This window comes from Salvia hispanica, chromosome 2 (genome assembly GCF_029641045.1).
Source record: "Salvia hispanica isolate PSC_SH4W2 chromosome 2, Shi_PSC_v1, whole genome shotgun sequence".
NCBI classification, from domain to species: Eukaryota; Viridiplantae; Streptophyta; class Magnoliopsida; order Lamiales; family Lamiaceae; genus Salvia; species Salvia hispanica.
In genome coordinates, this window is record NC_142693.1 from 10,703,052 (window position 1) to 10,764,305 (window position 61,254).

Here is a 61,254-nt window from a genome sequence, read left to right on the forward strand (position 1 = left end):
ACATAAGATATGCACATCTAGGGATGTCAATCGGGCAGCCCAACGTGTTTTGGGCCAACCCCATTCGGTTTGCGGGTCAATCGGGTGCGGGCTAAACGGGTAGTGATATTTTGGGTTATAAAAGTTCAACCCTCACCCTAAAAGCTCAGGTTTCGGGTAGCCTAGCGGGTTAATCAGGTTGCCACCAATAAAATTAACATGCGATCAATCCAATAAATAATATTAGTTATATTTATACAATGTAAGATATTTAATTATAATAAATTTGAGATATATGTTTAAACTCAAACTTAAACATGACCAAATACTAATGTTTGAGATTTATGCAAAATAAAACATAAACATCAAGAAATTTTAAAGCATGTTTTAGAAATTTAAATTTATTTTTTAGTGAATTTGATGTTTTTAATTTATTTATCTATTATTATGTTAATAAAAATTTAATATATAATATATATATTTAATATATAAAATTGGAAGTTATTTTTTAGTAATCTATATTATAAAATAACCAATGAAGTGTCCAATTAGAGTCAAACAAATAGAACGATAGAAATATTATTGGGTTTCCGGGCCAGCCCATCGGGTTTTCGTGTCTGGCCCTAAGGGATTGCGGGTTAATCGGGTGCGGGCTAATCGGGCTGTAATTTTATCGGGCTAAAAATTTTCAGCCCTAACCCTATAAATTTGGCGGGCTATTCGGGCCAGCCCACTTGTGGGCTACATTGACATCCCTATCACATCTAATATTGTATATCATGAACTTATAATACTATTTTTATCCATTAAAAATAGACAAAATTATAAATGACATGAGGTTTAATGAGCAATTGATAAAGTAAGAGAAGAGAAAGAAAAGGTGGTTGAAGTAGTGTTGGGATCCACATTTAGAATGATGTGTAAGGTTAGTATTTGTTTAAAACTCCATATTTAGAATTAGTGTAATTTTGGTGGACGACCAAAAATAGTAAAATTAGTCTATTTTTTATGGACACTCAGTATTAATTTTATGTTTGATGTCTGTATATTCCTGTGTCATATATATATCGGTCTATATTAGAAGAAGTTTTCTTAATTAATCTCTTATTTTTAAAGATATCGAAGTTAGGTTGGAACCAATTAGTAAACTAGTAGTAATATAAGTCGTTCCCTCAAACGAAAAAATACTATCAAGTCGGAGAGATTAGCTGCAAGTTGTATTATCTTGTTCTTTGAGAATATATATTGAAATCTTTTTATGATTTACCTGTTAATACATAATGGTGTTTAACATTCGAGCAAACGCATGAATTATGCTCTTGGAGCAAAAGCCATGATTCATATAATAGAATTTAATAGTCTATCAATTTTGAGTTTTTATTAAAAACTCTAAGAAAATTACCTTACATTTTTCTTTTGCCAGAGATCATAATCATATCCAGTCATATTAAGTAACTCGAATCCCTAATTTATTTATCGGGACTTAATTAAGTGATGATTTACTACTATATATGTTAATATAAATAAGAGGATTGACGGATCATCTATGATAATTATAGGACTTGTTGATGTAAATCGGAGGACTGATAGATCATTTTGGATAACTTCTATTGTATTATGGATATAATTATGGAAATAAAACGTATAAACACGTTGATATAATCTCATTGTATCAACTGGATATATAAAACATGAAATTAAACAATGCTCTCTAGTCTCTCTGGTAATTGTGAGATTAATGGACCCAAATTGGGATTGTGCTTGGGAATTAATTTATTGGGCTGAATTAATTAAGTGGCCCATATCCATTAAGTGATGACCCAAAACGAGTGTGGCCCGTTACTTACCTGGAGCCACCGATGGCTGCCGCGTGGCAACTCCACGAGGATCGTGAGCCGTAGCCGTTGGATGTGTGAGTGTGTTTCTTAACTTAGATAAGTCTTATGTGTAACACCCCTTACCTGATTATTTTAATAATCAAATAAATTATGTTCATTTTGGTACAAATCTTGAGTTAATAGAAAATCCTGTTTTTATATATAGACACCTTATTTCCTTTACTTAGCAAACGTGAAAACAGCTATATAATATCTAGAATTAGACCATAAACATATTCCCATAAATCTGTATATATATTATACAACCTGGATAACTCGTAACTATTTACAAATACATGTCTAACAAAGTTTTGGAAGTAAAAGAAACATTACTCTTTCTACATCTAGCATATTCAAAAGAATTACCCAAATGAAAAAGAGTTGGCTAGTGACCTGACTTGAGCAGCTGTACAATAAAAGAGCTAGCTTCATCACTTAATCTGCAAGGGGAAAAGAAAGGAGTGAGCTTCACAAGCCTAGTAATATACTCAACATTAGAGCGTAGTTTCCGAAGTCAAGTAAACGTTATTCAACCTATATATTTACAAAAATTAAATATTTTCTAAAATGAAAATATCACCATCTCTACTTTTTACATCACTCTTATTTTACACCTCTCTTATTTTATTATCTCTTCATTTACTTGCAAAACAACACTACATAAAATCTTATGCCAAAAAGTAAACGTTTCATATTTAATAGGCCGGAGGGAATATATTTTTGCCACTCCTTGTATCAATTTCTGACTCCTTCCTTAGTGTTGAATGGTTTCTTTAGACATCGGATATATCTCTCTAAACTTTTCCAACTATTATATGTTTTGTTTCCAACCTTTTCAGGTATTAAATCTGGTTAATTAGATTCATAACTAAGTCACTAATTAGGTAAAAATATACTCTCTCCGTTCCATAGTAATAGAGTCATTTTGCTATTTTGGTTCGTTCCATAATAATAAGTCATTTCCTTTTTTAGTAAAAGTCAACACATTTTTTCACACCTTCTTTACTCTCTCTAACTTTATTCCCTCTTCATCTCTCTGCCTTTTTCATTTTCCACTTTAATCTCCTTTTACTTAACTCACTTAACACATTTTTTCTTAATCTCCGTGCCGAAAAGAAATGCCTCCATTACTATGGAACGGAGGGAGTATTTGACTGTTAAATTTTAACATAAATGTTAATCATGAACCAAAACATATTGTTTGGTCTAAATGGACACTTAATGTACATGACCAAAATTTTTTAAAGCAAATGTAAAAGACCAAATTTAGACTTAAGTTTTCAGGGTTCAGTTAAAAGTAGTGTAATCCTAAAGTCTACAGTTTTATGAGACAGAGGGAGAGTATGTTATTATCACAAAATTTTATTGATGGCACAGAAAAAAGTCTACTTCATCCAAAAAATTGGTATGGACATTGTCTACACGTATGGTAATTAAGTTAGAGCAAGTTATGAGCTTTTGTGTGCCTTAATCCTATGTTTAGTACGCCTGGTGATATTCTATTTTGCACCAAACACGAATTAAAGATTAAGTAAATTTTAACTAAATAACCAAGCACACCAATTAGATACCCCTCCGTCCCTAAAGAATACGCATTTTGAATTCAGCATGAGTTTTAGTATAAAATTGGTTAAGTAAGAGAGATGTAGAAAAAATAAGTAATTAAATATTGTTGGTAGAGAATAGATCCCACCTTAGAAAGTGCATATTCTTGTAGGACGAATGAAAAGGAAAAGAATGCATATTTTGTGGGATGGAGGAAGTATATAACTAGTACTACGAACTATGATATTGAGTATATCATTGTTGTTATCCTTCCTAGCCTAAATATATATGTATTGTCTATCCAATGAGCCTTAAATATTTTGTGTTTCTTTAAAAAGACGCGCTAGAGATTTTTTAACCACATACACAAATTTGTATTTTGATGATATATTTTAACAAGATTGAAGGGTGAATTTTGATAAATAGTCAATAGACAACAGGATTTATTCTTTTTATACTTTACACAATAAAAAAGTCATATTACAAAGTTTTGGGAAATAATAAATGAAAAAATATTTAATTAGGATAGGTTGTGGTCCATGAAGTAAAGATTATATGAAATTGAAATTGTTTATTGAAACGAAAGATAAATAAATATTTTATTAAATAAAGGCCACACTAGATGAAGATAATCTAAAAGACAAACATGACAACAACAAGCACAACCATATTGCTTCACCAATGCTTATTCACAACACACATTTTTTCAGCATCATCTAACATAGATACATGCTAAATTTATTTAACTTACATAGACAATTACTAATTACGTTTACGGATTGATGAAGCCCCAATGCATAAAAGATGCAATTTATCCGAAAATATGAGCCTCGATTTCTTTTGTGAACTCAATGAAGTAGTTCAAGAGTGCAACTGGGTGTGGATTTTCTGCATTGATCAGCTCATAATCTATAGTCCATGTTATGAAGTCGATGCCTCCTTTGGTCTCAACATGATAGGTTATCACCATGTTTTTGTATAGCTCAAGCAAATCTCCTCCAATCATTTTGAATGTAACTTGCTTCTTTTCGTCATCTACCTCTATCACTTGTTTTGCAGTTGCCTCTTTCCCCTCTGCATGTGCATAAACTTATTTTCAAATTCTACGATCCAAAAATCACATTCACATTCCCTCCTTTAGAGATTTGGGAAATCTTTAATTAAGAAAGCAAATTAGATTATGTGACAATCACATACAACTTCCTCTAATTAATAAATTAGAGTTAATTAGTAATACGCTTCTCCTCTAATTAATAAATTGGAGTTTCGAGTTACCATACAGGTTAACGAGACACTATTTTCTTCATCATCTTTAAATTAGAAGAAGAGAAAAATGGCAAGTTGGATTAGGCTTCTCTCTTGATTAATAACCGCCTACCCATTCAATATCCAAGAGAGTAAAAATTTACTTTGTATTATATTTTTAATGCACAAATGATACTTTATTCTTTTATTCGTTAATTTTAATTTACTTATTTGCTTATTTTTTAGAAAAAATTTTACAAATAATTTATTTGCATTTAAGAAAAGCTATATTCATTTTTCTAAAAATTTGAGTTTCATTTACAAGTTAAAAGTTTTAAAGTACTATTTTAATTTCAGAAAGGGTATTAATAAGAAGTCTTATTTAATTATATGAACATGTAAAATTTTTTAATATAACCAATGTCTCATTTATGAATAAAATATTTACAATATGAAATTCTTATTTATATATAAAAATATAAAATCTTATTTTCTATTAAAAAGAATCCTTCTATGTTTTAAGTAAAATCTTATATCTGACGAAAGCTCTTTTACGACTAAAATGAAAAACAAATCTGAAAATCGTATACGCTATATATTAAAAAATATTGCTATTTGATTTTATGAAAAGTCTTACTTATGCTAAAATAAAATCTTATTGATAAATTAAAGAAGAAAAAAAGTCATTTGCATTTGACATGCGGTCGCTCACATCAACATACTTGGTAAAAGTGGCTAATGTTCGTGTTTTTTCATTTATATTTTTATCTTTTGCATAATGAAAATGACTACCATCAAATTTTCCATATGATTTTTTGTGGAATACAATCCTAAACATCGCAAAATAGTAGTACTCCGTATATTTTTATTTGGATTGATGAACATATCTTTGACTATTTCAAGTATAGAATTGTGAACCAAACGCATATACACCTTCCCCCAAAAAAATAGATTAGTTTTTACAAAATTAGATCAAATCAAAATATAAAAAATTTCTAACTAATTACACACAATAAATAATGTGGACCCCGCAATCACCTAACACTATTTTCACTAGTTTTTTCCTTGTCTTACAACACTATTTATCATTTCTTTCTTAAAATATGTGTCATTTACAAGTTTATCTATATTTTGAATACATAGGGAGCGTTATGAAATCGTTTAATAGTTAGAAAGCATCGTTACCGAGGACGTATTTCCACTGGATGACAGATCCAGTTGTTCCAAACTGCCCTTGTTGGAGTTCACAACCTTGGACCCTGGAAGGACACACTTTGTTAAAGTGATTAGGGTTCTTTGCTATCAGATGATGAAACACATCTCCACCAGCCTTGAAAGCCACCTGTGCAATAAGCTTATCTGGTAAACCAGCCATTATATATATTTCTAAATAATTTAACACTCCTATATATTTGCTTCTCTGATTAAATTGCAAACTTTATGGTCTTTATATACCTTCAAAATTTCTCAAATTATATTTCTTGTGAACTTTACTAAAGGATTTGGACACTCACTTTATTTCTTGTGAACTTTACTAATGGATTCGGACACTGACTGTTTCCACATATATCATCATACTATTAATTGGATGGTTTCTTTATAAAGCTGATTTTGTTGGGTTAGGCTATTAAACACGTATTGCTATCTTAATAGGAAAATATTGTACTGAATAAATAAATTTATCATATTCATTATTAATTTTTTGTTGGAATAATGTAATTAATCAACAGAGAACATCTAGGCAATCATCAAAATAATACTCTCTCAAACACTGAAAAGTATGAACATTTGGCTCGGCGGCTCAGGTTTAATGTATAATTGGTAAAGTAAAAGAAAGCGATAAAGGATAGTATAAATAGTGTTAGTGGAGAGTACACTCCACATCATTAGTAATGTAGTGTAACGATGTAAATAGTAAATAAAATTATATGCATGGAGTAATTTGTTGTTTAACTTATAAAAATTTAGAAAGTTCATATACTTAAATAAATAGTTTAGGGAACGGAGGGGGTAGAAACAAAAATAATAAGTAAAAAATAGTCTTTATATACCTTCAAAGTTTCTCAAGTTATATTTCTTGTGAACTGTACTAATTGATTTGGACACTGACTGTTTGCACATATATCATACTATGAATTGGATGGTTTCTTTATACAACTGGTTTTGTTTGAATAGGCTTTTAAACACGTATTGTTATCTTAATAGGAAATTATCAAGGCGATGATCGAAATAATAGAAACAAATTCATTTTTACTGCCACGGATTTTCATCTGCTGGATTTCAAAATCATATTGTATAGATTGATTAATTCTTATGAATAATGCTCACATGAGATATGCAGCTCATGCACATCATATAGTATATTATTAACTTATATTATAAATTATATTTGATGTCTGTGTATTCGTGTAGCGTACATAGGTCTATATTAGAAGTGTTCTAATTAATCTATTACTACAGTACTATTTTTAAAGATATCGAAGTTAGGTCAGAACCCATTAATAAAATAGAGTCGTTCCCTCAAAAGAAATAATACTATTAAGTCGGAGAGATATGCTGCAAATTGTATTATTTTACTCTTTGAGAATATATATCGAAATCTTTTTATGATTCACGTGTTAATACATAATGTGCTGTTCAACATTGGATCAAAAGCACGAATAATGATCTTGAACCAAACGCCATGATTCATGTTGCATTACATATGATATCTAATACTCTCTTCGATCCCTATTAAATGTCTCATATATGACCAGTGTAAGTTTTAAGAAATTGTTTGACTTTGTTAGTATAAATGGATAGAAAAAGTTACTGAAATATGAATCCTACTTTTATATATTAATTTTATCATAAAATGTGAGTAAGAACAAGTTAGTGGAATGTAGGGTTCACTACCAAAAATAGTAAAAGTGAAATAAGATATTTATTGAGGACTATCCAAATAAGAAAGTATGAGACATTTAATAGAGATCCGAGAGAGTAGTCAATGATCAATTTCAAGTCTATATATTAAAAATTATAAGAAAATTTTCTTACATATTTCTTTTGCTAGAGATCGAATCCAGTCATATTAAGTAACTCGAATCCCTAATATATTTATGGACTTAATTAAGTGATATAATATGTTATTATAAATAAGAGGATTGATAGATAAGAGGATCGATGTAATATGTTATTATAAATAAGAGGATTGATAAATCATCGATGATATTATAGGACTCGTTATGTTGATATCATTTTGAATAACTTCTATTGTATTATTGATATAATTATGGACTAGTTTCTTGATATAATTATGGACTAGTTTCTAGAGTTATGGTACCGAAATAAAAAGTATAAACACGTTGATATAAACTCATTGTTTTAACTGGATATATAAGGATAATTTCAACTTCAAATTCATCAACAACATGTTTATAAGCATAAGCAGTGACGGAACCAGGAATTTAGAAAAGCCGGGGCTGAAACTTTACGATAGTGCGGCCTAATATCTCGCGAAAGAGGCCAACCTTTATCCAGACATATCCAAAATTATCAATTTATATGTTCGAAATAAATATTACTCCCTCTGTCCCACAAGAATATACACTGTTTTCTTTTTAGCCTGTCGTATAAGAATATGTACTTTCCAATTTGGAAATTATTTTCTCACTAATGAGGTGAGACTCATTTTCTACTAACAATATTTTAATTACTTTTTCTTTCTACTTCTATCTTATTTAACCAATTATGCATTAAAACTTGTGTCACCAAAAAGTGCATATTCTTGTGAGATGCAGGGAGTATTATATTTAAAAAAATTATAAAGATAATGTAAAATAAATCATTAAAATACTAGTAGTTTATGTATATACATAATACTAATAAATTATAAATAAAAAAATAAATATAGTACTAACATACTCTACTACATATATACAGCAAGAATTGAATAGTAAATAAAGTCTAAAGATATTTGATTTACCAAATCTTCTTAAAAAATACTACTAATAAAGATTAAAATATACTCCCACTATAAATAGATGATGAATTAGTACGGAGTCAAAAAATTGAATACTCCATAAAGTAAAATACTAGTAATAATAAATTTATGATAAAATAAATTATTTTGACGGGAATCCCAAGCAGATATGACATTGTGCCTGTTGTATTCCTCCTAATTCTCTCTCTCTTCCCCAGCCCCATATCTCCCTGTATTCTCCACCGCTTCTGCTTTAAAAACTCTATATAAAAACGGCGGACGGCACCGGCAAGCCCCCGCTGGAGCGGGGGCTTGTCCTTAGCTGGTTCCGTCAGTGTTTATAAGTACTATTCGTTTGATTTCGTTAGTTACCGAGCATATTCGATTTAACAATGACTACTTTCACATAATTTTGGACAGTAACATCTCGTCATATTAAATTTAGTTCTTTTATATGGATATATAAGAAAAAACTTCAAAAGATACATTATGGTGGACTCAAACATAGAGACCAAAAACATTAATCACTGTACTACTATACTAACACACATGTAGTTTAGTTCTTAGTTATATACCGATTATAGATGTAGCAACATGGAGTTATGGTGGGAAAAAATACCCTTCTCAAAAATTTATATCAAATACTATTTTTTTAAAAATTATTAATTTATTTTAAATTTTCCTTTGAATGCGCCTTCTCAATACTTCAAAATGTGTTTATAATACTATTCCCTCAGTCCCGGCTATGATGACATATTTTTTGGCCAGTACGGTATTTTAGTAGTTATTGGTTAAAGTGTTTAATTGGAGAGAGAAAATGTGGGTGTAAGTATGAAAATAGAAAGATGAATATTTTAATAGAAGTGAGAAAAAGTGGTTTGGTGTATTAATTGAAGAGAGAATGTTTTCTAAAAAGGAAATGTGTCATCTTAGTTGGAATAAATTAAAAAGAAAAACGTGTTATTTTAAGTCTTGACTCCTGACTCCTTCCCTAGTGCCAGCTGGTTTCTTTAGACATTGGATATATCTCTCAACCTTTTCCAATTATTATAAGTCTTGTTTGCATGCAATGCTTTAACAATCAAATGTTTCCAAATTATACGAAACAGTGATCACGTCGTTAATCATGCATGAAGTGGTTATTAGAATTATTTAGTGTTCAATTTATATTGAGAATGGTCAAGTACACCTTTCATATTTCCCCAAAAGATCAAGCAATCCCCCGAAAGTAATTTTAGATATAAATAAGCTATTAACATCACAATTGTTGACATACATGTCTGTGTCTGTCCCTATCATTGCCATTTCATATCAGTGTTACGCCAATGTATTTTTTAATAAAATTGTTTTAACATTACCAATAAAAGTTGGTTCCAATTTTGAAATACTTCTCATGTCCCATTAAAAATGAAACGATTATCTTTTTAGGTTGTCCCATTAAAAATGTAACATTTTCTAAAATAGAAATAACTTTATCTCAACTTTTCCTTCTGTCTTACTTTACTCTCTTTTCTGTAACTCACAAAACAAAACTATATAAAATCTCATACCGAAAAGCAAACATTTCATATTTATTGGGACGGAGGAGTAATATATTTTCACATTACAATTAAAATGCCACCTATCACAAAACATTAAACATGACAAGTTTGGCAACAAAGCCTAAGCATTATCTTAGTTGCTTAATCAATGCATATTCAATAACATTTAGTATTTTGTTTTAGTATCATGTATCCTAGGTGATGTATTAAGGTGACAACCCTTCTTAAAGTGACAACGTACCACCAATCTCGTGCTGTTACGTAGCATATTATCATGCAATATTAGGGGTGTATCCTGCAATATTCATTAGTAGGCGTTTTCGATAGATTTCTACAGATTGCATGATAATAATAGGTGGATTGCAGTGTAAATTGTTGAGTATTCCATTATATGCATAAAATGTCTAATTTGCATTATATAAATAGACTGGTTGCTTTTGTATACAGTTATTTTTTTGCATTATAGACAATAATGCAATTCTCAACAATCTATCCATTATTATCATGCACTCTGTAGAAATCCATCTATAACGCCTACTAATGAATATTGCAGGATAGCATGTCACGCGGCAATAATAAGTTGATGGTACGTTGTCACTTTAAAATTGGTATCATCATAACGCACCTTTGTATCCTAGCTATATGAATGTATGATGATTTTACTTTTACATATCCAATTAAAGTGAATAGTTTGATGGATTTTAAGTTCAGCATATTAAAGTGAATAGTAATTATTTAAAAATTTTAACTTCAGTTTCTTTAGTGAACCCAATGAATAATTTAAAAACTACAATTGGGTGTGGATTGTCCAGAGATCATCTCATAATTTATGATGTCGTCGATGTTAAAATGTGTTGACGTGAACAAAGGTAACTTATTAATACATTATTTATTCTATACGCTATAGGAATAATATAACTAAAGATCAATACATAATATCTAATCATCAGATATAGAATTACAAATTGCCTATCACAATCGAGTATCATATATACTATATAGACACAGAGTTTTTGATTTCTGATTTCTGTGTAAAAAGAGCAAATAAGAAAATAAAACATAAAGTAAATAATTAAAATTTTATTAATAGGTATGCGGTTAATATATTCCTTAATCATTTACTTTTCAAGATGCCTGACTGTTACAAAGAAGAGATAATTATAAAACTCCTATGAACTCTAAAGAATGAAAGTAAATCAACTTAAAAGTTTTTTAAAAAAAGGAAACAAAGCAAATCACACCCTAGTCATTATCAATCAAGATAATGATAGACAATTGTAAAAAAAATTTTATCGAGAAAAATAATGATCAAAGCCAACATAGAGCGGCGAGCAAGATCTACACAGCTAAAATCAACAACAAACAACAAAAAACGCACAAGAACCAAAGCCACAGGACAACCTCAACTCAACATGAAAACTAACAAGCGAACAACAAGACACCAAAACAAGAAAGTAAAACTAACTAGTAAGGAAGACCAGCCACTTGTGGAGACTTGATGATATGAATCAAATGGTAGTCCTTTATTGTATTATTTTAACACACGTTTTTAGTTGAAAAATGAACTCATTTTGATATATTGTAGGACAAGAGACCAAGCTCTAAAAGAGATAGAGGAGAAAGGAAAAAAGGTCTGAATCTGATTAGTAATTAGCCCTTCAAGATTAATTTAAAATGCTTCTACAAGTCCACCAATGCATTCACCTGCGAAAGAGCTTCGCGTGGATACCTCGCATGCCTCAATCAGAACCCGATAGAAGAAGATACGGCTGTTTTACGAAGACTGCGCAATGCAGTGCAAAATGCGCGAACGGGCGTTTAGACGCGCGACTGTGTCGAGAGTTAGGACAAAACCCCTGACCGGGTGTTTTGCGCTGCGCAGATCACCCGGCAAGGAAAAATGGTACTGGGCTTGTTTTTTAAGCCCTAACTATTAAATTGCTGGGATACGACTTCCAAGACATCTTTTGACGGATGGAGGCAATTTTTAGAGAGAGAAAGAGGCTTGAAGGAAATTTTTAAAAAGAAGAAGCTTGAGGTTAATTCTTTCCTAGTCTTGCAGATATGGTAGCATTTACTTGTTTTCTTGTATTATTGTCCATTATGAGTAGCTAGATTTTAGGGATTACTCCTAGACTCCTAATTAGTTAGGGAAGCTTGTAAATATGAATCCATGACTTTGTTTTGATTGATTTTCATATTTTGGTTCTTATCTATGACTTTATTTTCAATCCGTATTGGGTTTTTCTAGGAAACTTAATCTGATAATGGCCTTAGCTAACATAGATAAGGAACCCTAGGCTAAAACTGATCAGGGGATAGTCCGGGGTGGATCTTGTGTGTTGAACGTTCTTAGAAGTCAATCTCAAGCTTACTATGCGACTGCAGGAGTGAGGGGTTGGTGAGTAGAGCCTAGGAGACGTGATCAGTTATCCTAGGTGTAAAATTCCACGATCAGTGATCAGCTGCGTGAGAGCGTAAAATCAACACGATCCCGATAGATAATGGAAAGTAATTAAACTTTAGGATTCATGTGAACAAGTGACCCGAAACAAGCTAGGAGTATCTTCCCTTTTTATTGTGATTCCCTTGCATTTTTCCTTCTCGTTTTGTCTTTTCACTCACCTCTAAAAACTCAAAATTAAACTATTTTACTGATTTTTAGTTAGGTTTACTAGTTTTAGCAATTAATCTCCTACTTGTGGGCTTCGACACATTTTATATTCCATTGCACGTCTGTATACTTGCAGACGTATTATTGGTGCCGTTGTCGGGGAGGCGTTAATTGTTTGAAATTTGTGTGTTTTACTTTTTGTTTTTCTTAGTTTCATAGGTAGTTTAGCTTAGTTAATTTTTTTTATAGCTTTAGTTTGTTTTCCACAGGGTACCCGTAATCCGTGTTTTTCTTGTGCAGAGATTATATCTTAAACGGAGGATGGAGCTTGCGTGGAAAGCATGTAGTGATTAGGGGTCATCAAATTCTGAAGAAGTAGATCGTTTCTTAACGGTTTGGTAAAGGATGGCTTTACTCTCACTCTTAGGATTTTATTTTGGAACACTTTCCTTACCACACGCACGATTATTAGGCCTAATCCCGGAGTTGTCGAGGTTCTCGCTTCCGGTAGAGGGGTGACATCGTGCCAACTTAACCCCTTACTTGCTTTGATTTATATTGTTGTGATGTGCTTGGTATTTTTCTTCTTAGACTATGTTCTAGTTTGCAGAGATGTTCTATTTTTGTAGGCATCCAGAGATATGAAAGTGTGAGATGTGGGAGACATCTCTGTAGAGTGCAACAAGTCCATTCGAGCTCACACTTCACTTAGAGCATCTCCAATAAGAAAAGATAAATAAAAGAGGTATATCATCTATTTACTTTCTTAAAAAGTGAAATATACCATTCCAAAAAATAATATATTCCAAAAGAAAAAGGTATATACAAAGGTATATCATTTAAGAAAATAAAATAATAGTACCAAATGCATTAAAAAACATAAAGTGTAATACCTTTTCAAATGCCTCAAATACCTTCCCCCTTGGAGAATTATTTTTCATGAAAAGAAAGTAAATATGGTGGTTATATGATTTTATATAGAGAGGTAAAAGATACCTCTTCAAAATGGAAAAAGGTATAATACCTTCTCAAATATCCCTCCCCTTAGAGAATGATTTTTCATGGAGAAAGTAAATATGGTAGTTATCTGACTTTACCCCTCCATTTACTTTTCCCCTTGAAGATGCTCTTACGGCCAAGAAGATGAGGAGTTATCATTTGATCCAATTGATCTGCTCAAGAGGAGGATATCTGATCTCGAGAAAAGGCAACATGATCCCGATTTCATATTTGGAGAAGGACTTGCCTTAGAAAAAGCCTTGAACGATCTTCAAAATGCGAGAAGTGAAAGATTTTAAGATTCTCAAAGATAAGGCATTAGAAGATGATCAGGATCTCACATGGGGCCGAATTATGCGATTAAATGGAGGAGTTGATAGACGAGCTTCTCAAGCAGCCTGTAGAAACCTCACTCCTGATTGAAGATGAAGTCTACCCTCCTAGTGCATCGAGACGCTAGATGATCTCACATAAAAGGATTGTATTCATATGCATTCAAGTTTGGAGCAGAAATTAACACTCGTTGGCATAAAATTTCCGATCAACTTCTTTAACTATTTCAATCATATATTCAAAGGGTTTAGTATATCATAACAAAGAAAAAAAGCTTCATGTCTTTATGTTCTTGCAATAATACACATTATATGCCATCAATGATATTTCTTGAAAGAGTATACTAATCTACAATTTTCTGAAATACCTCATCAACATCAGCTCCAAAAGGAAATTCAGAACCTCCAACAGACCAATCATTCACATTCTCATTCATAAGATTACACAAATCAGGTGATTTCTGAGAAACCTAAATTAAAAATGATATATCATTTATTTGCACTAAGAAATGTAAAAGCAAATAATGTATATACCTCATCAAGATCATTTTCAAAAAGAAGATTAGACAACTTCACATCAGATTCAAAAATATGTTCACCCAAATCCTTAGGAGTATACTTCTCAACACATCAGGTATAGTGCACACCTTGACAGTGAATGGGTAGCTCCTATAATATTCAATATGATTTTCGAACTGAAGTTTGAACAAAACATTCTGACCAACAACAGTTTTTTCAATCTGATGTTGATGAAGTTTGCAGACTATGACTCTACAGAATTTAAAAGATAAACCTGACCACCATCTCCAACTAAGTCAGCCACATTTCTTCCTAGTAACTGGATATCCACAACAACAAAGAAGCATTACTGGTGTGATCAACAACATTAAAAAAAATATGAACCTACAAAAGAAAACAACATTGGTATTATTTGTTTAAGCAAACTGCTGAAATAATACATCTATATGTATATAAATAAATCAAAATATGAGTGTCAAACCTTTTAATTGCATAAGAATTGGTCTTGTGACATCCAATACAGTTATACTTATTGTCCACTTGTCTAACCTTCTTCATACATGTCTTGCAAGCCAAATAAAACCATTCATTATAATGGCATTCAACCGACTCAATCTTGCCAAAAACCCAACATGAACCATCCTAAAAATCAAATCCAAAAAGAAACTATTGAAATTTTACAAATAAACTTCAAGAAGAGAAATCAATATTGAGATTAAAAGTAAAAAAATTATACAATTCCTCTAAGCAAGACAAATCCTCAAGGGATTTCAACTGGAGATCATCATATTCCCCTCCAATCATCTGTCATTCTTGATTAACAGGAACAAGGTTAAGATATCTGACATCATATTTTATCATAAACCAAGTAAAATCAGATATGATAAGTAATAAATCAATTCATTAAAGATGAAGAATATATAAACAGTATTATTCTAAAAATCCATTCACTAAAAATAACTACATGCTTCTAAACTGTTTAACTTCATCAACATCAGCATTTATGACAACCTTGGAAGCTTGAAAATGAGTAGAAATTCATATTTCACCTAATAAATAAACATGCTGTTTATAAAAGGCAGCAGATAAAATCTTAAGTTTGGAATGATATAACTCAATAAAGATAAGTAACCTCTAAAGAAATTTCCCTTGCAAAACTTCACAATCACTATAGGAATTTTCCCTTCCCTCTTTTTGAATTCATCCAGATAGAGGTCAACATTTGAATCTCATACAGTGCAAAACAGCTTATTTTGAGTGAAAATAAAAGATAAAGAGTCAGTGCAGCTAAATAGAGCAATTTCAATCAGCCTATATTTCTGAACTTCTCATCTAATATCTCAATTTCAATCAGCCTATATTTGGACTGAGCAATTACTCTTCTAGGGCCAGTTATTACACCAATAACTTTTAAGAGTAATACATTAAGATTGACAAACAATCAGATTCAATATATATATATATATAATATTACAAAAGGGTTGTTTATCACAGTCATTTAGAACTTAACAAAAAACATACCAAAGAATGATGTATCATTCACTTGCTCAAACGAATTTTCAGTGAAAGACTTGAAATCATACATACACCTCATAAATCTGTTATCATTCACCTCAACCATTTCTGTCTTCACATTCATGTCTTCACATTCATCAAGAGTCTGAACTGATGATTAGTTGTTTTATTTCTGAGAGAGTTAGGCCTGACAGAAGTTTTTTATACAAAAAACTCTTCCTTCTTTACATAGAGGAAATACCAATTAGCAAGGTCACTTATTGAGCAAGGCAAATCAATTAATTGAATGGTCCATTTGCCTTGGCCAATAAATGACCTTGTTGATTGGTATTTCCTCTATTTAAAGAAGGAAGAGTTTTTTGTATAAAAAACTTCTTTGTCAGGCCTAACTCTTTCAGAAATAAAACCATTAATCATCAATTCAGACTCTTGATGAATGTGCAGACAGAAATGGTTGAGGTGAATGATAACAGATTTTTGAGGTGTATATATGATTTCAAATCTTTCACTGAAATTTCACAGTTTGAGCAAGTGGATGATACATCTTTCTTTGGTATGTTTTTTGTTGAGTTTAAATGACTGTGTTAAACAGCCCATCTGATTGTTTGCCAATCTTAATGTATTACTTTTAGATGTTATTGGTATGATAACCAACCCTGAAAGAGTGCTTACTCGGTCCAAATATAGGCTGATTGAAATTGAGATATCAGATGAGAAGTAAGTTCAGAAATATATCTTGAATCATGATTTTTATTCTATTTAGTTGCACTGACTCTTTATCTTTTATTTTCAGTCATAATAAGCTATTTTGCACTATATGGGATTCAAATGTTGGCCTCTATATGGATGAATTGAAAATGAGTGAAGGGAAAATTCCTATAGTGATTGTGTAGTTTTGCAAGAGAAATTTCTTCAGGGGTTACTTATCTTTATTGAGTTATATCATTCCAAACTTAAGATTGTTTATCTATTACTTTTTTATAAATAACAAGTTTATTTATTAGGTAAAATAAGAATTTCTACTCATTTTCAAGCTTCCAAGATTGTCATAAATGCTGATGTTGATGAAGTTAAACGGTTTAGAAACAGGTAGTTATTATTAAAGAATGGAATTTTAGAATAATATTGTTTATATATTCTTCATCTTTTAGGAATTGATTTATTACTTATCAAATCTAATTATACTTGGATAAAAGATGATGTCTAATTTCTTAACCTTGCTCCTGTTAATCAAGAAGGACAGATGATTGGAGGAAAATATAATGATCTCCGGTTGAAATCCCTTGAGGATTTGTCTTGCTTAGATGTATTGCATAATTTTTAGACTTTTAATCTCAATATTGATTTCTCTTTTTGAAGTTTATTTGTAAAATTTCAATAGTTTCTTTCTGGATGTGATTTTCAGGAGGGGTCATGTTAGGTTTTTGGCAAGATTGAGTCGGTTGAGTGTCACTATAATAAATGGTTTTATTTGGCTTGCAAGACATGCATGAAGAAGGTTTGGCAAGTGGACAATAAGTATAACTGTACTGAATGTCACAAGACCCATTCTTATGCAGTTAAAAGGTTTGACACTCATATTTGGATTTATTTATATACATATAGATGTATTATATCAGCAGTTTGCTTAAACAAATAATATCAATGTTGTTATCTTTTGTAGGTTCAGATTTGTTGTGAATGTTGTTGATCACACCAGCAATGCTTCTTTGTTGTTGTGAGATAGGGAAGGTATCCAATTATTAGGAAGAAATGTGGCTGACTTAGTTGGAGTGGTGGTCAGGTTTGTCTTTTTAAATTCTGTAAAGTCATAGTCTTGGAAACTTTGTAGTACTAATGTGGATTTTGCTTTTGCAAGCTTTTCCTATTAATTCCATTCCACATCAGATTGAAGAAACGGTTGTTGGTCAGAGTGTTGTTCTGTTCAAACTTCAGTTGAAAAATCATATTGAATATTATAGGAGCTACACATTCACTGTCAACAAGGTGTGCATTATGCCTGATGTGGTTGAGAAGTATACTCCTAAGGATGTGGGTGAACAGATTTTTGAATCTGATGTGAAGTTATCTGATCTTCTTTTTGGAAATGATTTTGCTTAGGTATATACATTATTTATTTATAGGTTTCTCAGAATGTTTTTCTCAATCGTAATCTGTCAACTGCTACTAAGGCAAAAGGTCTTGAATGGGTTGCTGAAGGCTTTGGCAAGAGATGACTGGATTTGGAGTTTGAAGAGGGTGATGATATTAGTAGTGTTCAATCCAAAAAGAAAGATAAAGTTGGCGGTGTTCATGGCTTTTGATGGAAGTTAGTACTGGTGTTTTCATGTTTTTGCATTCTGATCTTATGTTGTTGGGAAGATTTTGAACAATATTTTGTCCTTTGCTTTCATTTCACATTATTATGAAGGTTTTTTGTGTTTTTCGTGTTATTTCCTTCTTATTACATCCTTTACTCTTTGATTTTGTCAGCAGTTCAGTTTGAATTTATGAATCTTAGACTTAGAATTATAACTATAATATGATGGTGGATGTTTTTTATGCATTCATATTAGCAAGTATATAATGCTAACTTAGACATCATCCCTTTTAAACTAGAATTTATTATTTCTAATCCTATAGTCTATATTTCTAAATTATTTCTAACTAACCTTTTATGCTCTTTAACTTCTTTCGTTGGTTGCTTCTCCTCATTCAAAATCTCATGTATTATGGTATTGTTCACCACTTGAGCTACTGAAATCAAAAAATTGTTGATTAGTATACTCTTTCAAGAAAGATCATTGATGGCATATAATGTGTATTATTGCAAGAACATAAAGAGATGAAGCTTTTTTTCTTTGTTATGATATACTAAACCCTTTGAATATATGATTGAAATAGTTAAGAAGTTGATCGGAAATTTTATGCCAACGAGTGTTAATTTTTTCATGTTTAAGTCTTGTATTAGTGGTTTTATTCTTTTTTATTTCCTATTTAGAAGGAGTGCAGAGGTTATTGAATAAGGTCGTTTAATAGTTAAGCAATGAAACTAATAGTGATTCAGATAATTTCAGTCACATGCAACATTAATAAACATTTAGAAACACAGATCATATCCAATATCTCTATGTACCATCATTTAGCTTTTACTAATTGAATATTTGGGAAATTTCTAAGACAAAACATTGAACATTTCATTCAATCAAATCAGTTAACGAAACTTATATTACAATAAAAATTAGTGTGTATACAATAGTAGTTTGGAACATAAGATTCTCTTAAGCTCATACATTTGAACATTCAGACAGATAACAACTATTATAAGTATAGTTTGAATTCATTTTTTGTAAAATTTACAACATACTACATCAATATTTCCAAGTATAGTTTGAATTCATCATTATAGTATGAATTCATGAATGTAAAATTTACATTCATTTTTGTAAAATTCATCAAAATTTACAACATACTACATCAACATACTACACCTATTTTGTATGTTTAGACTATTGATAACCATGATAAACTGAAAGGTCTTCTTGGTTTATATGTGGCTCTAACCCTTTAAATTTCTTGCATTCCCCTTATCATTCGTCTCTGATTTCTTACTTTTCTATAGTTCTCTTAAACTTCTTCTTTGTCCTAAATACATCATTTCACTACACAGATTATGGTCATCATGGTTTAGAAGTAGTTCTATACCTCCTAAATCTTAGCTTTTTCATTGAGCTCTCTTGTCATCTTAATCTATAATATCTCTTTGTTACCAACATAAAAGATAGCTATCAATGAAGAAACTGAGAAAATCTGTAATACTCAAGAGTTTGCCATCTAAGGACTCAGCACATTAAAGTTCAGGTACTCATCTTCTTATTTCTGGATTTCTTTGCATTGTTGAATGTCTCATCTTCCTTTATGTTGAGCTTTTATACCTTGATCTTCCTGTTGAAAAAAGTTATAAATTCATTATTTTCAACAATTGCATATAAAATCCAAATGCATAAAATTATGACTGAAAAAACTATACAGCTTTGATTTCAGTCCAATTTTGGATCTGTTCAGTAAAAAGATAAGCATGCATTGCTGAGCCATTTTCAGTCAATTTCTTGCATAAAGAAATTCGACACTGATGTGAGAGTAATAATCTTCAAACTGGATTAGGTTCATATTTGTTAGGTTTTCTTCAAAATTAGACATTGGTAAAGAAATAACTTGATGATTTAGATTTCGAAAAGGATTTGAATTACCTCTTGGTGTTTAGGGTTGTGCAGTCATGGAAGCCCTTCTTCTTTTCTTTCTTAGAAACTTCAATACCGTTCGAAATGTTCATTAAATCTACCTAATTCCTGAATAAATTTTGTCTAGGTTGTGAGAATCGTATAGAGAAATGAATTTTCGAAGGGTTTTCGCTAATTTACGGATTACCTTGAATCGTTGATTTTCGTCGGTCTTTGAGGGTTTTCAGTGTAGATTCCTCCGACTCTGCCGCTCTTCCTGCTTCTCTATCTTTGATTGATATCAGATTAGCTTCGTTTCCACCGCTTTTCATTCTTTACCGTTTCCTGATTTGGTAGAATCAGTCTCGGGGATGGGGGTAAATATCCGTGCCATCTGGAAGTTGTATGGTTGGGGATTTGTTGTAGGGTTTCTGGTTTCTGGTCGCCGGAAATTTGTTGTGGCGGAGGAGAGTCGGCGTCGTGGTGGCGGAGGAAGATGGAGGCGGCGAATTTTTTCCCTTTCGTAGGGTTTCCGTCGAGTGTGAGAGGGAGAAAAATTACTTCCTATTATTTGTTTTACTAAGTCAATGGTTAAAAGTGTAATTAAATTTTAATTATGTATTAAGATGATTAGATTATGTAAGTGTATTTAGCTTATTATTTGATATTTATAATATATTGGTATTAAATTAAAGAGTGATATTATTAAAATTATGTGTAATTAATGCTTCATTGTTGAAATTTATGTCTCTAGACAGTAACAATTTTGTAAAGATTAATATATCCTCAAATATTAAATACTTATGTAGTATTAGAATATAGGTTTGTGTTAAAATGACAACCCCTCTTAAAGTGACACTGTGACACCACTTATACAACAATATTATAAATGCTACACAGCAATATTCAATACGGTAGACAGCTATCTATAGATTGCTGTCTAGCATGTTGAATATTGTTGTTCAAGAAAAATTGTTGTAAAAGGTATTAAATATTGTTGCCCGTCTTTTTTTATCCTTAAAAAAAATGGCCACGTGGCAGCTTATTATTCGTCCACGTGTACAAATGATTGGCTAAGAATGGTGGTATGATGTTATTTTAAGGGTGGTGGTACCCTAACAATCCCCTTAGAATATATTTACTTATGTAGTACTATAATATATTGTATTTGTATCTTAAAAAAGTAGTACTCGTGCATTTGTTCGATTAACAATTTTATAAATTTGAAACATTATACTTATAAATATTATTAAGTGTGACACAATAAACTTCTATTACAAAATTGCAGGAGGTCTTATTTTTACTATAAACAAATTCTCGCTTTAATTATTACTCACTATATAAATAAATTCTAATTTTTTCAATTTACTATTCTTTGTTGAATTATGCTACAATCAATTTGAAGTTATATTAACTGAATTAATCCCAAATGAAAAATTACGTAATATCCCAAATGATAGTTTTAATCAATTTTGACTATACTAGCACTATTTAATTCTAATAACATAATCTATCCTAATTAAAGACATGCATTAATAATGAATTTACGCAGCAACAATTATTTAATCTTCCCATAATTGGTAAATTCTTTTAATTAATAACTAAAATTTTAATTTTAACTAATTCTTGATATAAAATACATTTTATCATAATATTCAAGTAACTTATAAATATTATTATTAATAAAAATATCATTTTAAAATTTTTTTCGGGGAAGAGTATTTCAATATTAAAATATAATGCTATATTTTGATATTATCAATTAATTAATTATATATACTCCCTCCGTCCCAACTAAGTTAGTTGTATTCTTTTTTGGGAAGTTTCAACTGAGTTGGGTCATTTCCTTTTTTAACAAAAAACAAAACATCCAGTCACTCTTACTTTATTCAATCATCTACTTTACTGACTCTTTATCTCTCTTAATCTCCGTGCCCAAAAATTTTGACTCAATTTAGTTGGGACGGAAGGAGTATAATACTGGAGTATAATACTATAATTTTATATATAAAATATTATTATTGATTTTTGTAATATTGTATATATTATACATTGTAGTATTATGTCACAGTATACTTACTAGTCAAGAAATATATTTACTATAAATACTCGATGCAATTGACTGATATATTATCCTATATGTGTTTTGCCTAAGATATATGACTAGAATGATATACTTTCAAAGATGATACTTAGATAAGATAGGTAGCATATCGTGTTACCTTTTTATATCATAACAAATTATACTTACTAGTCAAGAAATATATTTACTATAAATACTCGATGCAATTGACTGATATATTATCCTATATGTGTTTTGCCTAAGATATATGACTAGAATGATATACTTTCAAAGATGATACTTAGATAAGATAGGTAGCATATCGTGTTACCTTTTTATATCATAACAAATTATCACACACTACACTAATAACTCTATAATTGTATGGTTAATTGATATAGTATGATTCAATTTTATAAATGGAGAATTAATTTAATGTATATTCATTAAACAGTCAGAAATTTAAATAAATTTTAAATTTAATTAAATAGCTTAGTATTTTGAATTAGTTTCGATTGTTCTTAAAATTCGGTTGATATGGATCAATTGGAAAATTTATTTAATCTTAAGTTCAATTGAATAATTGAGATCCACATTAATTTGAATTCAAAATAATTGAAGATTTAAAAGTAATATTATTTGATCTTAGGTCCCATTGGATAATTATGATATAAATTAATTTGAACTCAAAATAATTTTTATAAATTCATTCAATAATTAAAATTTCAATAGTATAAAAGTAATATGAATCACTGATATTAAGACAAATGGATTATTAATACTAGTAAATGTATAGTGATGGCATAATATAACAATGTACTATATAGGAGTACTAATTAGTCAGACAGATGAAGTAGTTACTATATATACACAAATATATCTGTTGAATTTTAGATAATTTGAAATATCAAATTATTTAAATAATAGCATGATAAATTTAAATCTATATTCAGGTATTATGGAATTTATATAAAGTTGTGTCACAATTTAATATGAAGAATAGTTACGTAACTGTCATAATGTCATGTAATAACAAAAGATTCAAATAATGCGTAATTACTATCATTTTTTCGCACTAATCAAATGGAGGTTCATTTGATTAATTAAAGAGTATTTGATGTTCAATCGATTAATTGTAAAAGGAGAATAAATATGAATTCAATGGAGGATTGTGATCAATTGAAATTTTTTATGCTAATTGAGAAATGAGATGCAATATCAGCCACTCATTTTTATTAAATGAGTGGTCCAGATTTTTCCACATGGAAAATATCTTTAGATTAATTAATTATGAAAAGGCAGAATGGTAATATCATGGTACATTTTATTCAATAATATTTTTTTAAATATTTTTTAATATTTTTTAATTTTTTAATTTATTTTTTATTTTAAATTTTTTTAAAAAATTTTTTAAAAAAATTTCAACTACATATACAATTCATGTCAACTATGTGTACAATCCATGTCAATTATATGCATATAATGTCAACTACATATACAATTCATGTCAACTACACACATATAATGTCAACTATGTGTACAATTCATGTCAACCACACACACAATTCATATCAACTACACACATATAATGTCAATTATGTGTGCAATCCATGTCAACTACATATACAATTCATGTCAACTACATGTACAATTCATGTAAAAAAGTATTTATTGAATAAAGTTATATACATTTGATGTATAGTTGACATGAATTGTATATGTAGTTGACAAAAAAAAATAATAATAAATAAAAAATAAAAAAAAAATTAAAAAAATTAAAAAATAAACTAAACTAAAATAAAATAAAAATAAATTAATTAATTAAAATAATAAAAAAAAAGTATTTATTGAATAAAGTTGTTGACATTTGATGTGCAGGCTATTGACGATAATACCCCTAGTTGACATAAACTACATGCTGTTGACTTTTCACAAATATTCTGGATGAGTGGCTAAGATTGCATCTCAATTCTCAATTAGGTTCAAAAATCTCAACCTAACAAGACCCATTCAATGGATGACTCGGGAGTTTGATCAATCTAAGTTTTAGTAATATTTATTAAGCATGGAATAGTGAATGTTGAATCAGTTTATTTAGAAAATGAGAAAATAACTATTATATTCCATTCTTATCTATATTCTAACCCTTTAATTATATAAATTGTTACTAAAATTATACAATGCGAAACAAATAAAAATAAATTAGTGAAAAAATTATTATTAAAAGATAATGAACATAATAGAATTCAAGTAGAGAACTGAAACATAAACTAAATCGTTTGCTTTAGAAAAAGAAAGGATAGTAATGTAAAAATATTTGAACATTAAATGAGATAATTAAATAAATAGTATCTATAGTTAATATATTTATTAAAACGTCATTTTATGGCCGGCCACATTATAGCTGCATAGCTTTACCCTTGATATAATTTATTGGAGTTACCTTTGAAACAGGATTTGCCAATAGCTGTAACATGAAGTTGTGAAAACAGTTGGGAGATATTTTGGACTTAAGAAAAACTCTTTATTAATTATTTGGGCTTACTGTTGTTGGACTTTTATTTATTATTTTGGCCCAAAGCCATTTGTATATTTTAAATACTAAGCCAGAGATTGTATTTCATAACATGGGACTTATATTATTTATTTAATTTGTCGCGCCCAACACGGAATTGAATCCATAGAATATTCCTCAAGAAAAGGATTTATTAATATTCAACTTGTGATTTCACCATCACAAATTTTTAATCTCGAAAAACAAGTTATCTTGTCCCTCTTAATATCTCCGAAATAATAATTAAATTCACCAAACAACATTTTTTCAAAGTGCCACGCCATGTAATAAACGACATTGAATCGGTCAACGCACAGTCAAAACCCTTAATCAAATTAGGTCACAAGAATATCATATAATCATTTCACTCGTTTTCTCTTTTAATTCACGGACTGCGCGGCATTAAAAGCATTAAATGCATAAAGAATTAGGGTTCCAAAAAAGTGGGGCGCTACACTTTTCTAGCTCCAAGTGAAACTTTTGAAATATTACCTTGTTGCGGATGTCCCAAATAGACCAAAGAATGGTGTAAAACATTGAGATCCAAATTTTTTATGTCAAGGTTTCGAAATGGGGTTCCATGCCAACTTAGAAAGCAAGCCAACAAATCTTTAGGAAGACGGAAGGAGATATTCCACAAATTATGGCAAACAGTACCAGAGGATGTTGGAGACCTTGCAGCGGAAAAAGACGTGTTCAATCAGGAGCGGAGCCAGAAATACGATTTTGAAGGGACAAAAATATTTATATAAAGAAATTTTAAGAATATATGGTGGGGCATTTATAGAGGAAATTGAAAAAATTAGAAAAATAATTGAACAAAATGATAAAATATATATATATATATATATATGTTGAGGACGGGCTCCTTTGACACTCATTCCAAAGAGTCTTTCTTTGATATTGAGTCTTCATTAAAGTATAAACCAACAAAGGAGTTGAGCTCGTGATGAAGCAAGGGTCCTCCACAATCGTAACATATCATGATGGATCTCCCTATGGATATCAACAGTGATAATAAGATTCAAACTAAACTCAAAATAGAACAATTCCTCTGCAGAGTCCCAAGATAATCCTTTGAGGAGGCCTACTGTTTATATCATCATAAACCCTTATTTTCCAAAATCTCGAAGAGCTATTTATAGGACTATAGATTCAAATTATAGATAAAAAAAAAAATCATCTTAAAACTAAACAGGAAGCAAATCAAAGCAAATAAATGCATACACATAAGAGGATTTGAGAAAGGTATCCAACAGAGATCAAAGTTGTTGGCGCCTTGGCGGTAAAGAGCCATGGGCCTCTTTTGAGGTTATCTTGGGCCTCGGAAGAATTGTTTTCTTATAAGTTCTATATTGCAGTTACTACGTTCCAACTAAGTTAAATCATACTCCCTCTGTCCCATTAGAAATGAAACGTTTTCCATTTCGGTCTGTCCCATTAAAAATGAAACGTTTCTAAAAATGGAAACAATACTCTCTCTACTTTTATATCTCTCTTACTTTACTCTCTCTTCATTAACTCACAAAACAACACTACATAAAATCCTGTGCCGGAAAGCAAATGTTGCATTTTTAATGGGACGGAGGGAGTATTTTTTTTGGGATGTCTCAATAAAGTTAAGTCATTTTTTTGACAAAAAACAAAACATTTAATCAATCTTACTTTATTCAACTTCTATTTTACTCTCTCTTGTCTCTCCAACTTGATTCTTTCTCTCCTATCTTATTTTATTACTCATTTAACTCAATTAGCTTAATTCCTTAATCTACGTGTCAAAAAAAGAAGTGATCCAACTTAATTATGATTGAAGGAGCAGTTCTTATCTTCCTTTTATATTTTGTCTCACTGGTTTTGTGTCAACCCATAATGCGGGTAAACATTGTTCCTTTTACGTTTTGTCTCGCTAGTTTTTGTCATCCTTTACTCCAATATTAATTAGTACGGTGAACGTTGATTTAACCATGGTGAACACTCGCAAGTCGCACCATGGAACAACGACCCAATAGATTGTATAAGATGGTGTCATAGCTTATCATTAAGTCCGATACCATGCTCGATATTATGTTACAAGAGAGTTGTGTATCACGCCGAGTGCAATAATGCATCGGTAGAAGCCAAGGCCTCTTGTCCACCCATCAGACCTCCACATTATTGTTAAGTAAAGTAAATATTCTTCTTTAACTAATTATTTCTAAAATAATCATTATCTACTTACCTGATAACCTTATAATCATCTTAATAAAATACTCCCTCCATTTCACATTAGTCTTTTCTATATTATTCTATCTTTTACCTTACTATTACTATTTCTCCTAATGTAGGATGGAGAGACTAGGGAGTATAAAACAAAGAGAATGCGGATTAAATCCACAAAAGTTTTTGTCTTAAATTTATTCAAATTGGCACCCACACAAACGTGTTGCTCTTATTTAAATACATGCAGTTAATGCACACCTAATTAAGTCCAAAATAAAGAGACACACAACTCAATTAATATAAACTACTTAGGATCGAACAATTTAGTCGATCACATTCCTTGTTGAAATAGCCTCTAGCATGATTTGTCTTGGTCTGCACATAGCCTCTAAGGGCTTTAATTTGGGCATGGTTAACCCAACTCCTTCAGCTAAATCAACTTGGTCCGGGCCCATTCTCTCCCAATCAAAGCATTGAAGCAACGACGCCAACGCCAACCCGACCATTCGTCGCCCCAAACCCGCCCCAGGGCACGCCCTGCGCCCCATCCCAAACGGCAACAAATTCTCTGTCGGCACCTCTCTCCCTCCTTCGAATCTCTCGGGCTTAAACCTCATTGGCTCTTCCCACACATCAGGATCTCTGTGAATGGCCCAAGCATTGACCAATAAGATCGTCCCACTTGGAATGTCATACCCACCGACCTTACAATCCGCAGATGACTCACGTGGCACCACTAGTGGGCCGGCAGGGAACATACGGAACGTCTCTGAAATAATGTTCTGAAGATAATTTAAATCAGGTAAATCACGTTCCTCCACTAGACGATGGGGTCCGACTTTTGAATCGAGCTCGAGCCTAGCGATTTCGAGGACATTGGGGTGGTTGAGCAAAAGGGACATGGCCCATTCTATTGTCACGACTGATGTATCCGTGCCCGCAACTATCATATTCTAGTCGCATTAATATAAATTGCTTTAGTAGGAAGGAAATAAAATGAAAATGATCAGCTTAGCTTTTGCTCGTAATTTACGTGATAACCTATTAAATCAATGTAGTTACAAAAGTTGAAAATTAAATGGATGGTAGGCATTTGATAGCTTGAGTATTAAATCACTGTAGTTATAAGAGTGGACAATTTAAATGAAGGTAGGCTGTAGCTTGAGGTGATGGGTCAAGAAACTAGTAAAATGCAGTCTTTTTAGCCAATGAAATGCAAAATTAGTTAAACATATATAGCACAATATTTATGATAAACACGCATATACACTCAATTTATACTTCCGTTACTACCTAAGCCTTATTTTTTTTAAGTGAGTAAATTTCCCTTGAAGAGAATCTAATACTAGATTAAAAGTAGAATTGGGAAATCAATTAGTTCACTGATTGAGGCATAAAAAAAATATAAGTTGCTAATTTCTAATATCACAAACTCTACTAGTATTCATGATTAGTGGATTGACATTGAATCAGTAACTAACATTAATAAATCAGTAAATTGATACGATTCTCAATTCTATTTTAGGGATAGTGGAAAATAAGACCCTATAATAATATCTTCACAATTTACATAATTAAAATGCAACTACATTATACATTTAGATCGGACTTGTATGCGAGACCTCTTCTAAGTAAAGTCTCTATTCCCTCAATTTTGTTTTTTGAGCTACATGTTGTTAACTGAAAGTTATACTATAACCTTTTGTGTTGAGATGGCTAGAGTGGATACAGGTGCCTTAGAAAACTTTATATCATGTCTCGGAAAAAGTTGAGTTTTAAAAGAGCTAAAGTACTACTTCAATAGATATAATAAAGTGCAAATCCTAAAAAAAAGTTATAAAGTTGGATCAAATCTATTCCATAATTTTAAAATATGTTTAATTCTATCATAATTTTGACCTATTTCTCACGTAATCCAATACATAAGAAAATTATGTATTAATCCCTCCGTCCCACTTTAGGAATCTCATCTGAGTTCGGCACGAGTTTTAAGAAATGTAAAGAAAAGTTAGTGAAAAAAGATAGTAGAATGTGGGTCCAATTTTTATATTTTAGTTTTATAATAAAAATGTGAGTGGAAAAAGGTTAATAGAGTGTGGGGCCTATTACCATTTATGAAATATTCCAATCGGGACTCTTATAATGGGACACCTAAAAATAGTAAACCGTGACTCCTAAAATGCTAGGAGGGAGTATGTGTGAAATGAAAAAATACTATGTGAACAAAATGTTCGACTACTTAAAGTACGTCTTTCTAACAAACTTAATCTCGTCTTTAATTTTCTCACATGTACGTTTTACTTAATGAATTCAGACACGTAACATGATTGCACTTTTTAACCATTGGACAATTAAGAAAATGTTAAATGCCAAGTTTTATTTTTGCAGTTTACCCTAAAATAAAATCTATGTTCCTACAAAATCTAGCGTAATTATTTAGCGATCGGTTGTTAGTATTCTTTTTTCTTAAGGTATTGTAAATTACTAAGCTACAATAATAACAATAAAAAATATATGAAAACACATATTCTCACCGTAATAAAGCCTTTGATGGTTTGATCCGTGTAGAATTGAGAATCCGATTCCTGCATTGCCAACAGGTGGCCGATAACGGTGTCGCTCCTCCTCTCCCGGCGTTGCTCAGCCAGCAGCTCCTCATAAAAATCGTCGAGCCTTTTCCCCAAATCACTCAGCTTCCTCTTTAATCCTCTGTAATCAATCCACTTCAAAAACGGCACAAAATCCTCCGGATTCGACGACTGCGCCGACTCGAAAACCTCACTCACCATCTCCTGTATTTCTCCGCCGAATTCCCCCTCGCCGGCGCCGGAGGAAGAATACTTCTCTCCGGCGAGCATCCTCATGATAATGCTGAAGATGATGTCGAAGACCCTCGGCCTCAATTCCACCGCCGAGAATCCACCTCCGCCTGCTGTCGCTGCCGCGGCCAGCCTCGACAGGGCGCGGCGTGTCTCGTCCTGCCTGGCCTCGGAGAGCGCGTTGAGGCGGGCAGGGGAGAGCGCCTCGGCAGCCCCGAGGCGGCGGAGGCCGCGCCAGTGGGGGCCGTAGGGGGCGCCGGCGATGGTGGTGTGGTTGTAGCCGATGTACTTGTCCACCAGCACGCGCGGCCGGTTGGAGAAAACGACGTCGTTTCGGGTGAAGCATTCGTCGACGAGATCGGGCGATGACACGACCACGACGCGGCGGACGCCAGGCTTGAGGGAGAAGATGGGGCCGTGTGTGAGGGAGAAGCGGTGGAAGGTGCGGTGGAGGGGCGGGGTCAGGAGGTGGAGGTGGCCGATGAAGGGAAGCGGCGGAGATGGTGTCGGAGGTAGGCGGCGGTGGTTTTTGGTTGTGAAGAGTTTGAAAGTTAGGATGACGAGAAACAGAGCAAGACAAGCGTAGAGAGGAGAAACTTCCATGATGCCCTGTTTTTTGCTACTTCTGTTTTTACTAGAAATAATGGAGATTTGTTAGTTGCTTTTGTCCTATCTTATAGAAAAGAGGAAAGGTTATTATGGTCCACAAATGGTACTCCCTCCATTCACTCATAGTTGAGGCGAAACTTTTAGGCACAGAGTTTAAAAAATGAATGTTGAGTGTGTTAGATAAATATATAAAAAAGTAAGAAAAAAAAAAGATACAGAGAATAAAGTAAGAGAGAGTAAACTCTCATCTTTCCTTCTCGAAACTTTCTCATCAAAATTTCTCATAAAAACACGTCACCTCTTTCTCAGTTGAGCATGGCGAGTTGGGATGTTGAGCCATCAATATACAACTTTTTAGTCTAGCGAAACGAGTCTAGACTAAGACTGAAAAATACTCTCGGGTCCAAAGTAGAAAATTGCTCTGATACCATTCTGTCACGATCGCACTTTCTAAGGATAGAAAGTTCGGTTGAACTGTGACTAGTGGGAGATTTAAGAAGCGGGGAAGAAATAGGGGAAACAATCAATTGGACATGAAACATGAACCAACCTAGGATATTCACCTATTTAAATCGGAGTATCAAATCTCAATAGTTCAACAAATGAAAGAAACAATATTCAACGATATTAAATGGTAAATGAAACAACGTTCAGCAGAAGCATTCGAGAGAAGAATAATATTATGTATGAAGATATAATTTATTCAGAACTGTTTATTTGATATCTTATTCACTTTAATGCTCAACATCCACCGGCTCGTCACAACTCAACCTGCACATAAGAAAAACACATGCAAGGATGAGTACTTGATGCACTCAGTGAACTTATGCCAAGAAAATTTTCATCAATAAAGTTATGTCAAGCCACAGTTGAGTGAACCACCCTTGTAGCACCATACTTATATCTTTGGAAAATAAATGAGTTTAAGTAATAGAGCCCATCTCATTTGCTTATTTCCTCATCTCGACTTTCCATTCTAACTTTAAAATAGCGTTCAAGAAAAACACCTTTGTAAAAGAGCATAACATGCGAAACAAAATCAGACTTTAGGAAAATAATTTAATTTAAAAAAACAAAGCATGCATCCTATATGATTTACCGGTCGATCTTTATCAAGAAATTCTGAATTTCTCCGTGACCTTTGAGCGCCGCCTTCCTCTTCCTTCGATATTTCACGGGCGGCCATTCAAGCTTTCAAAAATCAAAATCGTACTGTTTCAGCCCTGTTTCAAATCTTGAATTGTATTCGTAGTTCACAAATTAAAACTCCAGGCAAAACCATCTCCTTCACATTCTAACCTAACACAATCCAATTAGCCCAAACTTATAAATTCCAATTCCAAGCATCTTTCTTTTCCTTTGGCCCAACATGCATTTGTTAGAGCATCCACAATGGTAAATAGGCCAATCATAGGCTAGTCTATTTATCCTCCTGCCATATCATCCAGCACTAAAATTCCTTCTGCCATATCATCAGGACAAGCAACTGGACAAGCAATAGGCTAGCCACATCATCAGCACTATTAAAAAAACAACTAAATTTACGGAATTAAACACAAAATACGGAATTAAATTTACGACACATATACGGGAAAATTCATTAATTTCATTTTTTTAAAAGTACATTAATTATAAAAAAAAGTTACATAATTAAAAAAAAAACTAGGCTTCCACACACGAGCCCCTGCATCACTCTACTCCTCCCTAATTTATTAAAAAATACATTAAAAAATTGCAATAAAAATGCAATAATTTATATAAATTAAAAAAAGGTACATCCTAAAAAATTACATAATTAAAAAAAAATCTTAAAAAAATACATTAAAAATACAATAAAAAAATGCATAAAAAATACATTAAAAAATACAATAAATAAAAAAAATGCATAAAAAATACATTAAAAAAATGCAACCGGCTAGCCGAAATTGAGCCTACTATGGCGGCTAGCGCATCGGCTAGCGCCCGCGAATCGGCTATTATTCGCCAATCGGCTAATCTAAATTGCCGATATGGAGGCTAGCGGTTCGGCTAGCCTATCCGCTAGCCTCCATTGTGGATGCTCTTGACTAGCTCATCCTATTTTTAATACTTTGACCCATAGTATTTCGCCCCCAACTAATTATTAGTGGCCGCCCAGACCACGCCGTCGCCGATGAAGACTAAATGTAGACTGAAATTCAATTGGTACTTCTCAGAGCTGCGGCTGCGGCGTTTCTCCACCACCGCTAACATCGAATCGCTCTTCAACAAATACATTGACAGAAGCAGCATCCACTCATGGAACTCTGTCATCGCCGAGTTAGCTCGGAGCGGCGACTCAATCGAGGCCCTCAAAGCCTTCTCCTCACTTCGCAAATCCGACCTTAAGCCTAACCGCTCAACCTTTCCCTGCGCTATCAAATCATGCTCCGCACTCGCCGATCTCAATTCCGGTAAGCAAGCTCATCAACAAGCTATTATCTTTGGCTATGCTTCCGATCTATTTGTATCTTCCGCGCTAATTGATATGTATGCCAAATGCCGCGAATTGCGCGATGCACGGAACATGTTCGACGAAATTCCTCACAGAAATGTTGTGTCATGGACTTCGATGATTAATGGATATGTTCAAAATGACTGCGCTAGGGAGGCTCTGCTGCTGTTTAAGGAGCAGTTGGTTGAAGAGAGCGTGGAGGAGGGGTGTTTTGTTGATGGAGTCACGATGGTTTCGATTCTGTCTGCTTGTTCTCGTGCTTGTGAGAAGAATGTGACGCGTGGGGTTCATTGTGTTGTGATTAAAAGAGGTTTCAATGATGATTTGGGGGTTGGGAACACTTTGATTGACGCTTATGCCAAATGTGGGATGCTTGAGTGTTCAAGGAGAGTGTTTGATGGTATGAGTGAAAGGGATTCCATCTCTTGGAACTCTATGATTGCAGTATGTGCGCAGAGTGGGGCAGCGGAGGAGGGAATTGAAGTTTTCCGATCAATGGTGAGGATTGCAGAGTATGATGCGGTGACTTTGTCAGCTGTGTTGTTAGCTTGTGCTCATGCTGGAGCTCTTAGAATCGGGAAAGGAATACATGTTCAGGTACTAAAACCATGCTGCATTTGGTTCTATGGAAATTGGTTTTATAGTGATGAGTCCTATTTGGTTGTTGTTATAGGTGATGAAGATGAGCTTGGAGAGCGACGTATTTGTTGGAACTTCGATTATTAACATGTACTGCAAATGTGGCAGAGTTAGTTTAGCTAGGAGAGCATTTAATAGGATGAATTTCAAGAATGTGAAGACATGGTCCGCCATGATTGCTGGCTATGGAATGCACGGCCAAGCAAGGGAGGCTCTCGAGATTTTGGCAGAGATGATTCGCCGTGGAGTGAAACCTAACAGTATCAGTTTTGTATCGGTGCTATCAGCGTGTTGCCACGCTGGTCTGGTGGATGAAGGGTGGCACTGGTTTTGCACAATGCAGCATAGGTTTAAAATAGAACCGACTATAGAGCACTACGGCTGCATGGTTGATCTCCTTGGGCGGGCGGGTTTTCTTAAAAAGGCTTATGGTTTGGTCCTGGATATGAATGTCAGACCTGATCTTGTGATTTGGTGTTCTCTTTTAGCTTCGGGTAGGATACACAGAAACATTGAGATAGCGGAGATCTCTGCAAGGAAATTGTTTGAGTTGGATCCAAATAACTCGGGTTATTACACATTGCTTTCGAATATTTATGCTGATGCTGGTAGGTGGGATGATGTGAAAAGAATTCGAATAGATATGAGAAAACATGGAATTGCTAAATCTCCTGGATTTAGTATAATTGAACTTAAAGGTAGGGTTCATGTGTTTCTGGTTGGTGATAGGCAGCATCCGGAGCATGAAAAGATATATGCTTACCTAAAAGAGTTAGCTGCGAAGCTTCAAGAAGTTGGTTATGTACCTAGCGTGAGCTCAGTTCTTCATGATGTTGACGAAGAAGAAAAGGAGATCGCGTTACAAATTCACAGTGAGAAGTTGGCTGTTGTTTTCGGACTTATGAGTTCGATTCCTGGTACAACCATCCAGGTTACGAAGAATATTAGAACTTGCGAAGACTGTCATACGATGTTTAAGTTGATTACAAAGATTAAAGATCATGATATTGTGATAAGAGATCCAAAACGGTTTCACCTCTTCAGCAAAGGTGTTTGTTCATGTGGAGACTACTGGTGAGGTGCTCGATTGAGAATATCTAAGATTTAAGACAACTCAATCCTGTGGTGTTTCCTTTTCTCTTGGTACTGGAATACTGCCTTTGAAGAATTATTGGTTTATGAAGAGTGGCAACAGATCCTTGTTAAAATCAACCGGCAAGACGTAGTTCCCTCGTCCCTTAAAAATATGAATTTTAAAGGGCACGAGTGCATAATTTTAAGGGACAGGGAGAGTATAATAGAAGGAAACTGGATTACTTGCTGATGAGTTTACAGCTACATCAGATGAAATCAGGTAAAAATCTATATTCATAGCTGTAAGTTGTACTGCTGATCTTGAGATATCGTTTTTTGTCCCAACTCTGTTTAGGAAGCGTTTACTTTGTGGTATATAAATAGATCGATAAAATTTGATTGATTATGTATTCATTTTATCGTTCAAATGTAAATGCCCATTAATGTGAATATAATAGTTTCTTGCTGTGGGGATAAACCATTGATGTTGTTAATGACCGAAATACCTGAAACGAACTGTTTCTCTGAGTTTTATTTCCAGCTACTTTATTACTAGTAGACTGAACGGTGAATGTAAGACTACCAATTTTGATATGAATTTGTCTCTCTTAAACTTTTAATGCATTTCGTTTTCAGTGTCTGTTTGAAAATGCATTGATGAGATGCATTTTGTTTATTCATCTGCAGGAAAGTTGGTTGAACTTAAATGTTGAAGAAGGAAGCATCATGCTTTGCTGCAGAGAAAGAAAGCGGTTTTTAACATATTTTATAAATGTAATGGGGTGATTTGCAAATCTTAAATTTTTTCTACAGTAGATACCCAAATTTGGTGTTCTACTCTAAATTTGGTGTTAGTTCCATTGAACCCAAAAATGGATTTGGGTTTAGTGTATGGTTGGAGATGTTTTTTATACCAAAAGTAGAATTTGATGTATGGTTAGAGATGGTCTTAGTGGATAGCATGTTATGTTATGCTTACGAGTAACAGGAGATCCATATCCATTGAACACTACATTTATTAAAGTAGACCATAATCTATCTATACATATATAAAAGGCGAGTTCTGGCCTTTAATGTAAATATTTAAGAGTTATAGGCATGAATTGAATATTTATAAACTTTATGAAAGATTTTGAATAAATCTAAATATTTGGTTAATTTGGATAATTAAATACTATTAATGCATTTATTACCCAAAATTTGTAACGATCACTCAATCTTCAAATCTATACATATATAAAAGGTGAGTTCTGGCATTTAATGTAAATATTTAAGAGTTATAGGCATGAATTGAATATTTATAAACTTTATGAAAGATTTTGAATAAATCTAAATATTTGGTTAATTTGGATAATTAAATACTATTAATGCATTTATTACCCAAAATTTGTAATAGCCAATGACTACAATTTCACCCACGTACAATTGAAATCAATGGCTAAATTTTTAAACCGGCTAATCTCATTAAAAATATCAAGGATTGGTATAAAAAAAATAAAATCTCAATAAATACTTTTCACAAATAAATTTTGTAAATGAAAGTTCCAAAATTATTTGACGACAGGGGAATTTTAAAAAAGTTCACAAAAATGTCATTTTAGAACATCAAATGAATAATCAACTTATCTCTAATAATTAGAAGAAGAAAAAAACTTTTCTCTAATAATTAGAAAAGCTGTAACGTTTTTCTCCATCAATGAATTGGACACAATATAATTATCATTGGAATTAAATCTAATTAAATCGAATAATAATTGAAATGTAATCCAAATGGATCCAAGCTCTAACAGTTTTTCGTGACATAAATTTGTGAGACAATTTAATGTTGATTTAATTAATTATAAATTAAATTGTGCTCACTAATACTCAATAGAGAAGAGTGTGAAAGGAGAAAAATACCAAAAGCTACCAAATCTTCTATAAATACCAATTCTATTAATCAACAGTGTCATGACCGTGGTGGAAAAAAGAGTGTTGCCCGCGATGATTCTCATGTGTCAAACGTGTAGCATTCCATACAACATGGCTATCGGCAACCGAGTATACTACACATCGTCCTAAACTTCTAGCGTCTGTTGATAATACTCATGATAGTGCTACTGAAGTGGTAAAGGGAGATGGAGGAAATAATCTGAGATGGTGAAAGTCGAAGAGCAGAGCGGATGTGATGGTAAATAAAGGAGGCAGAGCAAAAAATCAATGAAAAAGCTTCAAGGGAGGAGTGTGAAACAAAATAGTGAGAGGTGCTCAAGGCTCGAACTCTTCAAAAGATTAGGTTTACAGATATAATAGAAATAGGAGATATATAAATTACACCTTTGTATATTGTAAAAATATCCTGTAATTGTATAATAAATACTAATTTTAGGGCTTTTCATTGGATCCATATTATGCGTATGGTATAGATTTTCTAGGGTTTTTCCTATTATCCGCTCTGATTTTCTCATCTCAACTAATTTTATTTAGGCCCAATAATAATAATTCATCATATTCACAGTAATTTTGTAATATTTTAGAAGCCTTTGCTAATTACATACATTTTGTTTATAGTTATTATTTTTAGTTCGTTCCTTTGTAGTAGTAAGACAGATTTATTGATGCGCCAAAAACAAGTAAATTATTACTAATAAAAATAAAAAATACTTTGAACTTAGTAATAATATTAATAACATCAAATTATGATTAATACACATTTAACTCATACCGAGACAAGATTATCAATATCAAAGGATAAGCCTCTATACACATGTGCTCACCAATCTCCGTTCAATATGCGTTACTGCCTGAGCATGGTGATTTTATTATAATAATAAAATTTTCTCAAAAATGTAAATTTTTTTAATTAGTAACGATGAAGTTTTTTAGTTTCACAAAATTTTCCGTATAATTTTAAAATAGCTAATAAATCTATTCAAATGCTTAACAGGTTTCTATTTAGTGAAATTATTGGCCAAATTCAATTGAATGGTCTTTGATTTCATATTGTAGAAACTAAGATAGTAATGGAACGATTAGATTTAAATTCGGATAATTAAGTACTATTAATGCATTTATTACCCGAAATTTGTGCAAAGTAGATAACGAGATTGATACGTTACTTGTAGAAATCAATGGCTAAATATTTAAACCGGCTAATTTCACTAAATAATGACTTAATTCGTTTTAATTGTTATTATTAGCTAGATAGGTGTGTGATCAAATACTAACTAATTTATAATAATAACTGAACTAATATCAATTTTGTATATTAAAAATATCAACACAAAGGTATAAATTTATCAATGTTCTTGTGTTGATAAACTTATGTCCTTGTGTTGATATTTAAATTTACATGTTGTATTGATATAATTATGTCTTTGTATTGAAAATTTTAATACACAGAATTGAGAGTTATTAGTTATTACTTAAATTAGATAGCATGCTAACGCAACTCGGAATGCATTTTCATTTCTATGATGTACGGTAAAATTTGAGAGGTTTTAAAAATTTTCATTATATTTTTATGACAATATCATTGTCATCCTAAAATTTTCGATTGTATATTAAATATTTTATATCAATTTCATATTGATAGGGTTTTAGCGTTAAAGAGTATATGTTGTCAAGAACGACATTTTTCTTTTTTATAGTGATCTATACATGTTGTAATTAAAAGTTATTTTCATGTTGATTTAATTTCAAGCTTATTTAATTTTATACTATAATTATTCAACATATATTTAAACCTACGTGATATTGTTGTTATTTATTTTATTAAATTTATTTACAATGTCATATTAACAAATGAATTTATTTTAAGTCGCGCATAGCGCGGGGGTAAATACTAGTATGATTACAAAAGTTCAGCTATACCGATACTTTTTACTCCTTCCATTTTATATTAATAGGAACGTTTAATTTATTGCATTTGTTTTGAAAAAATAATAGTAATAAATAATTAATGTGAAGAAAAAGTAAAGTAAGATAGAATAATGTAGAGAAGATTTTTCAACATATTAACTACTTCCTCCGTCCGACATTAGGAGTCCCGGTTGACCATTTTCATCCATCCGGCATTAGGAGTCCCGGTTAGACATTTCCATAAAAAGTGAAATAAAAATATTATAAAATAAAACACTAAAAAACACAAGTAAAAATACATTCAAAGAATAAAGCAAATAATAATGCAAATTGGTCCACATTCTATTATCACACACTCAAACATTTCTTAAAAATCCACATTCAACTCAATCGGGGCTCCTAATGGCGGACGGATGGAATAGTTATTACTCCACATTATTTTTAATATAGACCTCACAATCCACTAACACACCTTCCGCTACCTTTTCCCGCTTTATCTCACTTTTTTTCTTACATATGTCTAACTTCACTAGTTGCATATTAAAAATCGTACCATTTATAAATTTGTTTATTTTTTAGGAACGGAAAAAGTATTATTTTTTAAAACGAGTGTATAAAATAAAACATCTTTAAGGCAGCACGAAGGAAGTACTATTCACATGTCACGTTATCATTTGAAACCTCGTTAAAAGTATCCACAAAAATTTAGCAAGACTTTTTCCGGTCATGATGTTATTATCATTATTTTTAAATTTATAGTAGTACTAATTTTTACTCCCTCCGTTAGTGAATAGGAGTCTCATTTTTCCATTTTATTCCATTCGCGAATATGAGCTTCTGTTCACTATTACTATAATTTACAGATGAATGGAGTATTACTTTTTGAATTTATATACTATTATTTTAATTATGATCTTTTAAAAATCGCAAGTACAAATTTGAAATTTATATGATTAAAATAAAAACACTTACAACAATAAATATGCCACAAAATATGCCCCAAAATAGGGTGACCATGTCATATTCTTCACGTCTAAAAGAAAAAGGAATTAAGAAAAATAAAATGGAAAGGAAAAAAGGAAAGGAAAACAGGCTCGGCTTCACGCATTCACGGTTGCACCACAACTACGGCCAGCAATATTTGGCATTTCTAATTCTATCTACAAGGACTTGAATTTCTTTCTATCATTCTCTTTTATCAGTAAAAATAATCACTCATTCAACCACAACCATATACTCTACTGTTAATGGTAACATTCAAAATCCAAAATTTGAATGTGGATTTGTTGAATGCAATAAACAGATCTCACTCCCAAAATTAACATTACATTGTACACATTTCTGTATATAGCTAAAAAACAAAACTCATCTCTTCTTCTTCAATCTTGAGAGTCATCATAAGAAATCAACCCACTCTTTCTCATCCTTAATCCTCTCCATAGCCCCATCAACAGCAATATCAAAAGCATCCCTAAAACTCTTGACCCCTGCATTAGGCTTTGAATAGATAATCCTCGGAATCATCGCAATCACTTTCTCTCTCTTCCTCTCTATCTCCTCCTTGCTATACCTCTTCAGCACCTCCTTCACCGCCACCTTCCCACTCCTCACCTCCTCCTGCTCTATAAAAACCGAGTAACTCTCCTGCTCCCCCGGCAAGAACCACTCATACTGCTCCTCATACGCCCCCTTCGTGAAAAAGACCGGCACCGACCCGGCCACCAGGCACTCGAACACCGCCTTGCTCGTGAAGCTGTCCCCCTTCGGCTGCAGGCAGAACTCCGATTCCAGCAGCGGCAGCAGCGTCACCGACGAATTCCTCGCGCAATCGCTCACCCCGCAGTCCACGGCGCGGCAGGAGCTCGATTCGCGGCGGCACTGGTCCATCAGGAGGCGGCGGAGGTCGTCTGCCCCCCAATTCCGATCCGTGCCGATGAAGGTGAAGAGCGCTGATCGCTTGTGATCGCGCACGAAGCTCTGCCATTCGGCTAATTCATCGCTGGTTTTGGGGTGGAATCCGGTGGGGTAGGGCACGCTGACGTCCATTTCGTCGCTGGGGTGTTTCTCGATGATGAATCGGATGACTCTCTGCATCGACGGCATGTTGAGGAAGCTCGACCCCCACGATTTCCCCGGATCGGTCAATCGGCGGAAATCCCAAGTGATTCGGCCGATCGAGATGAAGTGATCTGAGCCGTTCATGACTTTCCAGTAGTTCTGCGATTTGATCCACGTGAGCATCAATTCGCAGTGACGATCCCTCGCTGACGTGTCGTTTCCCCATAGGTGCTTCCCGACGGCGAGGCCTGCGTAGAAGGGGATGTAGAAGGCGGTGGCGAGATCCGGATCTAGGGTTCGGCATTTGTGCTTGAGGATGCGGTGGTGGAAGAGGAGCTCCAGAGTGAATTCATTGGTGTGGTACCACGATTTGTGGAAGTCCCCGGGGAGGGTGCGGCGGAGCTCGGAGGCGGCTTGGCCGTAGCCGTGGTTGGGGGCGATGCCGCATTGCCAATTCCAGGGGTCGAGATCGGTGCAGGCGGTGGGAACGAGGTCGCGATTGAAGGAGGGGGGCAGGTCGTAGGCGTAGACGCGGCCGGAGGGGCAATCGTCGGTGTATCGAGGCGGAGGAGGCTCCGGCGCGGCGGGGGCGGTGGTGGTGGTGGCGTTGGGGGAGGGGATTTTGACGTAGCGGACGGTGAGGGGAGAGGAGCGGTCGGGGAAGCAGGGGGTGGGGGTGCGGGCGAGGGAGATGATGGTGAATTGAGCCCATAGGAAGACGAGGAAGACACAGATACGACCAGGGTTGGAGAAGATGTGGAGCTTGATTGAATTCAGAGCAGTCATTATCGAATTGGGAAGCATTTGATTGGGGATGTGAAGGAGATGAGTTTGTAGAGTGAGAGAGAAAAGGGGGGGAGTGATGAGACCTAGCACCGACTCAATTACTCAGTCTTGTTCATTTTTAATTAATGCTACGAATACCTATTATTCAGTCTTTGTCAATAATATTCTATAAATATTTTAAATACTATTTAATGCTTCCTTTTCGAGTAATGTTTTGTCAATAATATTAGATAAATACATTTATAATCAAATTAGATGTGATTACTGACTTTTGACCCGTGATTGATTGCCTGCTTTGCGTTTTATAATTGCGACCAAAATGGAATTATTGCAACAAATATCGTAGTACTAGGAATTTGCTGCTTTTATAGTAGTACGAAAAGGTAAGTGTTGAATTGGAGGGTTTAATTTTAAGGTTCGCCGGTTCCGATTCTGGAGAATCTAGAACCGGGTCCAAATTAGAGCATCTACAATGACGGCGAGCTGGCCGGCTAGCCGATTCCCGGCGCAAGCTGGTCCGCTCGTCGAACCATTGCGGCCGGCTAGCGCCAATTCGGCGAGAAAAAATAGGCGAGCGCTGGCCGATTGGCTAGCCGCCATTGTAGGCTGGCGATCGGCGAACAATCGGCTAGCTGTGGTTTTTTTTTTTTTTTTCTTTTTCCGAAACACTATATATACGCGATTTGAATGTCATTTTCATTTGCACCACTTGTTTTAACGAGTTTTCTCTCTCTCTGAATTTCTGTACAAGAGTAATACGCCAAATGGATAACAACAACGAGTCTACTCCAGTGACGAGCGGGTTTCAAACTCCCACGGTACCCGTGGGAGGTGGATGGGACCGATGGGTGGGTACTACAATATGTACTAATGGCAGCAGATGATGGCCGGGCGAGCAGGGGATGCCGAGCGGGCATATAATGCCAGGGTGGGTGTCGGGATGGCAGGGGATGTAGCCCGGGATGCAGGGGCCCGGGATTCAGGGGATGCCGGGGGTGCAGCCGATGGTGTAGCCGGGGGGGGGGGAGAGACAATGTCTATCACCCCAGTCTTGACTTTTTGGCTGCGTCTTCCCACACATCGACCTTAGTGGAGACTCAATTCACTGGAGATGACACTTTCTCCCTAGAGGAGTTGTTGGAACCAGGCGTTCGATATGAACACACTTTCATTCATACAGGGGGAGTAGGTCGAGGGTGGGGTTGGGGCGCACCGAAGAAGAAGAAGGGCAAGGGCAAAAAGGTGGTAGGCGAGTCGTCGTAGCCGGATGATGACGACAGTGTACGTAAGAAGTGGATGGAGGATGAGAACGTCGGGCTGGCCAAGGCTTAGGTGTCTGTTTGCGATGAACGCCGCGTTTCGAACAATCAAAGGATCATCAACATGTGGGCTAAAATTGCAGCAGTCTACAGGAGAAATTGCCCGCATGGGAAGCCATACACCGGGGACGAGTGCCGGAAGGGGTGGGACCGAATCAGGGCTGCGGTCTTCCGATTTGCGGGCTTGTAAACCAACGCCCTCCGCATGAAGACCAGTGACCAGATTGACGAGGACTGCAGGAGGATAGCCGAGAGAGCATTCCCCGTGCCGGGGCTGTATAAGGAATTCACCTACTGGAACTGCTATCTGGTGCTGATGGATTCCGAGAAGTTCCGGGCGAGTGTCGAAGCTGGCTGGCCGAAGAAGCAGCGGCTGAACCTCGCCGGTGAGGCGGTGACCACAGCAGCACTGGTGGCTCCCACGAGCTCCCCGACGATGTTCAGGAGTTCCCGACTCCTCCATCGTTCGCTCGCCGTACTCGCCCGGTTGGTAAGAGGGGGGCGCAACGGGCAGCCTGGGGAGGTGCCCGGGGGTCCGAGGAGGTCCAGTCAGCATCCCCACACATTGGCAAGTCGCCAGCCGAGCTCGTCCGCATCGGGCGTCAAGCGACGCAACTGAGAATGTATAAGAACATAGGTGAATGGAGGGCGGCAACTGACCCCGTGGAGAAAAGGTTTCTTCATGACCTCCTAGAGAGTATGCGGGTTGATTTGGCAGCCGCCGCGGCAGAGCCGGGGGCTCAGATTAGACCTGCCCAAGGTTTACCGAACAGGCGGTTCCAAACCGAAACCGTGAGAATTTTCTCGAACCGAAACCGTCGATTTTTGAACCGTGGTTCGGTTCAGGTTCAAAATTTTTTGAACCGAAACCGTGCCAGAACCGCGAAAAATCATGAAATCAAGACGGAACCGCAAAACACCGGCGGTTCGGAACTGACACCGAAACCGGCGGTTTTGGAACCGTAACCGTAACCGCGTAACACCCTTGCGGTTCGGTTCCAGTTCAACAATTTCCAAAACCGGAACAGGCGGTTCCGAACCGTAATCGCCGGTTCCTGAATCGTGTGCACCTCTAGCTCAGATGCGGCCTCACATGCGGCAGATTTGGGGGTCCTAGGTAGCGGCGAGGAGTAGAGTGAGGCGGGGGCTCGTGTGTGGAAGCCCGGTTTTTTTTTATTATTATGCAATTTTTTTTAATTAATGTACTTTTTTTATTTAAATGGAATTAATGAATTTTTTCGTATATGTGCAGTAAATTTAATTCCGTATTTTGTGTTTAATTCCGTAAATTTAATTTTTTTTAATTTTGTTTGTTGTGGCTAGCATGTTGCTTGTCCTGATGATGTGGCCGGAGGAATTTTAGTATTGATGATGTGGTAGGAGGAGTTTGTGACTAGCCTATGGTTGGCCTATGGCTAGCCTATTCCTATTGTAGATGCTCTTAGGGTATCTACAATGCGGCAGACTATACGACGCCCTAAGTCTCGCCCTATGCACCGCCACATCATCATTTTATCCTCCGCCCCTTCTACCTGCAATGTGGCGAATTATAGCCCGCCCTAAGCCCCGCCCTAAGTATTTTATTTATTATTTGAATATTTAAACACTACAAAAATTCATGAATCCTATTTTTTATGTTTGCAAATATATCAATGAGCAAGAATAAAAATATAAACATACCACAAATTAAAGGCATATCCTATTGTCAGTATTTTTTATATTTTTTTATATTTTATGCTTGCAAATAGGGAAATCGTCGGAATTCATTATTAAATTTAGATAGAAATTGAGATGGGGAAGAGAGTGGAGTGAAAGGTGTGAAATGAAGTAAAAAATATTGGTGATATATATAGAAGAAAATATAAAAAAAAAAATTTAAAAAATGAAAAATGTGTGCATAGTCTGGACTATTGTCCTTACCCCGTACAATGGGGCGGACGATGGGCCGGACTATGCAAAAATGTGTGCATAGTCCGTGGACGGCGCGGACTAAGGATTGGGCTTAGGGCGAGGTGCTGCAGTGGTGGACTATGGTTATATTTCAAATACCGCCGGTTCCGATTTCGGTTTTGAACCAGCGGTTTTCCACCAGTTTTTTCAGTTCCGGTTTGATTTCACTATTTTCCAGCAGTTTTCGCGGTTTCAGGACAATTTAGCTTCCGAAATGTTGGAACCTGAACTAGCCACAATTCCAAAAATAGCAGTTTCGGTTCCATTTAAATATCTCAGTTCCAGTTCGAAACCGTAACTGCCGATTACAGTTTTGCAATTAACCGCCCGAACCTTAAACCTGAGAATCTATAATTAGTATTCCCCACATCCCGTAAAAATTGGGACACTTTGCTTTTTCTCCCATACCATAAATTGCACATTTTCATTTATGAAAAATTCTCACCAACTCATTACTCATATACATCAGTTTATTTACTCCCTTCGTCCCCCATTAGGAATCCCATTTCTTGGCGGCACGGGTTTAAGAAATGTTAAGAAAAGTGGGTGGAAAAAAGTTGGTGCAGTAGAGGTCTCACTTATATATATATTAGTTTTAAATGAAATGTGAGTGGAACAAGTTAGTGGAAGGTGAGGCCATATTACCATTTATGGTAAAAGTGAACCGGGGCACCAATTCGCAGACGGACTAAAATAGAAAAACGAAACTCCTATTCGCAGACAGAGGGAGTATAACTTATACCATCAGGATCCATCATTAAATACCAATAATAATGTAGGTCTTACTTCCACTAACATTATTTTAATTACCTTCTTCTTATTTCTCTTACTATTCCAATTATAAATTAATTTTTGTACCGTCTCAAATATCCTTATTTTTATGTGGCTATTGTGACTAAATCCAATTATTTATTGATTAAATGAAAAATTAATAATTAACAATACTAGTAGTATATTATTCCATTAGTTTATGAAAAATAGTTCTATCTATGGATAACCCGAGTTTTAATGAAAAATTGGTAAGTAAGAGAATAAGTGGGAAAAAAATAAATAAAGTATAAGAGAGAAAGAAAGCTATATAAGAGTAAGAATGATAAAAGGAGGATAAAATGTTAGAGAAAGTTTCCATAACTGAAATGTTATTCTCTTCGTTCCACCGTCATTTCATTTTCTGCACTCATTTTGAAAATATAATTATAAATAATTAAAGTGGATAAATAATAAAAAAAGGTAGAGAATGATATGTCCATGTTTGGTTGACGGAAAAGTAAAGTTGGTAAGGAAAATAATTTTTGGAAAAATGAATCCCAGGAATATTGTTCCTCTCATTTTCTGCGATAAGCCATAATTTCCACAGTAGGGTACCTCTTGCCATGCCTCTGTTAGGTTTGGTATACTGAAAAGCATGTTTCGAGCAAGTTTCGCTCGAATAGAATCTTGCTTGTACACGTAAAACTCTATAATCCACTTTTAACCCGATTCAGTATTATTCGAGCAGTTTCGCACGAATAGAATCAGTATATTATTATATTGTGTTTGCTTGTGCATTTATAAGATGTTTTATAAACATTTAAATGTATAAGAAGCAAACAAAGTCTAAGTCTTTTGCTTAGTAGACTGGTTGTGGGCGACGTCCACTTTAAGGTAACACAGTCGGTTCTATGCAATGCTTTGCAAAAGAAAAAGAAGAATTTCACAACCCAGATAGGCTTAGACCACCTATCGTGAAAGGTTGCAATGTCAGTCCGATTATTTCTAAGCCTTACTGAAATAAGATGACGTTAGTGTGGTATAGCACTGAATGGATCTAACAACAAGACGTATCTTTATACTATCTACTGAAAGACTAGGTCTTGATAAATAACTATTTCTTAATCTACATACGCTAGCATTGAGCATACGGTATTGATTATGCACTACTTTGACTTATCAAATGGTGCGGGTTTTTCGCAACCCAGTAATCCTGATATATTGGGTGGTGGTGATTAATATCTAGCGGTGCTAGGATTGCTATTATGTTGAATCGTGTGCGAGGTGAGTCTCGTTTGATAATGTCCTCAAGAGGAGCTTGAACAAGGTTTTATTATTCGGAAAACTGGCCAGCTGGAGTTTTATTACTCTATGAATAATAAATAAGTGTTTCTTGCTGAGTCCACTCTTGAAATTAATAAGATGTTAATTAATTAAGTCCATAGCAGACATTAATTAATTAATGGACATTTATATCTTAAGCGCGAGAAATAAATAATATAAATAACGGAAACCCGGATTACTTGTAATTTCGGATTTGGATGGGGAGTGCAATATTACTTCTGTAGTGGCTGCTCGTAATATTCCAATATAAGCTTATATTAAATTGTGGGTTCAATTTAATTAGTAAAAAGCTAATTGGAGGAGCCCATATCCAAAACCTTCCATAGATCCCTGACTGAGCCCAATATGAACTTAATATAAATAGGAGAATAAAGGAGAGACAGAATCACAATTTATTATTAGAGGAGCTCTAAAATTCTCCAGCTCTCCTCCGTGAGGAATTTCTGTCTTCTTTTTATTCGAGTCCTAGTATTTTGATAAGATCAGCCCACCCTGATGTCGAGATACAGTTCGGAACCAGTCAGAAGATCCGTGGTCTAGTATTGAAGATCATTACGTGGAGAAGGCGCGAGCAATCGACGATTCTTTGGAGAATCAAATCGGTAACCATAAACTGTAGAAATCATGTTTCGGATTTATTTTCTTTGAGCATGAATTATTTGCGTTCTAACATGCAATTATCTGTTTAACATGTGAATTGATTAATCGCATAATCGGTCAAATAGATCCGTATCTGATTTATTTGTTTTGTACAAGTCTTCCGTTGTGCAAGGGGCACCAAACCCCAGCAGCCTCACCCTACGTCTCTCACATTATCTAATACTCCCTCGGATCCATAGTAAATATCACAATTTCCTTTTCAGTTTGTCCTATAAGAGTTGTCACATTTGTTTTTTTGAAAAAAGTTTTCTCAAACATTAATATAAATATACTATTTTATCTCCATTTAACACATAAAACAACATTTCTTAAAATCTCGTGTCATTATCCAAGTGTACCACCTATTATGGGATGGGAGGAGTATTATTTATTACTAATACATACTACTATAATAATAATAATGATAAACAAATTTTTTTTTCAATCATTAATCTCATTAAATAATTCAAATTAAAATTATATTTGGAATATTCATTAAGTAAAATTACGGAATAATTAACATAACTATTCTCATTTATGCACAAAATTAATGCATAAAATTATTCCTATAGATATTAATACACAAAATTATTCTCATAATCAACACAATAATTCCATTTCTTTTTCTTTTCTTTCCCCCTTCAATTTTCTTATTTTCTTCATCTCCCATGACTGAAACCACGCCCATCCCACCCTCCCCACGACGCATATCTGTCTTCCATAATGGGCGTCACAGAGGTGATGCTAGCAGCGCCCTTCACCAGGCTTTGCCCGAAATGCGGCGCAACGGGAGGCACTGCCCACCACATAACCAATTGTGAATGCTTTAAGCCTTCGAAATTTTTATTCTAAAAAAAAGAAATGATTATACTAATATGGAACGCCATAAATGAAATAATAACTCTACTACTGTGAAATAGAAGGAGTACAATTTAAAGACTTTACCAACCAAGCATGGGCCCAAGTCATCTTTGGTCTAAAATACTTCTAACTGAACTGAACGGGCACTTAACTTAAGGTTGAGAATCGATTCTTAATCTTGCATTAAACTTATTAGTTTGATTTTGGGCTAAGTTAGTGTATCATATTAGTTTGTTTTTGGGCTAACTAAGGAGTATATCATATTACATCTTCTGCTATTTATTTCAATTTTGACGGTGGAAGGGAAGGCTATAATGGTTATATACGTATATAATCACCTCAACTCAAATTACGTTAAATTTGGGCAAACAACGCATAATGCCCAAAAACTCAAACAATTGAAGTTCATCATTTCATGCTTCAAATTAAAATTGTTAATCAAAGTACATAATACTAAGGCCCAATGTTTAATTCAAATAATAGTCATTCTCTAACTACCAGGGGCACTACTAATAAGATTAGGATAAAGTTTGACATATAAAATCGACAAATTGTAGGAGCTAATGATGCAAATAAATTAATTAATTAACTTAAAATAAATAATTGGATTCAGGTAACCAGGTTGTTACTTTCCTTACATAATTTTTTTTCATATAATATGCATTGAATGAAAATAAAATCGAATGCAAAACGATAAGAGTACATAGCTATGTACTCTTATATTCTACATAAAGCACTTTGGAAATTCATGATGGAAAATGAAATGGAATCTTACTAGATTCGAGTTAGCAAAGCAGCATTAAATTATTAATTTTCTTTTAAGTCTGTGCCGCTTTAATTTCCAAGCTCGTCACTTTACGAAATAAAGCTCTTTCATTCTGATTTCTATAAATTTAATATGGTTAATTTACATGGATTGCAGACATAGACACGTCTCTCAAGATTCTTTTTTTCAGATATTACTAATTTTAATTTTCTTTTTCTATTTGTTTAGTCTATCAAATAGTATAGCATGATCAATACATGCGCATGCATAGATACGTCATAATACGAAACGGGAAATGGGTTGGGTCGGGTATTTATATTTTGGATTTTGCAGGTATTGGGTATACCTGTTAACAAAGCGGAATTAAAAGTTGAAATGAGTAGATGCTGAAATTTAACGACAAGTATGGTAGGCCGTGCGATGCTTCTTAAATCTCTGATAATGACTAGCCTTCTCTAATGGTACTAGTGCTGCGTAGTGTTGTATCTAGGATTTTTTATTTGAGAATTCGAAGAAAATATTAGTATACACACAGATTGTAATATTTTGATATTCTAAGAGTCCTAAAATTGAGTAGTTAAAATATTAGTTATTTAATATAAATATGTACCTCATCTATCCGTAATTACTTATCCCACTTTTGACTGATTTCAGATCTTAAAAATGTAAAAAGAAATAGTGGAATATGCGTCATTTTATATATTAATTTTATAATAAAATATGAGTGAATTGTGAGGTCTATTTATCCAAAATTAGTAAAGATAAATGAATATGTATTGACAAACAGATCGAAAATGAAATATGAGATGAATAATTGTGGACAAAAAATTAATATAATAAATTAATTAATAAAATATATTATATATAAATAAAAACTTCAAAAAATTTTAAAGATAGAAAAAAAATATATTAATATTAATATATTCCTACACTAATAATTAAACGATAAATTAAGTCAAAGTAATGCTCTATTAGAGCTTCCACAATAGCGGCTAGCCGATTCGCGTCGCTAGCCGATCGGCTAGCCGAACCATTGCAACCGGCCAGCCGAGAATCGGCGAGAAAATCGGCGTGGGCTAGCCGATTCGGGTGCGCTGGCTGCCATTGTGGCGTGCCGATCGGCCAGCGATCGACCAGCGCCAATTTTCGTTTTTTTTTAAATTTTTTTTTTGAAAACCTATATATACGCGATTTTAGTTTCATTTTCATTTGCACCACTTGTTTTAACGAGTTTTCTCTCTCTCTAAATTCTGTACAAGAGCAACATCGAGCGCTGGACAACAACAACGAGTCCAGTCCGGTGATGAGCGACTCTCATATTCCCACGGTACCCGTGGGATCTAGATGGGGCCAGATGGGCGGGCAGATGGGCCCTGGGTCTAACGTCCCTTGGAATTAGTTGATGGGGATGATGGCTGGAGAGCCGGGGGGGATGCAGGGGGGAACCAGGGGGGATGCCGTGGGGGATGCCGGGCGGGGTGCAGGCGAGCGGCGGGCAGTCAGCGCCGGGGTGGGGAGGTATGCCCCAGATGCAGCAGCAGATGATGCAGCAGATGATGGGGATGATGTGGCAGGGAGGAATGCAGCACGGTACGCATCCCGGGATGCAGGGGCCACTGGGGGTGGACACGGTCTATCGTCCCTCTCTTTATTGTTTGACGGCTTCGTCTCACACGTTGATCCCAGTGCAGACGCAGTTCACTGGCGATGACCTTTTGTCATTGCATGAGATGGGGATCGATCTCGGGGAGCCGGACACTCCCGTTCCAGCGGGTCGGGCCGCGCCGAAGAAGAAGAAGGCCAAGGGGAAGGGCAAGGTGGTCGGCGAGTCCTCGCAGCCCGGTGTTGACGACACCCTCATGCGGAGGAAGTGGACGGAGGATGAGTACGCCGGCGTGGCCAAGGGGTTGTTTTCGGTTTGCGACGATCTGCTGGTTGCGAACAACCAGCGGGTCGTCAACATGTGGGCGAAGATTAGAGCAGCCTACAGGAGGAACTTCCCGCATAGGAAGGACTACAGTGGGGAGGAGTGCCGGAAGGGGTGAGAACGGATCAGGGCCGCGGTCGGCTGATTTTCGGGGTTGTACGCCAACGCCCTCCGCCAGCTGACTAGTGGGCAGAATGAGGAGGACGCCCGGAGGATAGCGGAGAGACAGTTCCCCTTGCCGGGGAAGTATAAGGAGTTCCTCTTCTGGGAATGCTATGTGTTGCTGAAGGACTCCGAGAAGTTGCGGGCGGGATGCGACACTGGGTGGCCGAAGAAGCAGAGGTTGAACTATTCCGGCGACTACAGCGGCAGCAGCGGCGGATCCCACGACCTCCCCCCGGATGCTGAGGAGTTTCCGTCCCCTCCATCCTCTACTCGTTGCCCTCGCCCGGTTGGCCAAAAGCGGGCGCAACGGGCAGCGAAGGGAGGATCCCCCCTATCGCCCTAGGAGGTCATCTCGGCATCCGCCCCCCCACGCGCGTATACCTTATTCTCGCGTCCAAAAACGGAGGAACGGATGTTCGCGGTCTTCCAAGAGTGGAAGGCCGCAACCGACCCCACGGAGAAGAGGTTCCTCTACTCGATGCTCGAGAATATGCGGGTGGATTTGGATGTCTCGAGGGCACTGGTGGGGGGTTCAGACGCGGGCTCAGATACCCCGGGTGGCGGCGGCGACGACGAGGAGTAGAGAGTGGCGGGGCTCGTGTGTGGAAGCTCTTTTTTTTTAAAAAAACTCATGTTTTTTTTTATCTATGTACCTTTTTTTTAATGAAATGAATGAATTTTCCCGTATATGTCTCGTAAATTTAATTCCGCGATTTAATCGTAAATTCCGTAAATGTAGTTGTTTTTGAATTATTTTTATTGCAGCTGGCCTAAGGCTGACCTATTTGAGTAAATGCTGACGTGACAGGTGAATTTTTAGTGCTGCTGACGTGGCAGTGAGAAAGGGTAGCTGGCCTATGGCTGGCCGATTTCTATTGTGGATGCTCTTACTCATTATTCCACCACTACAATTACGCCTTTGGGTTGAAAATATATTCATGTAAATAATTTAACTAATTGAAAATTTGGTGCTCGAATAAAACCAAATTTATTGTTGCCTTAAAAACTGAGATACTATAGATTAGAAGAGGAACTATGTTGAATTTTAAATTTTGCTATTTTCCTACCCATAAAACAAGAAACGGGGGTAAGAGCATCCACGTCTATGCTCTTCCGCAAGAATATGGACATTGGCCCGGACTCACCTTTATTTATTTTTAATTCTCTGCTCTTCCGCAAGATTCAAACACCCATATTCATGCTCTTATACAAGAGCATGCTCTTACACTATTCAAGTCTCCCGCCATTTTATTATTCAATTTAAATACTTCAATTACTAAAAACATTTCTTCGATATTAAAATGCATTCAAAATACCCGAAATACTATTACAAATTATAAAAAAGTTAAAATTACATAATTGAAATCCTAAAAATTAAAATTACATAATTAAATTCATAAAAAAAAAAACCACTACTCGTTGCTGAATTTCGCCCACATGTGTTTGACTAGGTCTTCTTGTAGGTCGATGTGGGTCTTGATATCGAGCATTGTCAATCTTCTTTGGCTCCTCTCGCGCGTCGTAGTATGCACACCTCGGCGTGGGGAATCCTTGCGGTTGAGCTTCCGGCTTCATCCTCGTTGAAAAAGTTAGCCACCCTCAGCCCTTCGTCGTCTATAATCATGTTGTGCAAGATAATACACGTGTACATGATTGCGACAATATTGTTTGCGTACCACATCCGAGAAGGGGTGTTCACAATGTTGAATCGGGCTCGAAGAACCCCAAAAGCTCTTTCAATATCTTTCGAGCAGCCTCTTGACGCTGCACAAAAAGAAACCATTTTAGGTCTTGCTGCATGTTGAGCGTCTTCAAGAAAGTCGGCCACCTTGGGTAAATACCATCGGCGAGAGAGTACACCATGCGGTATTGACGGCCGTTGACGGTGCTACACCATCTAAAAGATCTTTGAAGAGACGGGAAAAGTAGAGCACGTTCAAGTCGTTGGATCCAGGCGCACCGAAATATGCATGCCGACTGCTTCAAGGATGAGCGTTGGGCTGCCGCCTTTGTGGCCGCTTAAGTGTTGCCCCCTCCAAGTAGTCGGATAATTCTTCCACTTCCAATGCATGCAATCAATGCTGCCAAGCATGCCAGGAAATCCGTGGACTATGCGGATTTTTAACTATTCGGTCATAATATAATTTTTTTTCTTCTTCTTTTAATTTGGTTTAAGGTTTTTTAATCATATTTTTTTTTACCTTTTCCCCACGATCTCTTCTCACTCACATCTGTACCAATTCTCCTCCAATGTCCAAACCGCTGCCTCCTTCCACCCGCCACCACAGCACCTGCATCCGCCGCCACCGACGACGTTTCCACCCACCATAACACCACTCGCATCTTGATATATTTTTATTCCACAGCACCACTCGCATATTAATCTTGAACTGGATTTTTGATTCTTTATTTCTTTATTTTATGTGTGATTTCAAAAATTATTGGGAAGGAATTGTGATTTATGCTCAGGTCGCAACTTAGTTGACAGTAACTATTTTAATTAATCTCCAACAAATAAAGAAATAAATAAATGCGAACTTAAACTTGGAACTTATGTTGCATTCTCTAACAAATGGAATTCATTTTATACATATACATTTGTTTTGCATACTAGTAATATTTGCTAAGAGAAAGAAAATTTAATTTGAAGGAAAAAATTGAAAATTCGCATACAAACGAATAAGGGCTTTACGTATAATCCAAAGTATAAAGCACATATTCATGTAGTCGAGTCTCCTCTTTTATGCATCCTTCTCAACACTCCATCAACGGCGAAATCAAACGCATCTTTGGCACTCCCATCCTCACCACTTTTATACACAAACTTTGGCATCAAACTAATCACTTTTTCTCTCTTCCTTCTGACTTCATCTATACTCAAACTCTCCAACACTTTCCTAATCGAAGTCGTCCCATTCCGCACCGCTCTCCGGTCTATAAAAACCGAAAACCGGTCCGGTTCATCCCCCAAGAACCACTCATACTGATTGTAAATACTCCTCTTCCAGAAGAAAACCGGTATCGAACCGGCCAGCATGCAGTCGAATGTTGACCGCCGCGTGTGCGCATCTCCCCTCGGCTGCAGGCAGAATTCCGACGCCAGGAACGCCTCCATAATCTCCGACGTCCCATCATAGCACCGCGTCCCCGAGCAGTCCACCATCCGGCACGAACCGGACTCTTCGCGGCACTGGTCCTGTAAAATTGTGCGGAAATCGCCTTTCATTTGGCGCTTTCCGCCCACGAACGCGAACCGGCTGGTCCGGTTCGCAGTCCTAACATATTCCATCCATTGGACCAGTTCCCGGTCTGACCGGGGATGAAAACCGGTCGGATAGGGGACACTTATTTCTAGCGGGTCCCACGGGTCCCGCTCAACCCCCAATCGCAGGACGTGCTTCATCTGCGCCATGTAGATGAAGCCCGACCCCCAGTCGCCGTCGCGCGAGCGCCGGAAATCCCACGTCATCCTCCCGAGCATGATGAAGTGGTCGCCGCCGCGTGACCGCCGCCACGGCGCCTGGTTGCCCACCCACCGTAGGAGCTCGGCGCAGGACGCGTCCCTGTCCTGCGCCGAGTGGTTGGAGAAGAGGTACCGGCCCACGGCGAGGCCCGCGTAGAATGGGATGTAGAACGCGGTGGCTGTGTCGGGGTCCGTCGTCCGGCACGCGTGCCGGAGCATTCTGGAGTGGTAGAGGACTTCTCCGGCGAACATGTCCGTCCAGTACCACGCCGGAGATAGATTTTCCGGCACGGCGGAGGAGAGGCCGGCGGCCATCGGACCGAGACCGTGATTAGAGACGGCCTTGCACCGGGAGTGCCACGGGTCTAAGTCGGCGCAGTTGTCGAGCAAGTCTTGGTTGAACTTGGCCGGAAGGTCGTAGACGTAGACGGTGCCGTGTTTGCACCGATCATCGGATTCTGGAGCCGGAATTTGTTGTGTTGTATATTGATGAATTGAAGATGATGAAGGTTTTGATGGAGATTGGTAAATGTAGTGTATGATCACAAGTTGGAAGATTATAACTAGGAATACTTTGGAAAATTTTGAAAAGTATATTTTAATTGTGTTGGCGTTTTTGAATGAGAAATTCTTGGGTTTTTTGTGGGTGTTATAATGATCTAACACCATAGTTGAAATTTTGGTAGAGGGATTTGGAATTATGAAGAAGCTATTGTCAATTTAAAGAAAAGGTAGGGTTTTGAGAGTGTCAATGAAAAATAACAAAGCGATAGAAATGATATTATAGACATAGGTATATCATAGATGAAAAACATGCCAACTTGGGAGAGTCTACTGTTAAGTTACAATAAGATTAATTATAATTAAAGAAAAGTTAATAACAAAATGTTGTTGATCAGTTGCTAAAATATTTTTCCTGGACTCAATAGGTTGTCACTAAAAAGATTAAACTCATTAACTGTCCGCTTTCTAATGTCCGTTTCTACTAATTAATTAGATGCATTAATTTGAGAAGTGTTTAGATGTTGATTTTATATCAACATATGTTTGGCTTTATCTAATTCAACCTCTGTCAAAATTTTAACTTTATCTACATCATACGTTTTGTGAGATTTTTTAAAGGTTTGAACTTGTTTCGGAAGCAAGTGTTTGCCATGGAACTGATTGAGTATACCAATCAACTTAGTATAGATCAAGTGCTAATTAATTAACGTATTATTTAAAATATTTATTAATTTGTCTTTAAATACAAAAAAGCCGTTCTATTTTAGATTTTGTGATGGAAAGATTATTTAACTGTGGTCCAAAAGATATAAATATTTCATCACCGCCCATTCGGTGATGTGCAAGCTAGAAAATTGCTAATCCTGATTTATCTTATGATCTATTGTTATCATAATAATAATGCGTGAGCTTTTACGTTAGCACTAATTCGTTTGATGCATATTTAAAATTGTTCATTTCAATTTATATATTTAGTTTGATTTTAATATATTAAAAATATTATTATTAAAATTTTAATTTTACAAAATTCATAAAAAATAATAGTTGAAGTAAGCTTATGTTAAAGTAGGAGGACAATATATCTAAATAACAACATATATAGTCAATAGACGAATCTGTTGGGTACAAACTCATCCCACATCGGATGAGTGGGGAAAGTTGGAAGGTATATATAATTCTTGTTCAACCCCAATTAGTTTGAGGGCTTTTGGGAGTGATTCCAAAAACAAATCCGTGCGGGTTTGACCCAAAACGGACAATATCAAACTAATATTGCAATCGACGATCCTAACAAGTGGTATCAGAACCAAGGTGGCTTTGGGCGTGCCTGGATGAGCCCCGATGAGGGTCGGACCCTGAAAGACTCGGGTTAGAGTCGGGCCCTGGATGATCCAGGGGCCAGGGCTGGAACGACCCATGTTCGTGTCGACTGCGTTCTCGACGTGGTCTCGGTTGGGGGGGGGGGGTGAGTACAAATCCATCCCACATCGGATGAGTGAAAGAAGTTGGAAGGTGTATGTAATTTATGTCCAACCACAATTAATTTGAGACCTTTTGGGAGTGACCCCAAAAACAAATTTGTGTGGGTTTGATCCAAAGTGGACAATATCAAACTAATGTTGCAGTCGATGATCCTAACACAATCAAACTGAATTTGAGTTTGAAATATACATATATTCAAGAGTTATCAATATTGGTTGGTTAACTTTTATATTCAATTAATTGAGAGTTAACAATACTAGTTATCTGTTATTTAATTAATAATTATTAAAAATAAAACACAATTGATCTGTGTGATCTTTGGGTGTGCCTGGATGAGCCCCGATGAGGGTCGGACCCTGAAAGACTCGGGTTAGAGTCGGGCCCTGGATGACCCAAGGCCAGGGTTGGAACGACCCATGTTCGTGTCGACTGCGTTCTCGATGTGGTCTCGGTTTGAGGGGAGATGGGTACAAACCCTACCCATATCGGATGAGTGAGGGAAGTTGGAAGGTGTATGTAATTCCTGTCCAACCCCAATTAGTTTGAGACCTTTTGGAAGTGACCCCAAAAATAAATTTGTGTGGGTTTGATCCAAAGCGGACAATATCAAACTAATGTTGCAGTCGATGATCCTAACACAATCAAACTGAATTCGAGTTTGAAATATACATATATTCAAGAGTTATCAATATTGGTTTGTTAACTTTTATATTCAATTCATTGAAGAGTTAACAATACTAGTTATCTGTTATTTTATTGATAATTATTATAAAATAAAACACAATTGATCTGTGTGATCAACTGTTTAACTCACCCCTTAATTGCTAAATACAACTAATTTGAGACTATAAGATTTTCAGAGATTTAGTGATTTATTAATTGGCACGTGTAATTTTATTTTATTATTATTTAAATTTAAAAATATAAGAAGAATCGCCAAATTTAGGATTTTAGAAAAACTGACAATATTGTGTATAAAAATATCAATACGACTCCTTGAATATGTAAACACAATTTATTATTGACATTGTATATGCATTATATTGACATATTATGATTGATATGATGACATTATCCGCTTGTCAAAAGAATATGAAAATTCATCAATTTTTTTTAAGATTTTGACATTGAAAACATATGCAATTGGTATCTCGTTGGAATCCTTATAAAATTATCTTTAATTGGTTATATGTTGTGCAAAAAAATAATTTAAATTGAGATAGTTATAATCATTTAAAGTTTAGGGATATTTTTAAAAAGTTAATTATAACTAATTTTTTGTTAAATGATATTAATACCCTAATTGACAATTTTTGTACAATGCATTAGTACTTGTGACTTAATGATCTTAATGATCTTATGACTTGATTATTGATCTAATGTCTATCATTTAGTTGTAGTTAGCAATTTAAGTCTCACGTTTATATACTCCATTAGTTTTATACTCCTAGAATGCTAGCATAATGAATTAGTGGAAATGGAAAGTGAAATTTATTTATAAAAAATGGGAAAAACAAAATGATCAATATTTTGGAAGAGTATGTAATTAGAAGACTGCTCACACATATAGCCACACTGTTGTGCCAAACACTAGTTTACACGTCTCTAGTTGCGATGTAGGCAATTTAATGTAATAAGCTATAACCCACTAAAAATACAGAAGTTTCAATATGTTAAGCAAAGGGATTCAATGTTAAAAAGAGACTGAAGAATGGTGCTAGTAAAATCTTCAATCATGAAAACGACCTGCAGCCAACTTGTGATAACCGTATTTGCAGAAATTGGGATTTAATAGTTAAAGCAATTTATTTTGATTTTAATATTGAATAAGGCATTTGATTATGATTAGGAACGGACACAGCCGGCCACCAATATGAAATGTATTTTGATACTTTATCCTTTATTTATTTACATGATCACAGTTATTTATGAAATGTTTCAATATACAAAGATAGTCATTAGATTGCGTTTGTCGACGCGTCTGAAATTTTTTTGCAATTTCTTTCATAAAAACGTGTTTGTGTTATTTGTAAAATGCATAAAACTGATTTTTCTCAATGACAATAAAAAAAAAATGACAAAGCATGTGAAACACGTATTATCATTGGATTGCAATGCAAGCAATAACTTGTAAGTTGTAATTAGTCAACTTTAAAATACTCTTAAAAGGAATTTAATATTGAAATAAATGATAATAATTTATGCAATTGATTACGGAAACGCATTTTTTTGATCTTGAATCAATAGAATGTGACAATTCATTGACCTTTTTATCTCCGGGTCAAGATTTCATTCAATGAGGTCATTCGCACTCCAGCCGCCTAGGCCGCGGCAGCATTGCAACCCCTTTCCCATGCGGCCTGCGCCAATACATGGCCGCATTGCAGGGCTGACGGTGCCCGCGAAACACACGAGAAGCATTTCCCTCCCTCATAAAAAAAATTGTATCATTCCTCCTACATCGATAAATTTCGGTTATCAAGTCACGGTCCTTAGCATTTCATTTTCATCCTTATTGCCATAAGATTGAGTGCAAAGTATAAACTTATGTTCTCCCAATTACATCAATATCTAGTACTGTACTTTGGTATGCTCAAGTCCCAAAGCAATTTGATCGATCCTATGTTGTGCAATATACCACAAAAAATGTTGTTGCGCTAAATTAATCCATGAATACAATTGTAAAAAATGGCTTACGAAAATTAAAGAAAAATAGTTTTGTGTTTCACTCATTAGATTATGTGTTTCAAGCACAACAACATCTGATGTGGTACTTTGCACAGTAGAGGACTTATCCCCATGAAACCGATGAAGCTTCATTCAAGCCATTTGATGTGGTACGTCATTTTAGTCTGTCCGCAAAATATTTTCCACTTTGTTAGTGGAAATGGATCCCACCTCGTAGAAAGACGATGTGAGACTTAACAGTCAGACATTCATAGCGTTTCTTGTCCCCAACTAACGGGAATAAATAGGAAGGTTTCACCACAGTTGTATTCTTCGATCTGATGATTTGAAAGCAGTATGTAGAAGAGTAGCTCCTCAATATATATGGTTTACTGTTTCAGTAGTTAAGGTAAATCGGTATATTGGGAACAATGTGGCTAGTATTACCTAAGTGGTGGGGCTAACTTGTTGTAGTTAACATTTAATTCTAGGTTTTAAATAAGAAAGGAATTAAGGTGACAATATTTGGCAACCACTTTTCATCGATGTATATATACAATAATCATAAATTCACTCATTCGTACTAACAAGTTTAACTCGGTTCAATTTGCAATGACTCAGAGCTTCATGTTTCAACATCATTTTTAAAAACAGATACTCTCTTCGTCCCTTAAATTTTATCATATTTTTTTATTCCTGTCCGTCCTATAAAATTTGTCGCATTTCACTTTTTGTCATTTTTAGTAGTGGACCTCAGATTCTCACTCATATTTTATTATAAAACTGATACTCCCTCCGTCCACAAATAGGTGTCCCGTTTTTTCATTTTAGTCCGTCCGTGAAAAAGAGTCCCGGTTCACTTTTATCGTAAATGGTAATAGGGTCTCACATTCCACTAACTCATATTACTCACATTTTATTTAAAACTAATATATACAAGTGAGACCTTTATTCCACTAACTTTTTTCCACCCATTTTTCTTAACATTTCTTAAAACCCGTGCCGGTCATAAATAGGACTCCTAATGGCGGACTGAAGAGGTATATAAAAGTAGGACCCACTTTCCACTACTTTTTGAACTCACTTTCCATTACATTTCTTAATACCCGTGCACGGTCAAACTTTGACAAAATTTATGGGATGGAGGGAGTAATTGTTACTATGCACCGTGTTACAACAGTTGCTATTTTATATTGTATCATGCACGATATAGAAAAATTCGAGCACGCAAACATAGTTCGTGTTAAATGATGTGACCCAACCATAACTTACAACGCATCCGCACGTCACTTATTGTGTTCCCAGACAACACATACTACTACTTGGGATAGGTCATGCATGGTATGATGAAATGGAATGAAGGTCGAATGGAACAAGAGTAGGAATGGAACGACAATATTTTTGGATTTTCTTTATATTGTCACTCAATATCCTCGTACCGAACAAATGAATAGAATGGAAGTAGGAATCACATTCCATCATACCAAGCATGCCTTGGGAGTTGGTTAATAGCAATTGTTTGTATTGGAAGTTTTTTTTTAAAAAAAAAAATTAACTCCTATACGAAGGAGGAAATTACAAATAAACTCCTAAGAAAGGAGGAAATTACAACTGATATCAAGAGAATTCGAACTCGACACCTCATACATTGAAGTCTAAGCTCCTTGCCGCTAGGACAAAGGCTCTGGACTTATTTGTATTGGAAGTTAAATTAAAGTGTATTGCGTTGCGCTACTGTGGGAACAATATATTTATAAATAGACATATTGCGCTCCCTTTTAACACTTTGGATCCATAGTACTATAGTAGTTCTCAGCCAAATCCAAATTCAAGAATAATGCTTCATTTGGTAGGAGAAAAAACATTATCTTAATCATCATATTCACGTTCATGTAGCGAGGATTGCACCAAAGTATTATCCGAAGTGGAGCTAACTTAATATGCAGGTTTTGTAGCTAGGCTTGTGTGAAATCGAGTA

The 61,254-nt window shown here is 35.1% G+C and overlaps 3 protein-coding genes, 1 long non-coding RNA gene and 2 pseudogenes across 14 annotated transcripts; 1 reads left to right on the top strand and 5 right to left on the bottom strand.

Moving 5' to 3' along the window:
* Positions 1–3,952: 3,952 nt before the first annotated feature.
* LOC125219869 (kirola-like) lies at positions 3,953–6,062 on the bottom strand. The gene is made up of 2 exons (XM_048121954.2): positions 5,832–6,062; positions 3,953–4,475 (listed from the first exon to the last, which is right to left on the bottom strand). The coding sequence occupies exons 1-2, from the start codon at positions 6,019–6,021 to the stop codon at positions 4,213–4,215; spliced, it is 453 nt and encodes a 150-aa protein (XP_047977911.1). The 5' UTR covers positions 6,022–6,062; the 3' UTR covers positions 3,953–4,212.
* Positions 6,063–11,325: 5,263 nt separating this feature from the next.
* LOC125201789 (uncharacterized) lies at positions 11,326–20,885 on the bottom strand. 10 transcript variants are annotated; one of them, XR_007172972.2, is made up of 6 exons: positions 20,535–20,885; positions 20,357–20,455; positions 18,779–20,051; positions 15,349–15,424; positions 15,094–15,254; positions 14,285–14,996 (listed from the first exon to the last, which is right to left on the bottom strand). It is a non-coding gene; the product is annotated as an uncharacterized LOC125201789 (long non-coding RNA). The 10 variants fall into 10 exon arrangements; XR_007172969.2 differs by having other exon boundaries at positions 15,349–15,453; XR_007172976.2 differs by lacking the exons at positions 14,285–14,996; positions 15,094–15,254; positions 15,349–15,424 and adding exons at positions 11,327–14,030; positions 14,103–14,201 and having other exon boundaries at positions 20,535–20,884.
* Positions 20,886–27,306: 6,421 nt separating this feature from the next.
* On the bottom strand, positions 27,307–30,591 carry LOC125202123 (cytochrome P450 81Q32-like). Its single transcript, XM_048100465.2, has 2 exons — positions 29,676–30,591; positions 27,307–28,094 (listed from the first exon to the last, which is right to left on the bottom strand). The coding sequence occupies exons 1-2, from the start codon at positions 30,561–30,563 to the stop codon at positions 27,465–27,467; spliced, it is 1,518 nt and encodes a 505-aa protein (XP_047956422.2). The 5' UTR covers positions 30,564–30,591; the 3' UTR covers positions 27,307–27,464.
* Positions 30,592–32,685: 2,094 nt separating this feature from the next.
* On the top strand, positions 32,686–35,835 carry LOC125206881 (Tetratricopeptide repeat (TPR)-like superfamily protein). 2 transcript variants are annotated; one of them, XM_048106107.2, is made up of 4 exons: positions 32,834–33,001; positions 33,138–33,639; positions 33,716–35,035; positions 35,443–35,835. In XM_048106107.2, exons 1-3 carry the CDS (start codon positions 32,973–32,975, stop codon positions 34,757–34,759), a joined length of 1,575 nt encoding a protein of 524 aa, XP_047962064.1. In that variant the 5' UTR covers positions 32,834–32,972; the 3' UTR covers positions 34,760–35,035; positions 35,443–35,835. The 2 variants fall into 2 exon arrangements, with proteins under 2 accessions (XP_047962056.1, XP_047962064.1); XM_048106099.2 differs by having other exon boundaries at positions 32,686–33,639.
* Positions 35,836–39,671: 3,836 nt separating this feature from the next.
* On the bottom strand, positions 39,672–41,573 carry LOC125201624 (xyloglucan galactosyltransferase XLT2 pseudogene; annotated as a pseudogene).
* A 12,125-nt stretch (positions 41,574–53,698) lies between these two features.
* On the bottom strand, positions 53,699–55,373 carry LOC125202325 (xyloglucan galactosyltransferase XLT2 pseudogene; annotated as a pseudogene).
* Positions 55,374–61,254: the final 5,881 nt, after the last annotated feature.

What these genes read in the sequence shown, in the direction of transcription:
- LOC125206881 (XM_048106099.2), top strand. Translation starts at nt 32,722, where the DNA reads ATGAAGACTAAATGTAGACTGAAATTCAATTGGTACTTCTCAGAGCTG. An exon ending in GGAAAGGAATACATGTTCAG is followed by an intron (nt 33,640 to 33,715) that starts GTACTAAAACCA and finishes TTGTTGTTATAG; the next exon opens with GTGATGAAGATGAGCTTGGA.
- LOC125202123 (XM_048100465.2), bottom strand. Translation starts at nt 30,563, where the DNA reads ATGGAAGTTTCTCCTCTCTACGCTTGTCTTGCTCTGTTTCTCGTCATC. An exon ending in CCATCAAAGGCTTTATTACG is followed by an intron (nt 28,095 to 29,675) that starts GTGAGAATATGT and finishes TAATGCGACTAG; the next exon opens with AATATGATAGTTGCGGGCAC.
- LOC125219869 (XM_048121954.2), bottom strand. Translation starts at nt 6,021, where the DNA reads ATGGCTGGTTTACCAGATAAGCTTATTGCACAGGTGGCTTTCAAGGCT. An exon ending in CCAGTGGAAATACGTCCTCG is followed by an intron (nt 4,476 to 5,831) that starts GTAACGATGCTT and finishes ATGCACATGCAG; the next exon opens with AGGGGAAAGAGGCAACTGCA.